Here is a 72089-nt window from a genome sequence, read left to right as displayed (position 1 = left end):
GCTAAAACATGCATGGGAAACCCACAGTATGGTGCACCGTGTGACTGGCAAACGTTTTCTAATGCATCTCAGTTTTCGTCCCCTTTTACTCGGGTTCACCATTCCAGACCCTTTACGAACACTCTCCCCACTTGGAGAGTCAGTGCCTTTAACCTCCTGTTGGGCACAGTTTGCAATTTCTGCGCAAGATGAAAAGGAATAGGGAGAATCAATGAGAGACTAGCTCTAGGTGTCTGCACGGGCAAATTTAACGCTCATTTCCCACCAGGAAGACGAATTAACCAAAGGCTCAGCATGCCGTGCCGGAACCAGATTAGGGCCTGAGGCAATCCTGTGGGTTTGCGGCCAGCTCACAAGATAGCGAATTGAAGAAATGAGCTCAGGGGCACTGTAACTCACAAACCTGCAGAGTTATAAATGACAGCTATCGTCCAAAAATATATTGAAGGAAGGCTGCGAAGACGACTTCAAAGTGGGGCAGAATTGCAGGAAAACGATTTCAGGGGGTAGACGGGAATTGCATTTAAAGAATAGGAAAAGAGGCAGAACGTCGACAATGATGCTCTTGGCCAAAAAGGGCGTATGCGTTTTTCCCTGAATATATTCAGGAAAAAACGCATACGCCCTTTTTGGCCAACCAAGCAAGCATGTTAAAGAAATCTGCACTACAATGAAGTCTCACTGCCCCCCGGTCAAAAGGGCCATCTGAAAAAAGTGTAAAATCCAGAAAGGCAGCACAGGCCATGGAGAACAGGGAGCCTTGTTATGCTGATGGGCGGGATGTAAATTGCCAACAGCCACTCTGGAGAAGTGTATGGTGTTTCCCGGAACACCGAAAAAACAAAGCTACGGAGCCTACGGCACTTCCACTTATGGTCCTATAGCTTAGGGAAATTAAAATCAAAAACACACAGCCACCCCAAAGTGTCGGACGGCTCTGTTTACAAGAACCTCGTCTACGGTACAAGTTAAATATCCCAGAATGTTAAAAATGGATAAAGAAGTTGTGGTACGTACGTACAATGGAATATCACTCAGCAATGAAATCTATGTCATCAGGCCTGTCGCGGCATAATGAGTGGATTCAGGTACGATGATTCTAAGTGAAATAAGTCACACAGAAAATGAAACATCATAAGATATCACTAATACACGGAATGTAAACTTGGCTACACATGAACTGAATTACAAAACAGAACAGGGTCTCAAATTTAGAAAACCAACTTATGCTTGCTTAAGGGGAAAGGTGAGTTGCGGTGCTGCATAAAACCAGAGATAGAAATTAGCACAGATACCTTTCCATAAGCCAAATATGTAATAGTCAAGCCCTACCACTTGCTCAACGAAATGGACTAAACACCCCATATTCAACACCTAGGAATACACCTGACTAGTAAGAATCTTCAAACCCATGGATTTATATATCTCCGTAAGAGAATGAAGCGTGTGTACAGCGGCATGAATGCAGCAGAGAAAATCCGATAAATCCCATTATCAAAATGGATTACACAAACAAAACCCAAGGACAGTGAAATAGAGAGCAATTCTTAAATAATTCATTCAGGGCTTGTGATGCAACCTGGATTTACCACATCTACACCCAGAGCTGAGTGAGACATAAGGTTGGGCACTTCGGGCTGATAGCATTGGTGAGGTTCGATGAGCAAATGCAGACCCTTTGAAGTCATACAGCATGGTACCCATTCCATGGGTCCCAACTCTCCAAGTTTAAGGGATTCTTCCTTCAGCTAAAACATGCATGGGAAACCCACAGTATGGTGCACCGTGTGACTGGCAAACGTTTTCTAATGCATCTCAGTTTTCGTCCCCTTTTACTCGGGTTCACCATTCCAGACCCTTTACGAACACTCTCCCCACTTGGAGAGTCAGTGCCTTTAACCTCCTGTTGGGCACAGTTTGCAATTTCTGCGCAAGATGAAAAGGAATAGGGAGAATCAATGAGAGACTAGCTCTAGGTGTCTGCACGGGCAAATTTAACGCTCATTTCCCACCAGGAAGACGAATTAACCAAAGGCTCAGCATGCCGTGCCGGAACCAGATTAGGGCCTGAGGCAATCCTGTGGGTTTGCGGCCAGCTCACAAGATAGCGAATTGAAGAAATGAGCTCAGGGGCACTGTAACTCACAAACCTGCAGAGTTATAAATGACAGCTATCGTCCAAAAATATATTGAAGGAAGGCTGCGAAGACGACTTCAAAGTGGGGCAGAATTGCAGGAAAACGATTTCAGGGGGTAGACGGGAATTGCATTTAAAGAATAGGAAAAGAGGCAGAACGTCGACAATGATGCTCTTGGCCAAAAAGGGCGTATGCGTTTTTCCCTGAATATATTCAGGAAAAAACGCATACGCCCTTTTTGGCCAACCAAGCAAGCATGTTAAAGAAATCTGCACTACAATGAAGTCTCACTGCCCCCCGGTCAAAAGGGCCATCTGAAAAAAGTGTAAAATCCAGAAAGGCAGCACAGGCCATGGAGAACAGGGAGCCTTGTTATGCTGATGGGCGGGATGTAAATTGCCAACAGCCACTCTGGAGAAGTGTATGGTGTTTCCCGGAACACCGAAAAAACAAAGCTACGGAGCCTACGGCACTTCCACTTATGGTCCTATAGCTTAGGGAAATTAAAATCCAAAACACACAGCCACCCCAAAGTGTCGGACGGCTCTGTTTACAAGAACCTCGTCTACGGTACAAGTTAAATATCCCAGAATGTGAAAAATGGATAAAGAAGTTGTGGTACGTACGTACAATGGAATATCACACAGCAATGAAATCTATGTCATCAGGCCCGTCGCGGCATAATGAGTGGATTCAGGTACGATGATTCTAAGTGAAATAAGTCACACAGAAAATGAAACATCATAAGATATCACTAATACACGGAATGTAAACTTGGCTACACATGAACTGAATTACAAAACAGAACAGGGTCTCAAATTTAGAAAACCAACTTATGCTTGCTTAAGGGGAAAGGTCAGTTGGGGTGCTGCCTAAAACCAGAGATAGAAATTAGCACAGATACATTTCCATAAGCCACATATGTAATAGTCAAGACCTACCCCTTGCTCAACGAAATGGACTAAACACCCCATATTCAACGCCTAGGAATACACCTGACTAGTAAGAATCTTCAAACCCATGGATTTATATGTCTCCGTAAGAGAATGAAGCGTGTGTACAGCGGCATGAATGCAGCAGAGAAAATCCGATAAATCCCATTATCAAAATGAATTACACAAACAAAACCCAAGGACAGTGAAATAGAGAGCAATTCTTAAATAATTCATTCAGGGCTTGTGATGCAACCTGGATTTACCACATCTACACCCAGAGCTGAGTGAGACATAAGGTTGGGCACTTCGGGCTGATAGCATTGGTGAGGTTCGATGAACAAATGCAGACCCTTTGAAGTCATACAGCATGGTACCCATTCCATGGGTCCCATCTCTCCAAGTTTAAGGGATTCTTCCTTCAGCTAAAACATGCATGGGAAACCCACAGTATGGCGCACCGTGTGACTGGCAAACGTTTTCAAATACATCTCAGTTTTCGTCCCCTTTTACTCGGGTTCACCATTCCAGACCCTTTACGAACACTCTCCCCACTTGGAGAGTCAGTGCCTTTAACCTCCTGTTGGGCACAGTTTGCAATTTCTGCGCAAGATGAAAAGGAATAGGGAGAACGAATGAGAGACTAGCTCTAGGTGTCTGCACGGGCAAATTTAACGCTCATTTCCCACCAGGAAGAGGAATTAACCAAAGGCTCAGCATGCCGTGGCGGAACCAGATTAGGGCCTGAGGCAATCCAGTGGGTTTGCGGCTAGCTCACAAGATAGCGAGTTGAAGAAATGAGCTCAGGGGCACTGTAACTCACAAACCTGCAGAGTTATAAATGACAGCTATCGTCCAAAAATATATTGAAGGAAGGCTGCGAAGACGACTTTTAAGTGGGGCAGAATTGCAGGAAAATAATTTCAGGGGGTAGACGGGATTTGCATTTAAAGCATAGGAAAAGAGGCAGAACGTCGACAATGATGCTCTTGGCCAAAAAGGGCGTATGCGTTTTTTCCTGAATATATTCAGGAAAAAACGCATACGCCCTTTTTGGCCAACCAAGCAAGCATGTTAAAGAAATCTGCACTACAATGAAGTCTCACTGCCCCCCGGTCAAAAGGGCCATCTGAAAAAAGTGTAAAATCCAGAAAGGCAGCACAGGCCATGGAGAACAGGGAGCCTTGTAATGCTGATGGGCGGGATGTAAATTGCCAACAGCCACTCTGGAGAAGTGTATGGTGTTTCCTGGAACACCGAAAAAACAAAGCTACGGAGCCTACGGCACTTCCACTTATGGTCCTATAGCTTAGGGAAAGTAAAATCAAAAACACACAGCCACCCAAAAGTCTCGGGCGGCTCTGTTTACAAGAACCTCGTCTACAGTACAAGTTAAATATCCCAGAATGTGAAAAATGGATAAACAAGTTGTGGTATGTACATACAATGGAATATCACTCAGCAATGATATCTATGTCATCAGGCCATCGCGGCATAATGAGTGGATTCAGGTACGATGATTCTAAGTGAAATAAGTCACACAGAAAATGAAACATCATAAGATATCACTAATACACGGAATGTAAACTTGGCTACACATGAACTGAATTACAAAAGAGAACAGGGTCTCAAATTTAGAAAACCAACTTATGCTTGCTTAAGGGGAAATGTGAGTTGGGGTGCTGCATAAAACCAGAGATAGAAATTAGCACAGATACCTTTCCATAAGCCAAATATATAATAGTCAAGACCTACCCCTTGCTCAATGAAATGGACTAAACACCCCATATTCAACGCCTAGGAATACACCTGACTAGTAAGAATCTTCAAACCCATGGATTTATATGTCTCCGTAAGAGAATGAAGCGTGTGTACAGCGGCATGAATGCAGCAGAGAAAATCCGATAAATCCCATTATCAAATGAATTACACAAACAAAACCCAAGGACAGTGAAATAGAGAGCAATTCTTAAATAATTCATTCAGGGCTTGTGATGCAACCTGGATTTACCACATCTACACCCAGAGCTGAGTGAGACATAAGGTTGGGCACTTCGGGCTGATAGCATTGGTGAGGTTCGATGAGCAAATGCAGACCCTTTGAAGTCATACAGCATGGTACCCATTCCATGGGTCCCAACTCTCCAAGTTTAAGGGATTCTTCCTTCAGCTAAAACATGCATGGGAAACCCACAGTATGGTGCACCGTGTGACTGGCAAACGTTTTCAAATGCATCTCAGTTTTCGTCCCCTTTTACTCGGGTTCACCATTCCAGACCCTTTACGAACACTCTCCCCACTTTGAGAGTCAGTGCCTTTAACCTCCTGTTGGGCACAGTTTGCAATTTCTGCGCAAGATGAAAAGGAATAGGGAGAACGAATGAGAGACTAACTCTAGGTGTCTGCACGGGCAAATTTAACGCTCATTTCCCACCAGGAAGAGGAATTAACCAAAGGCTCAGCATGCCGTGCCGGAACCAGATAAGGGCCTGAAGCAATCCTGTCGGTTTGCGGCCAGCTCACAAGATAGCGAGTTGAAGAAATGAGCTCAGGGGCACTGTAACTCACAAACATGCAGAGTTATAAATGACAGCTATCGTCCAAAAATATGTTGAAGGAAGGCTGAGAAGACGACGTGTAAGCGGGACAGATTTGCAGGAAAACGATTTCAGGGGGTAGACGGGAATTGCATTTAAAGCATAGGAAAAGAGGCAGAACGTCGACAATGATGCTCTTGGCCAAAAAGGGCGTATGCGTTTTTTCCTGAATATATTCAGGAAAAAACGCATACGCCCTTTTTGGCCAACCAAGCAAGCATGTTACAGAAATCTGCACTACAATGATGTCTCACTGCCCCCCGGTCAAAAGGGCCATCTGAAAAATGTGTAAAATCCAGAAAGGCAGCACAGGCCATGGAGAACAGGGAGCCTTGTTATGCTGATGGGCGGTATGTAAATTGCCAACAGCCACTCTGGAGAAGTGGATGGTGTTTCCCGGAACACCGAAAAAACAAAGCTACGAAGCCTACGGCACTTCCACTTATGGTCCTATAGCTTAGGGAAATTAAAATCAAAAACGCACAGCCACCCCAAAGTGTCAGACGGCTCTGTTTACAAGAACCTCGTCTACGGTACAAGTTAAATATCCCAGAATGTGAAAAATGGATAAAGAAGTTGTGGTACGTACGTACAATGGAATATAACTCAGCAATGAAATCTATGTCATCAGGCCCGTCGCGGCATAATGAGTGGATTCAGGTACGATGATTCTAAGTGAAATAAGTCACACAGAAAATGAAACATCATAAGATATCACTAATACACGGAATGTAAACTTGGCTACACATGAACTGAATTACAAAACAGAACAGGGTCTCAAATTTAGAAAACCAACTTATGCTTGCTTAAGGGGAAGTTTGAGTTGGGGTGCTGCATAAAACCAGAGATAGAAATTAGCACAGATACCTTTCCATAAGCCAAATATGTAATAGTCAAGACCTACCCCTTGCTCAACGAAATGGACTAAACACCCCATATTCAACGCCTAGTAATACACCTGACTAGTAAGAATCTTCAAACCCATGGATTTATATGTCTCCGTAAGAGAATGAAGCGTGTGTACAGCGGCATGAATGCAGCAGAGAAAATCCGATAAATCCCATTATCAAAATGAATTACACAAACAAAACCCAAGGACAGTGAAATAGAGAGCAATTCTTAAATAATTCATTCAGGGCTTGTGATGCAACCTGGATTTACCACATCTACACCCAGAGCTGAGTGAGACATAAGGTTGGGCACTTCGGGCTGATAGCATTGGTGAGGTTCGATGAGCAAATGCAGACCCTTTGAAGTCATACAGCATGGTACCCATTCCATGGGTCCCAGCTCTCCAAGTTTAAGGGATTCTTCCTTCAGCTAAAACATGCATGGGAAAGCCACAGTATGGTGCACCGTGTGACTGGCAAACGTTTTCAAATGCATCTCAGTTTTCGTCCCCTTTTACTCGGGTTCACCATTCCAGACCCTTTACTAACACTCTCCCCACTTGGAGAGTCAGTGCCTTTAACCTCCTGTTGGGCACAGTTTGCAATTTCTGCGCAAGATGAACAGGAAGAGGGAGAACCAATGAGAGACTAGCTGTAGGTGTCTGCACGGGCAAATTTAACGCTCATTTCCAACCAGGAAGAGGAATTAACCAAAGGCTCATCATGCCGTGACTGAACAAGATTAGGGCCTGAAGCAATCCTGCGGCTTTTCGGCCAGCTCAAAAGAAAGCAATTTGAAGAAAGGAGCTCAGGGGCACTGTAATTCACAAACCTGCAGAGTTATAAATGACAGCTATCGTCCAAAAATATATTGAAGGAAGGCTGCGAGGAGGACTTGAAAGCGGGGCAGAATTGCAGGAAAACGATTTCAGGGGGTAGACTGGAATTGCATTTAAAGCATAGGAAAAGAGGCAGAAGGTCGACAATGATGCACTTGGCCAAAAAGGGCGTATGCGCTTTTTCCTGAACATATTCAGGAAAAAACGCATACGCCCTTTTTGGCCAACCAAGCAAGCATGTTAAAGAAATCTGCACTATAATGAAGTCTCACTGCCCCCCGGTCAAAAGGGCCATCTGAAAAATGTGTAAAATCCAGAAAGGCAGCACAGGCCATGGAGAACAGCAAGCCTTGTTATGCTGATGGGCGGGATGTAAATTGCCAACAGCCACTCTGGAGAAGTGTATGGTGTTTCCCGGAACACCGAAAAAACAAAGCTACGGAGCCTACGGCACTTCCACTTATGGTCCTATAGCTTAGGGAAATTAAAATCAAAAACGCACAGCCACCCCAAAGTGTCAGACGGCTCTGTTTACAAGAACCTCGTCTACGGTACAAGTTAAATATCCCAGAATGTGAAAAATGGATAAAGAAGTTGTGGTACGTACGTACAATGGAATATCACTCAGCAATGAAATCTCTGTCATCAGGCCTGTCGCGGCATAATGAGTGGATTCAGGTACGATGATTCTAAGTGAAATAAGTCACACAGAAAATGAAACATCATAAGATATCACTAATACACGGAATGTAAACTTGGCTACACATGAACTGAATTACAAAACAGAACAGGGTCTCAAATTTAGAAAACCAACTTATGCTTGCCTAAGGGGAAGTTTGAGTTGGGGTGCTGCATAAAACCAGAGATAGAAATTAGCACAGATACCTTTCCATAAGCCAAATATGTAATAGTCAAGACCTACCCTTTGCTCAACGAAATGGACTAAACACCCCATATTCAACGCCTAGGAATACACCTGACTAGTAAGAATCTTCAAACCCATGGATTTATATGTCTCCGTAAGAGAATGAAGCGTGTGTACAGCGGCATGAATGCAGCAGAGAAAATCCGATAAATCCCATTATCAAAATGAATTACACAAACAAAACCCAAGGACAGTGAAATAGAGAGCAATTCTTAAATAATTCATTCAGGGCTTGTGATGCAACCTGGATTTACCACATCTACACCCAGAGCTGAGTGAGACATAAGGTTGGGCACTTCGGGCTGATAGCATTGGTGAGGTTCGATGAGCAAATGCAGACCCTTTGAAGTCATACAGCATGGTACCCATTCCATGGGTCCCAACTCTCCAAGTTTAAGGGATTCTTCCTTCAGCTAAAACATGCATGGGAAACCCACAGAATGGTGCACCGTGTGACTGGCAAACGTTTTCAAATGCATCTCAGTTTTCGTCCCCTTTTACTCGGGTTCACCATTCCAGACCCTTTACGAACACTCTCCCCACTTGGAGAGTCAGTGCCTTTAACCTCCTGTTGGGCACAGTTTGCAATTTCTGCGCAAGATGAACAGGAAGAGGGAGAACCAATGAGAGACTAGCTGTAGGTGTCTGCACGGGCAAATTTAACGCTCATTTCCAACCAGGAAGAGGAATTAACCAAAGGCTCAGCATGCCGTGACTGAACAAGATTAGGGCCTGAAGCAATCCTGCGGCTTTACGGCCAGCTCAAAAGAAAGCAATTTGAAGAAAGGAGCTCAGGGGCACTGTAATTCACAAACCTGCAGAGTTATAAATGACAGCTATCGTCCAAAAATATATTGAAGGAAGGCTGCGAAGAGGACTTGAAAGCGGGGCAGAATTGCAGGAAAACGATTTCAGGGGGTAGACTGGAATTGCATTTAAAGCATAGGAAAAGAGGCAGAACGTCGACAATGATGCACTTGGCGAAAAAGGGCGTATGCGTTTTTTCCTGAACATATTCAGGAAAAAACGCATACGCCCTTTTTGGCCAACCAAGCAAGCATGTTAAAGAAATCTGCACTACAATGAAGTCTCACTGCCCCCGGTCAAAAGGGCCATCTGAAAAAAGTGTAAAATCCAGGAAGGCAGCACAGGCCATGGAGAACAGCGAGCCTTGTTATGCTGATTGGCGGGATGTAAATTGCCAACAGCCAGTCTGGAAAAATGTATGGTGTTTCCCGGAACATCTAAAAAACAAAGCAACGGAGCCTACGGCACTTCCCCTTATGGTCCTATAGCTTAGGAAAATTAAAATCAAAAACACACAGCCACCCAAAAGTCTCGGGCGGCTCTGTTTACAAGAACCTCGTCTACGGTACAAGTTAAATATCCCAGAATGTGAAAAATGGATAAAGAAATTGTGGTACGTACGTACAATGGAATATCACACAGCAATGAAATCTATGTCATCAGGCCCGTCGCGGCATAATGAGTGGATTCAGGTACGATGATTCTAAGTGAAATAAGTCACACAGAAAATGAAACATCATAAGATATCACTAATACACGGAATGTAAACTTGGCTACACATGAACTGAATTACAAAACAGAACAGGGTCTCAAATTTAGAAAACCAACTTATGCTTGCTTAAGGGGAAAGGTGAGTTGGGGTGCTGCATAAAACCAGAGATAGAAATTAGCACAGATACCTTTCCATAAGCCAAATATGTAATAGTCAAGACCTACCCCTTGCTCAACGAAATGGACTAAACACCCCATATTCAACGCCTAGGAATACACCTGACTAGTAAGAATCTTCAAACCCATGGATTTATATGTCTCCGTAAGAGAATGAAGCGTGTGTACAGCGGCATGAATGCAGCAGAGAAAATCCGATAAATCCCATTATCAAAATGAATTACACAAACAAAACCCAAGGACAGTGAAATAGAGAGCAATTCTTAAATAATTCATTCAGGGCTTGTGATGCAACCTGGATTTACCACATCTACACCCAGAGCTGAGTGAGACATAAGGTTGGGCACTTCGGGCTGATAGCATTGGTGAGGTTCGATGAGCAAATGCAGACCCTTTGAAGTCATACAGCATGGTACCCATTCCATGGGTCCCAACTCTCCAAGTTTAAGGGATTCTTCCTTCAGCTAAAACATGCATGGGAAACCCACAGTATGGTGCACCGTGTGACTGGCAAACGTTTTCAAATGCATCTCAGTTTTCGTCCCCTTTTACTCGGGTTCACCATTCCAGACCCTTTACGAACACTCTCCCCACTTGGAGAGTCAGTGCCTTTAACCTCCTGTTGGGCACAGTTTGCAATTTCTGCGCAAGATGAACAGGAAGAGGGAGAACCAATGAGAGACTAGCTGTAGGTGTCTGCACGGGCAAATTTAACGCTCATTTCCAACCAGGAAGAGGAATTAACCAAAGGCTCAGCATGCCGTGACTGAACAAGATTAGGGCCTGAAGCAATCCTGCGGCTTTACGGCCAGCTCAAAAGAAAGCAATTTGAAGAAAGGAGCTCAGGGGCACTGTAATTCACAAACCTGCAGAGTTATAAATGACAGCTATCGTCCAAAAATATATTGAAGGAAGGCTGCGAAGAGGACTTGAAAGCGGGGCAGAATTGCAGGAAAACGATTTCAGGGGGTAGACTGGAATTGCATTTAAAGCATAGGAAAAGAGGCAGAACGTCGACAATGATGCACTTGGCGAAAAAGGGCGTATGCGTTTTTTCCTGAACATATTCAGGAAAAAACGCATACGCCCTTTTTGGCCAACCAAGCAAGCATGTTAAAGAAATCTGCACTACAATGAAGTCTCACTGCCTCTGGTCAAAAGGGCCATCTGAAAAAAGTGTAAAATCCAGAAAGGCAGCACAGGCCATGGAGAACAGCGAGCCTTGTTATGCTGATTGGCGGGATGTAAATTGCCAACAGCCAGTCTGGAAAAATGTATGGTGTTTCCCGGAACATCTAAAAAACAAAGCAACGGAGCCTACGGCACTTCCCCTTATGGTCCTATAGCTTAGGAAAATTAAAATCAAAAACACACAGCCACCCAAAAGTCTCGGGCGGCTCTGTTTACAAGAACCTCGTCTACGGTACAAGTTAAATATCCCAGAATGTGAAAAATGGATAAAGAAATTGTGGTACGTACGTACAATGGAATATCACACAGCAATGAAATCTATGTCATCAGGCCCGTCGCGGCATAATGAGTGGATTCAGGTACGATGATTCTAAGTGAAATAAGTCACACAGAAAATGAAACATCATAAGATATCACTAATACACGGAATGTAAACTTGGCTACACATGAACTGAATTACAAAACAGAACAGGGTCTCAAATTTAGAAAACCAACTTATGCTTGCTTAAGGGGAAAGGTGAGTTGGGGTGCTGCATAAAACCAGAGATAGAAATTAGCACAGATACCTTTCCATAAGCCAAATATGTAATAGTCAAGACCTACCCCTTGCTCAACGAAATGGACTAAACACCTCATATTCAACGCCTAGGAATACACCTGACTAGTAAGAATCTTCAAACCCATGGATTTATATGTCTCCGTAAGAGAATGAAGCGTGTGTACAGCGGCATGAATGCAGCAGAGAAAATCCGATAAATCCCATTATCAAAATGAATTACACAAACAAAACCCAAGGACAGTGAAATAGAGTGCAATTCTTAAATAATTCATTCAGGGCTTGTGATGCAACCTGGATTTACCACATCTACACCCAGAGCTGAGTGAGATATAAGGTTGGGCACTTCGGGCTGATAGCATTGGTGAGGTTCGATGAGCAAATGCAGACCCTTTGAAGTCATACAGCATGGTACCCATTCCATGGGTCCCAACTCTCCAAGTTTAAGGGATTCTTCCTTCAGCTAAAACATGCATGGGGAACCCACAGTATGGTGCACCGTGTGACTGGCAAACGTTTTCAAATGCATCTCAGTTTTCATCCCCCGGTACTCGGGTTCACCATTCCAGACCCTTTACTAACACTCTCCCCACTTGGAGAGTCAGTGCCTTTAACCTCCTGTTTGGCACAGTTTGCAATTTTTGCGCAAGATGAACAGGAATTCGGAGAACCAATGAGAGACTAGCTTTAGGTGTCGGCACGGGCAAATGTAACGCTCATTTCCCACCAGGAAGAGGAATTAACCAAAGCCTCCGCATGCCGTTCCGGAAGCAGACTGGGGCCTGAAGCAATCCTGCGTGTTTGCGGCCAGCTCACAAGATAGCGAGTTGAAGAAAGGAGCTCAGGGTCACTGTAATTCACAAATCAGCAGAGTTATAAATGACAGCTATCGTCCAAAAATATATTGAAGGAAGGCTCCGAAGAGGACTTGTAAGTGGGGCAGAATTGCAGGAAAACCATTTCAGGGCTTTGACTGCAATTGCCTTTAAAACATAGGAAAAGAGGCAGAATGCCGACAATGATGCACTTGGCCAAAAAGGGCGTATGGGTTTTTTCCTGAATATATTCAGGAAAAAATGCATACGCCCTTTTTGGCCAACCAAGCAAGCATGTTAAAGAAATCTGCACTACAATGAAGTCTCACTGACCCCGGATCAAAAGGGCCATTTGAAAAATGTGTAAAATCCAGAAAAGCAGCACAGGCCCTGGAGAACAGGGAGCCTTGTTATGCTGATGGGCGGGATGTAAATTGCCAACAGCCACTCTGGATAAGTGTATGGTGTTTTCTGAAACACGTAGAAAACCAAGCAACACAGCCTATGGCACTTCCACTTATGGTCCTATAGCTTAGGGAAATTAAAATCAAAAACACACAGCCACTCCAAATTTCGGACAGCTCTTTTTACAAGAACCTCGTCTATGGTACAAGCTAAATATCTCAGAAAGCGAAAAATGGATAAAAAAGTTGTGGTACGTACGTACAATGGTATATCATTCAGCAATGAAATCTATGTCATCAGGCCCGTAGCGGCATAATGAGTGGATTCTGGTACGATGATTCTACGTGAAATAAGTCACACAGAAAAAGAAACATCATAAGATATCACTAATACACGGAATGTAAACTTGGCTACACATGAAGTGAATTACAAAACACAACAGGGTCTCACATTTAGAAAACCAAATTACGTTTGCTTATGGGGAAAGGTGAGTTGAGGTGCCGCATAAAACCAGAGAATGAAATTAGCACAGATACCGTTCCATAAGCCATATATGTAATATACATGATCTACTCCTTGCTCAACGAAATGGACTCAACATCACATATTCAACCCCAAGAATATACGTGACTAGAACGAGTCTTAAAACCTATGTATTTATATGTCTCCATAAGGGAATCCAGTGTGTGTACATCGGCATAAACACAGCATTGAAAATCAGCTAAATCCCATTATACAAATAAATTTTAAAAACTATCACAAAGACTGTGAAATAGAGAGCAATTCTTAAATAATTCATTCATGGCTTGTGATGAGACCTGGGTTTACCACATCCACACCCACAGCTGGGTTAGACATAAGGCTGGACGCTTGGGGCTGATAGGATTGGTGAGGTTCGGTCAGCAAATGCAGACCATTAGAAGTAATACTGCATGGTACCTATTCCAAGGTTCCCAGCTTTCCCGGTTTAAGGGATTCGTCCTTCAGCTCAAACATGCATGGGGAATGCCGAGTATGGTCCACCGTGTGATCAGAAAACGTTTTTAAATGCATCTCTGTTTTCGTCCCCTGGTCCTCAGGTTCACCATTCAAGACACTTTACTAACACTCTCCCCACTTGGAGAGTCAGTGCCTTTAACCTCCTGTTTGGTACAGTTTGCAATTTCTGCGAAAGATGAACAGGAATAGGGAGAACCAATGAAAGACTAGCTGTGGGTTTGTGGACAGGCACATTTAACTCTCATTTCCCTCCAGGAAGAGGAACTAACCACAGGCTCAGCGTTCCATGCCGGAACCAGATTAAGGCCTGAAGCAATCCTGCAGTTTTGCGGCCAATTCACAAGAAAGCGAGTTGAAGTAAGAGGCTCAGGGGCACTGTAATTCACAAACCTGCAGAGTTATAAATGACAGCTATCGTCCAAAAATATATTCAAGTAAGGCTGCAAAGAGGACTTGAAAACGGGGCAAAATTGCCGGAATGCGATTTCAGGAGGTAGACGGGAATTGCTCTGAAAGCATAGGAAAAGAGGCAAAACCTCGACAATGATGCACTTGACCAAAAAGTGCATATGCGTTTTTTTCCAGGGCCCTCATTTACGAGGGTAGGAGGCTCTCAGCATGCTCCAGGGGCCAACAGAGGCCCCACGTTGCCAAGGTGACGTGACCCAGCCAGCCACGTGTGACCTCACATCAGAGGGCCCACCTCACAGAAGGGTAAGGAACCCAGCCAGGATCAGACTCTCACCAGAGGGCCCACATCACCAAGGGGATGGGAACCAGGCAGGAGTGTCCTCACACCCGTGGGGCCACATCATCGAAAGTTGAGGTACCCAGCACATGTAGCCTCAAACCAGAGGACCCACATCACCATGGGTCTCGGAGTGAGGCAGGCAGGATTAACCTCACAACACATGGCCCACTGTATAAAAAAGGTGAGGAATCCAGCAGTTGGAACTTCCCAGCAGGCGGCCCAGAGCACCGAGGGTATGAGATCCAGGCCACAGTGAACTCACAGCAGAGGGCCCTCATCGTGATACTGTAAGCAACCCAGCCGTTGTGACCTCAGAGCACAAGGCCCACATCCCCATGGGGAAGGGAACCAAGCAGGAGTGTCATCGCACCAGTGGGCACACATCAGAAAAGGTGGGGAGCACAGCAGTTAGGGCCTGATGCCAGAGAGCCCTCATCACTGAGGGGACGTAGCTCCCAGAATGCTCCAACTGCTACCAGAGGCCCGATGTCACCAATGCGGGGTGTGCCAGCCAGGCAGGAGTGACCTCAGAGCAGAGGGCCAACTTCACAGAAGTGTGAGGAAACCAAAGATGATCAGACTCTCACCAGAGGGCCCACATCACCAAGGGAATGGGAACAGGGCAGGAGTGTCCTCACACCAGTGGGGCCACATCACCGAAATGTGAGGGACCCAGCACACGTGGCCTCAAACCAGAGGACACACATCAAAAAGGAGCTGGGAGTGAGGCAGGCAGGAGGAGCCTCAAAACAGCGGGACCATAGAATAAAAAAGGTGAGGAATCCCACAGTTGGAACCTCCCATCAGGCAGCCAGCAGCAGCGAGGCTATGGGATCCAGTCCTGACTGAACTCACAACAGAGGGCCCTCATCATGAAACTGTGAGCAACCCAGCCGTTAGGACCTCAGAGCAGAAGGCCCACATTTCCATGGGGTTGGGAACCTGTCAGAAGTGTACTCACACCACAGGGCACACATCAGAGAATTTTGGGAGCCCAGAAGTTAGGGCCTGACGCCAGAGGGCCCTCATTACCGAGGGGAGGAGACTCCAAGAAGGCACCAACTCCCAATTGAGGGCCCAGGTCACCAAGGTAACGTGTGACAGCCAGGCAGGAGTGAGCTCACAGCACAGGGCCTACCTCACAGAAGGGTGAGGAACAAAGCCAGGATAAGACTCTCACCAGAGGGCCCACATTACCAAGGGAATCAGAACCAGGCAGGAGTGTCCTCACGCCAGTGTGGCAATATCATAGAAAGGTGAGGAACCCAGCAAATGTGGCCTAAACCAGAGAACCCACATCTCCAAGGGGCTCGGAGTGAGGCAGGCAGGAGTAGCCTCACAACACAGGGCCCATAGAATAAAAAAGCTGAGGAATCCAGCAGTGGGAACCTCCCAACAGACGGCCCAGAGCACCCAGTCTATGCGATCCAGGCCTCAGTGAACTCACAGCAGAGGACCCATATCATGAAACTGTGAGCAACCCAGACGTTGGGACCTCAGAGCAGAAGGCCCACATCCTCATGGGGTTGGGAACATGGTAAGAGTGTCCTCGCACCACTTAGAACGTATCAGAAAATGTGGGTACCCAGCAGTTAGGGCCTGACACCAGAGGGCCCTCATCACCAAGGGGAGGAGGCTCACAGCAGGCTCCAACTGCCACAAAAGGGCCGACGTCGCCAAGGCGGGGTGTGCCAGCTGGGCAGGAGTGACCTCAGAGCAGAGGGCCCACCTCAAAGAAGTGTGAGGAACCCAACCAGGATCAGACTCTCACCAGAGGGCCCACATCCCCAAGGGGATGGGAACCAGGCAGGAGTGTCCTCACACCAGTGGGGCCACATCAGCGAAAGGTGAGGAACCCAGAACACGTGGCCTCAAAGCAGAGGACCCACATCACCAAGAGGCTCAGAGTGAGGCAGGCAGGAGTTGTCTCACAACACAGGGCCCATAGAATAAAAAAGGTGAGGAATCCAGCAGTTGGAAGCTCCAAGCAGGTGGCCCAGAGCACCGAGGCTATGGGATCAATGCCGGAGTGAACTCACAGCAGAGGGCCCACATCCTGACACTGTGAGCAACCCAGGCGTTGGGACTTCAGAGTAGAAGGCCCAAATCCCCATGGGGATGGGATCCTGGCAGGAGTGTCATCGCACCAGTGGGCACACATCAGAAAATGTGGGGATACCAGCAGTTAGGGCCTAACGCCAGACGGCCCTCATCACAGAGGGGAGGAGGCTCCCAGCATGCTCCAACTGCAACCAGAGGCCCCATGTGGCCAAGGCCATGTGTGCCAGCCAGGCAGGAGTGACCTCACAGCAGAGGGCCTTCCTCCCAGAAGTGTGAGGAATCCAGCCAGGATCAGACTCTCAGCAGAGGGCCCACATCACCAAGGGGATGGGAACCAGGCAGGAGTGTCCTCACACCAGTGGGGCCACATCAATAAAATGTGAGGAAACCGGCACATGTGGCCTCAAACCAGAGGACCTACATCACAAAGGGGCTGGGAGTGAGGCAGGCAGGATGAGCCTCACAACACAGGGTCCAAAGAATAAAAAAGGTGAGGAATCCAGCAGTTGGAACCTCCCAGCAGGCAGCCCACAGCACAGAGGCTATGGGATCTAGGCCTGAGTTAACTAACACCAGAGAGCCAACATCAGGAAACTGTGAGTAACCCAGGCGTTGGGACCTCAGACCAGAAGACCCACATCCGCATGGGGATGGGAACCTTACAGGAGTGTCCTGGCATCACTGGACTCACATCAGAAAACGTGGGGAGCCCAGCAGTTAGAGCCTGACGCCAGAGGGCCCTCATCACCGAGGAGAGGAGGCTCCAGGCAGGCTCCAACTGCCACCAGAGGGCCGAAGTCACCAGGCAATGGGAGAAAGCCAGGCAGGAGTTACCTCACAGCAGAGGGCCTACCTCAAAGAAGGGTGAGGAACCCAGCCAGGATAAGACTCAAACCAGAGAGCCCACATCACCAAGGGGATCGGAAGAAGGCAGGAGTGTCCTCACACCAGTGTGGCCACATTATAGAAAGGTGAGGAACCCAGCACATGTGGCCTAAACCAGAGGACCCACATCTCCAAGGTGCTTAGAGTGAGGCAGGCAGGAGTAGCCTCACAACACAGGGCCCATAGAATAAAAAATGTGAGGAATCCCGCAGTTGGAACCTCCCAGCAGGCGGCCAGAAGCAGTGAGGCTATGGGATCTAGGCCTGACTGAACTCACAACAGAGGACCCTCATCATGAAACTGTGAGCAACCCAGACGATGGGACCTCAGAGCAGAAGGCCCACATTCCCATGGGGTTGGGAACCTGGCAGGAGTGTACTCGCACCACAGGGCGCACATCAGAAAATTTTGGGAGCCCAGGAGTTAGGGCCTGACGCCAGAGGGCCCTCATTACCCAGGGGCGGAGACTCCCAGCAGGCACCAACTCCCAACTGAGGGCCCACATCGCCAAGGTAACGTGTGCCAACCAGGCAGGAGTGACCTCACCGCAGAGGGCCTACCTCACAGAAGGGTGAGGAAACCAGCCAGGATAAGACTCTCACCAGATTGTCCACCTCACCAAGGGGATCAGAACCAGGCAGAAGGGTCCTCACGCCAGGGTGGCCACATCATAGAAAGGTGAGGAACCCAGAACGTGTGGCCTAAATCAGAGGACCCACATCTCCAAGGGGCTAGGAGTGAGGCAGGCAGGAGTAGCCTCACAACACAGAGCCCATAGAATAAAAAATGTGAGGAATCCAGCAGTTGGAACCTGCCAGCAGGCGGCCCACAGCATGGAGTCTATGGGATCCAGGTCACAGAGAACTCACAACAGAGGGCCCACATCATGAAACTGTGAGCAACTGAGCCGTTGGGACTTCAGAACAGAAGGCCCACATCCCCATAGGGATGGGAACCTGGCAGGAGTGTACTCGCATCACTTAGCACGAATCAGAAAATGTGGGAACCCAGCAGTTAAGGCCTGAGGGCAGAGGGCCCTCATCACTGAGGGGAGGAGGCTCCCAGCAGGCTCCAATTGCCACCATAGGGCCGACGTCGCCAAGGAGGGGTGTGCCAGCCAGACAGTAATGACCTCAGAGCAGAGGGCCCACCTCAAAGAAGTGTGAAGAAACTCAACAAGGATCAGACTCTCACCAGAGGGCCAACATCACCAAGGGGATGGGAACCAGGCAGGAGTGTCCTCACACCAGTGGGGCCACATCAGCAACAGGTGAGGAGCCCAGCACATGTGACCTAAAAACAGAGGAACCACATCACCAAGGGGCTCAGAGTGAGGCAGGCAGGAGTTGTCTAACAACACAGGGCCCATAGAATAAAAAAGGTGAGGAATCCAGCAGTTTGAACCTCCCAGCAGGTGGCCCAGAGCACCCAGTCTATGGGATCCAGGCCACAGTGAACTCACAGCAGAGGGCCCACATCATGAAACTGTGAGCAACCCAGCCGGTGGGACCTCAGAGCAGAAGGCCCACATCACCATGTTGATGGGAACCTCGCAGGAGTGTCCTCGCACCACTTAGCATGTATCAGAAAATGTGGGAACCCAGCAGTTAGGACCTGACGCCAGAGGGCCCTCATCACCAAGGGGAGGAGGCTCCCAGCAGGCTCCAACTGCCACCAGCCGGCCGACGTTGCCAAGGCAGTGTGTGCAAGCCAGGCAGGAGTGACCACAGAGCAGAGGGCCCACCTCACAGAAGTGTGAGGATCCCAACCAGGATCAGACTCTCACCAGAAGGTCCACATCACCAAGGGGATGGAAACCAGGCAGGAGTGCCCTCACACCAGTGGGGCCACATCAGCGAAAGATGAGGAACACAGCACATGTGGCCTCAAACAAGGGGACACACATTACGAAGGGGCTGGGACTGAGGCATGCAGGAGGAGACTCACAACAGAGGGCACATAGAATAAAAAAGGTGAGGAATCCAGGAGTTGGAAACTCCAGACAGGCGGCCCAGAGCACCGACGCTATGGGATACAGGCCAGAGTGAACTCACAGCAAAGGGCCCACATCATGAAACTGTGAGCAACCCAGCCGTTGGGACCACAGAACAGAAGTCCCACATGCCCATGGGGATGGGAACCTGGCAGGAGTGTCCTCGCACCACTGGGCACACATCAGAAAATGTGTGGAGCCTAGCACTTAGGGCCTGACACCAGAGGGCCCTCATCACTGAGGGGAGGAGGCCCCAGCACTCTCCAACTGCCACCAGAGTGCCCACGTCACCAAGGCGATGTGTGCCAGCCAGGCACGATTGACCTCACAGCAGAGGGCCCACATCATGAAAGTGTGAGCAACCCAGCCGTTGGGACCTCAGAATAGAAGGCTCACAGCCCCATGTGGATGGGAACCTGGCAGGAGTGTCATCGCACCACTGGGCACACATCAGAAAATGTGGGGAGCCCAGCAGTTAGGCCCTGACGTCACTGGGCCCTCATCACCGAGGGGAGGAGGCTCCCAGCACGCTCCATCTGCAACCAGTGGGCCCATGTGGCCAAGGCGGGTTGTGCCAGTCAGGCAGGAGTGACCTCAGAGAAGAGGGCCCACCTCAAAGAAGTGTGAGGAACCCAGCCATGATCAGACTCTCACCAGAGGGCCCACATCACCAAGGGGATGGGAACCAGGCAGGAGTGTCCTCACACCAGTGGGGTCACATCATCAAAAGATGAGGAACCCAGCACATGTGGCCTCAAACCAGAGGACACACATCACCAAGGGGTTGGGAGTGAGGCAGGTGTCTGGACGGGCACATTTAACTATAATTTCCCACCAGGAAGAGGAATTAACCAAAGGGTCAGAGTGCCGTGCCGGACCCTGATTACGGCCTGAAGCAAACCTGTGGTTTTGTGGCCAGCTTACAAGGAAGCGAGTTAAGAAAGGAACTCAGGGGCACTGTCATTCACAAACCTGCAGTTATAAATGACAGCTATCGTCCAAAAATATATTGAAGTAAGGCAGCGAAGAAGACCTGAAAGTGGGGCAGAATTGCAGGAAACCGATTTCATGATGTAGACAGTAATTGCTTTTAAAGCATAGGAAAAGAGGCAGAACGTCTACAGTGATGCACTTGGCCAAGAAGGGCATATGCGTTTTATAGAGGGCCCTCATTAATGAGGGGAGGAGGCTCCCAGCACACACCAAAGGCCAACAGACGGCCCATGTCATCAAGGCGACGTGTGCCAGCCAGGCAGGAGAGACCTCATATCACAGGGTCTACCTCACAGAAGGGTGAGGTACCCAGTGAGGATCAGACTCTCACCAGAGGGCCCACATCACCAAGGGGATGGGAACCAGTCAGGAGTGTCCTCACACCAGTAGGGCCACATCATCCAAAGTTGAGGAACACAGCACATGTGACCTCAAACAAGAGGACACACATCACCAAGGGACTGGGAGTGAGGCAGGCAGGAGGAGCCTCAAAACAGAGGGCCCATAGAATAAAAAAGGTGAGGAATCACGCAGTTGGATCCTCCCAGCAGGCGGCCAGGAGCAGCGAGGCTATGGGATCCAGGCCGGAATGAGCTCACACCAGAGGGCCCTCATCATTATACTGTGAGCAACCCAGCCGTTGGGACCTCAGAGCAGAAGGCCCACATCCACATGGGTATGGGAAACTGGCAGGAGTGCCATCACACCAGTGGGCACACATCAGAAAATATGGGTACCCAGCAGTTAGTGACTGACGCCACAGGGCCCTCATCACCGAGGGGAGGAGGCTCCCAGCAAGCTCCAACTGCCACCAGAGGGCCGACGTCACCAAGGCAACGGGAGCAAGCCAGGCAGGAGTGACCTCACAGCAGAGGGCCCACCTCCCAGAAGTGTGACGAAACCAGTCAGGATCAGACTCTCACCAGACGGCCCACATCACCAAGGGGATGGGAACCAGGCAGGAGTGTCCTCACACCAGTGGGTCCACATCACTAAAAGGTGAGTAAACCAGCACATGTGGCCTGAAACCACAGGACCCACATCACCAAGGGGCTGGGAGTAAGGCAGGCAGGAGGAGCCTCACAACACAGGGCCCAAAGAATAAAAAAGGTGAGGTATCCAGCAGTGGGAACCTCGCAGCAGGCAGCCCAGAGCACAGAGACTATGGGATCCTGGCCTGAGTGAACTAACACCAGAGAGCCTATATCATGGAACTGTGAGCAACCCAGACGTTGGAACCACAGAGCAGAAGGCCCACATCCCCATGGGGATGGGAAACTTACAGGAGTGTCCTGTTATCACTGGGCTCACATCAGATAACATGGGGAGCCCAGCAGTGATGGCCTCACGCCAGAGGGCCCTCATCACCGAGGGGAGGAGGCTCCCAGTAGGTTCCAACTGCCACCAGAGGGCCGATGTCACCAAGGCAATGGGAAGCCAGGCAGGAGTTACCTCACAGCAGAGGGCCCACCTCACAGAAGGGTGAGGAACCCAGCCAGGATCAGACTCTCACCAGAGGGCTCATATCACCAAGGGGATGGGAACCAGGCACAAGTATCCTCACACCAGTGGGGCCACATCATCGAAAGGTGAGGGACCCAGCACACGTGGCCTCTAATCAGAGGACACACATAAACAAGGGGCTGGGAATGAGGCAGGCAGGAGGAGCCTCAAAAGAGAGGGCCCATAGAATAAAAAAGGTGAGGAATCCCGCAGTTGGAACCTCCCAGCAGGCGGCCTGGAGTAGCGAGGCTATGGGATCCAGGGTGAGTGAACTCACACCAGAGGGCCCTCATCATGAAACTGTGAGAAATCCAGACGTTGGGACCTCACAGCAGAAGGCCCACATTCCCATGGGCTTGGGAACCTGACAGGAGTGTACTCGCACCACAGGGCGCACATCAGAAAATTTTGAGAGCCCAGGAGTTAGGGCCTGACGCCAGAGAGCCCTCATTACCGAGGGAAGGAGACTCCCAGCAGGCACCAACACACAATTGAGGGCCCACGTCGCCAAGATGACGTGTGCCAGTCAGGCAGGAGTGACCTCACAGCACAGGGCCTACCTAACAGAAGGGTGAGGAAACCAACCAGGATAAGACTCTCGCCAGAGGGCCCACATCACCAAGGGGATCGGAACCACGCAGGAGTGTCCTAACACCAATGTGGCCACATCATAGAAAGGTGAGGAACCCAACACATGTGGCCTCAAAGCAGAGGATCCACATCTCCAAGGGACTCGGAGTGAGGTAGGCAGGAGTAGCCTTACAACACAGGGCCCATAGAATAAAAAGGTGAGGAATCCAGTAATTGGAAGCTCCCAGCAGGCGGCCCAGGGCACCCAGTCTATGAGATCTAGGCCGCAGTGAACTCACAGCAGAGGGCCCACATCATGATACTGTGAGCAACCCAGCCATTGGGACCTCAGAGCAGAAGGCCCACATCCCCATGGGGATGGGAAACTGGCAGGAGTGTCATCGCACCAGTGGGCGCACATCAGAAAATGTGGGGAGCCCAGCAGTTAGGGCCTGATGCCAGAGGGCCCTCATCACCGAGGGGAGGAGGCTCCCATCCCGCTCCAACTGCAACCAGAGGGCCCACTTGGCCAAGGCGACGTGTGCCATCCAGGCACGAGTGACCTCACAGCAGAGAGTCCACCTCCCAGAAGTGTGAGGTATCCAGCCAGGATCAGACTCTCACCAGAGGGCCCACATCACCAAGGGGATGGGAACCAGGCAGGAGTGTCCTCACACCAGTGGGGCCACATCAATAAAAGGTGAGGAAACCGGCACATGTAGCCTCAAACCACAGGACCTACATCACCAATGGGGGGAGTGAGGAAGGCAGGAGGAGCCTCACAACACAGGGCACAAAGAATAAAAAAGGTGAGGAATCCAGCAGTTGGAACCTCGCAGCAGGCGGCCCAGAACACAGGGGCTATGGGATCTAGGCCTGAGTGAACTAACATCACAGAGCCAACACCATGAAACTGTAAGGAACCCAGGCGTTGGGACCTCAGAGCAGAAGGCCCACATCCCAATGGGGATGGGAACCTGGCAGGAGTGTCCTGGCATCACTGGGCTCACATCAGAAAACGTGGGGAGCACAGCAGTTAGAACCTGACGCCAGAGGGCACTCATCACTGAGGAGAGGAGGCTCCCAGCAGGCTCCAACTGCCACCAGAGGGCCTACGTCTCCAAGGCAATGGGAGCAAGCCAGGCAGGATTTACCTAAGAGCAGAGGGCCCACCACACAGAAGGGTGAGGAACGCAGCCAGTGTCAGACTCTCAACAGAGGGCCCACATCACCAAGGGGATGGGAACCAGGCAGGAGTTTCCTCACACCATTGGGGCCACATCATTGAAAGGTGAGGAACACAGCACATGTGGTCTCGAACCAGAGGACACACATCACCAAGGGGCTGCGAATGAGGCAGGTGTCTGGACGGGCACATTTAACTCTCATTTGCCACCAGGAAGAGGAATTAACCAAACGCTGAGCATGCCGTGCCGGAACCAGATTACAGCCTGAAGCAAACCTGCGGTTTTGTGGCCAGCTCACAAGGAAGCGAGTTAAGAAAGGAAATCAGGGGCACTGTAATTCTCAAACCTGCAGAGTTATAAATGACAGCTATTGTCAAAAATATATTGAAGTACGGCTGCAAAGAGGACTTGAAAACGAGGCAGAATTGCAGGAATCAGATTTCAGGAGGTAGATTTGAATTGCATTTAAAGCATATGAAAAGCAGCAGATCTTTGACAGTGATGCACTTGGACAAAAAGTGCATATACATTTTTTCCTGAATACATTCAGGAAAAAACGCATATGCTATTTTTTGTCAACCAAGCACTCGAGCAAAGGAAATCTGCACTACAATGAAGTCTCTTTTCCCATTCGTCAAAATGGCCATCTGAAAAAAGTGTAAAAACAAGAAACACAGGACAGGCCATGGAGAACAGGGAGCCTTGTTATGCTGATGGGTGGGATGTCAATTGCCAACAGACACTCTGGAGATGTTTATGATGTATCCTGAAACATCTAAAAAACAAAGCTACAGAGCCTAGGTCACTTCCACTTATGGCCCTATAGCTTAGGAATATTAAAATCAACAAGACACAGCCAACACAAAATTTAGGGCTGCTGTGTTTACAAGAACCTTGAGTCCTGTGCACATTAAATATCCCAGAAAGAAAAAAATGGATAAAGAAGTTGTGCTACTTATGTACAATGGAATATCACTCAGCAATGAGATCAATGTCATCAGGCCTGTAGCAGCAAATTGAGTGGATTTAAGCACGATGATTCTAAGAGAAATATGTCACACAGAGAAAGATAGTTATCATAAGATATCACTAATAGAGGGAGTGTAAACTTGGCTCCACATGAACTGGATTACAAAACCGAACAGAGTCTCACATTTAGATAAAAAACTTATGCTTGCTTAAGGGGAAAGTTGAGTTGGGGTGCTGTATAAAACCAGAGATTGAAATTAGCACAGATACCTTTCCATAAGCCAAAAATGTAATAGACAAGACCTACTCCTTGCTCAACGAAATAGACTCATCCATGGTGTTTCACCTCACACTGGTTAGAATGGGCATCATCAGAAAAATCTACAAACAACAAATGCTGGAAAGGGTGTGGAGATATGGAACCCTCTTCCAGTATTGTTGGGAATGTAAATTGATACAGTCACTGTGGAGAACATTATGGAGTTTCTTATAAAACTAACAATAGAATTACCATATGATACAGCAATCCCACTACTGGTCATATACCCAGACAAAACCATAAATTAAAAAACAACATTCAGCGCAATGTTCATTGCATCACTATTTACAATATCCAGGTAATGGAAGCAACCTAAATGCCCACAGACAGACGAATGCATAAAGATGTGGTACATATATAAAATGGAATATTACTAAGCCATAAAAAGGAATGAAATTGGGTCACCTGTAGAGACGTTGATGAATCTAGAGACTGTCATACACAGTGAAGTAAGTCAGAAAGAGAAAAACAAAACAAATCTTGTATATTAATGCATATATGTGGAACCTAGAAAAATTGTACAGATGAACCGTTTTGCAAGGCAGAAATAGAGCAACAGATGTAGACAACGAACGTATGGACACCAAGGGGGGAAAGCTGTTGGGGGGATGGTGCTGGGAGGTGTTGAGAGATTGGGATTGGCATGTATACATTTATATGTATAAAAGAGATAACCAAAAAGAACCTGCTGTATAAAAAATAAAATAAAATTCAAAATTAAAAAAAATAAAATTAAAAAAAGTAAAACAGAAAAAATATTCTTCCCTTCACATACATGTATTTATATGAATAAATTATTTCCATGCATATATCTGTAAATACAGAGGAGAAGAATAAAATCTACCTTGAACCAAAAACGAAAAAAAGAAAAAGAAAAACAGAACCCACCAGTTACACAGAGGAAAACCCTATCAGGTCACTTGCTCCAGTTGTAAACAATTCTGAAGTTGGTCAGTGGTGGGGAATCATCTCCCATTCAGCCAGCAGGCCCCACGCAACAAGCGTCCTCATTGCAAAGCTGGGGGACCATGCCGAGGCATCTGTGAGTAAACGTGGGCCGAGCCCCAGGCCAGCTGCTGCTGAAATGTTCCCACCCTTCCCAGGTAAAACACCTGAATATGTACAAGGACTTGAAAGCCTAGAGGAAGGGCCATGGAGCCACACGAGCGACAGCATGCCGGCCGACTTGATGCCTGCAGGCCAGCCAGGATGGTCCTGGCCCTGGGTGCTCTTCTGGAAGCTTTCCATTTCCCTGCCTGAGATACCCCTCCTGTCCCGGCCCCCACTGCTTTCTTCCTTCCTCACCTCTCCCCAGGAAGAAATTCCAGCGGCAGGTATGGGTGACACATCCTCTTCCTTAGCAGGTGGCATCTTGGCAACTGCTGCAGAAAGTCCAGCAGAGCCCCACTCACACTGGACCACCCACAAAGCCGTGGCCTCTCACTCCCTCCCACCAGTCCAGCCCCGAGACTGTTGACAGGGCAGAGAAAATGGCGTCAGGCACAGCTGCAGGGGCTCTTGCTGCCTGGAGCGGTGTTTATATCGATCTCAACCCAGGCACACCTGGGGAGGTCTGGCCGGCACGGTCAGGCTGCCCAGGTCAGCCAATCATCACCCCTCAGGGTCTCACAGTTGCAGAAAATGGAACTTGCTGAATCGGCCAGGTCCAAGGAACAGGTGTGGGCTCTTGAGAGTCAGGATAGACAAGGGGCTGTAGTTCTGGCTTGTTTTCTAATCATTTTATCTGGCCCATGAGTGGGAGACAACTTCAAGAAAACCCTCTGCTAATGAGAGGAACCCAGGAGTCAGGGAGAGGAGGGGAGGGTGGTGGGTGGAGACAGAGGCCTGGTGCCCCGGGTGCAGTGGAAGTCTCTGGAAGACCAGGTGGAGGGAGGCCGCACAGAGTGATCCCCAAGATCACAGACCTTTTGGAGCTGCTGTTTGTTAGTACAAGTACTGCTCTGAGGTGCTCTGTGTCAGATCTGAGCGACAGGTGAGCTGGGAGTGCTTTGCAATGTGCGCTATGTGCACGGTTCCTGTTTGCACAGACTTGCCACGGAACATGCAAGGGTAGCTCTGTATCCTGGGAGGGACGTGACAACGAGAGCCCCATGGGCTGCAGGTGACCTGCCCAGGGAACACCATATCCTGGGAGGGGCCTGAACACGAGGGCCCTGTGGGCTGGGGTGGGGGTGGGGTACCTGCCTGGGTGAGCTCCATATCCTGGGATTGGCCTGACTTTGAGAGCCCCATGGGCTGCAGCAGTCAAGGTAACGGATGTCAGGAGAGTCAGTGAAGCCACCGAGGATATACCTCCAGTAGTTCCTAAATCCTATATCCTGCTGGTTATTCTACCAACGACCAGGACTTGGTATTCTGTATTAGTCTTCAATGATGCCTTCTTTTACACTTTTTTCACATGGCCCTTTTGACCGGGGGGCAGTGAGACTTCATTGTAGTGCAGATTTCCTTTAAACGCTTGCTTGGTTGGCCAAAAAGTGCGTATGCGTTTTTTCCTGAATATATTCAGGAAAAAACCAATATGCTCTTTTTGGCCAAGTGCATCATTGTCGACATTCTGCCTCTTTTCCTATGCTTTAAGTGCAATTCCAGTCTACCCCCTGAAATCGTTTTCCTGAAATTCTGCACCGCTTTAAAGCCCTCTTCACAGACTTACTTGAATATATTTTGGACTATACATTATACATTCATAACTCTGCAGGTTTGTAGATTACAGTGCCCTTGAGCTCTTTTCTTCAACTCGCTTACTTGTGAGCTGACCGCAAAACCGCAGGATTGCTTCAGGCCCTAATCTGTTTCCAGCAGGGCACGCTGAGCCTTTGGTTAATTCCTCTTCCTGGTGGGAAATAAGCGTTCCATTTGCCCGTGCAGACACCTACAGCTAGTCTCTCATTGGATCTCCAAATTCCTGTTCATCTTGCACAGAAATTGCAAAGTGTGCCAAACAGGAGGTTAAAGGCACTGACTCTCCAAGTGGGGAGAGTGTTAGTAAAGCGTCTGGAATGGTGAACCCGAGTACCAGGGGACGAAAACTGAGATGCATTTGAAAACGTTTCCCAATGACACGGTGGAACGTACTCTGGGTTTCCCATGCATGTTTTAGCTGAAGGAAGAATCCCTTAAACCTGGAGAGTTCGGACCCATGGAATGGGTACCATGCAGTATGACTTCAAAGGGTCTGCATTTGGTCATCGAACCTCACCAATGCCATCAGCCCGAAGTGTCCAGCCTTATGTCTCAACCTAACCCTTACCTGAAGCCTTACCCTTATCCGTCCCCTAATCATACGCTAACACTAACCCGTATCCTAACACGTACGCTCATCTTAAACCGTTGTCGTACCCTAACCTGTACCCTAAACCGTCCCCGTCCCCAAACCCTAACAAACCCTAACCCTAACTCTTACCCAAAGCCTTACCCTAAACCATCCCCTAATCGTAACACGTATGCTAACACTAACCTGTACCCTAACATGTACTCTCACCCTAAACCGTGGTCGTACCCTAAGCTGTACCCTAAACCGTCCCCATCCAGTAACCCTAAAACTAAACCTAACCCTAACGATAACCCTTACCCGAAACCTTACCCTAACCCGTCCAATAATCCTAACCCGTACGCTAACACTAAACCGTACCCTAACACATACGCTCACCCTAAACCGTTTTTGTACCCTAACCTGTACCCTAAACCATCCGTGTCCCAGTCCCCTAACCCAAACCCTAACCCTAATCCTTACCCGAAGCCTTACTCTAACCCTTCCTTTAATCCTAACCCGTACGCTAACACTAACCCATACCCTAACACGTACGCTCACCCTAAACCGTTGTCGTACCCTAACCTGTAACCTAAACCGTCCCCGTCCCCTAACCCTAACCCTAACCTTAACCCTTACCCGAAGCCTTACACTAACCCGTCCCCTAATCCTAACCCGTGCGCTAACACTAACCCGTACCCTAACATGTACGCTCACCCTAAACCATTGGCGAATCCTAACCTGTACTCTAAACCGTCCCCGTCCCCGTCCCCTAATCCTAACCCTGACCCTTACTCGAAGCCTTACACTAACCCGTCCCCTAATCCTAACCCGTGCGCTAACACTAACCCATACCCTAACACGTACGCTCACCCTAATCCGTTGTCATACCCTAACCTGTACCCTAAACCGTCCCCTAACCCTAACCCTAACCCTAAGCCTAACCCGTACCCGAAGCCTTAACCTAACACGTCCCCTAATCCTGACCCATACGCTAACACTAAACCGTACCATAACATGTACGCTCATGCTAAACTGGTGTCGTACACTAACCTGTAACCTAAACCGTCCCCGTCCCTAACCCTAAACCTAACCCTAAACCTAATCCTAACCCTTACCCGAAGCGTTAGCCTAACCAGTCCCTTAATCCTAACCCATACGCTAACACTATCCCATACCCTAACACGTACGCTCACCCTAAACCTTTGTTGTACCCTAACGTGTACCCTTAAACATCCCCGTGCCCTAACCCTAACCCTAACCCTAACCCTAACCCTAAACCTTACCCGATGCCTTACTCTAACACTTCCCTTAATCCTAAACCGTACGCTAACACTAACCCATACCCTAAAATGTACGCTCACCCTAAACCGTTGTCGTACCCTAACCTGTAATCTAAACCGTCCTTTAACCCTAACCCTAACCCTAAACCTAACCCTTACACGAAGCCTTACCCTAACCCGTCCCCTAATCCTAACCCGTACGCTAACACTAACACGTACCCTAACACGTACGCTCACCCTAAACCATTGTCGTACACTAACCTGTACCCTAAACCGTCCCCATCCCCTAACCCTAAACCTAACCCTAACCCTAACCCTAACCCTTACCCTAAACCTTATCCTAACCCGTCTCCTAAACCTAACCCGTACGCTAACCCTAACACGTATCCTAACACGTACGCTCACCCTAAAACCTTGTCATACACTAACCTGTACCCTAAACCGTCTCTGTCCCCTAACCCTAAACCTTACCCGAAGCCTTACCCTAACCCGTCCCCTAATCCTAAATCGTACGCTAACACTAACCCGTAACATAACATGTACGCTCACCCTAAACTGTTGTCGTACGCTAAGCTGTACCCTAAACGGTCCCCATCCCCTAACCCTAAACTTAACACGAACCCTAACCCTAACCCTAACACTTACCCGAAACCTTACCCTAACCCGTCCCCAATCCTAACCCGTACTCTAAAACTAATCCATACCCTAACATGTACGCTCACCTGAAAACGTTGTCGTACCCTAACCTGTACCCTAAACCGTCCCAGTCCCCTAACCCTAACCCTAACCCAACCTTAACCCTAACCCTTACCCGAAGCCTTACCCTAACCCGTCCCCTAATCCTAACCTGTACGCTAACGCTAACCCATACCCTAACAGGTACGCTCACCCTAAACAATTTTCGTACCCTAACCTGTACCCTAAACCGTCCCCGTACCCTAACCATAAACCTAACCCTAACCCTAACCGTAAACCTTACCCGAAGCCTTACCATAAACCGTCCCCTAATGCTAACACGTACGCTAACACTAACTCGTACCCTAATACGTACGCTCATCCTAAACCATTGTCGTACACAAACCTGTAGCCTAAATCATCCCCATCCCCTAACCTTAACCCTAACCCTAACCCTTAAACGAAGGCTTACCCTAACCCGTCCCCTAATCCTAACCAGTACGATAACACTAACCCATACCCTAACACGTACGCTCACCCAAAACTGTTGGCGTAACCTAATCTGTAGCCTAAAACATCCCCGGCCCCTAACCCTAACCCTAACCCTAACCCTAACCCTTAAACGAAGGTTTACCCTAATCCGTCCCCTAATCCTAACCCGTACACTAACCCTAACCTGTACCCTAACACGTACGCTCACCCTAAACAGTTGTCGTACCCTAACCTGTACCCTAAACCTTCCCCATCACCTAACCCAAACCCTAAACCTAACCCTAACCCTAACCCTTACCCGAAGCCTTAACCTAAACCGTCCCCTAATAGTAACCCGTACGCTAACACTAACCTGTACCCTAACACGTACGCTCACCCTAAAGCTTTTTCGTACCCTACCCTTTATGCTAAACCATCACCGTCCCCTAACCTTAACCCTAGCCCTAACCCTAACCCTTACCCGAACCCTTACATTAACCCGTCACATAATCCTAACCCGTACGCTAACACTAACACGTACCCTAACACGTAAGCTCACGCTAAACCGTTGTCGTACCCTAACCTGTAACCTAAACCGTCCCCGTCCCGTAACCCTAACCCTAACCCTAAACCTAAACCTAACCCTTAACCGAAGCCTTACCCTAACCCGTTCCTTAATCCTAAACCGTACGCTAACACTAACACATACCCTAAAACCTACGCTCACCCTAAAACGTTGTCGTACCCTAACCGGAACCCTAAACCGTCCCAGTCCCCTAACCGTAACCCTAACCCTAACCCTAACTCTAACCCTAACCCTTACCCGAAGCCTTACCCTAACCCGTCCCCTAATCCTAACCCGTACGCTAACACTAATCCATACCCTAACACGTATGCTCACCCTAATCCTTTGTCATACCCTAACCTGTACCCTAAACCGTCCCCATCCCCTTCCCCTTAACCTAACCCTAACCCTAACCCTAACCGTTACCCGAAGCCTTATTCTTATCCGTCCCTTAATCCTAACCCGTACGCTAACACTGACCAATACCCTAACACGTACCCTCACCCTAAACCGTTGTCGTACCCTAACCTGTAACCTAAACCGCCACGTCCCCTAACCCTAACCCTAACCCTAAACTTAACCCTTACCCGAAGCCTTACACTAACCCGTCCCCAAATCCTAACCCATGCGCTAACACTAACCCGTACCCTAACACGTACGCTCACCCTAAAGCGTTGGTGAACCCTAACCTGTACCCTAAACCGTCCCTGTCCCCGTCCCCTAACCCTAACCCTTACCCGAAATGTTACGCTAACCCGTCCCCTAATCCTAACCCGTACGCTAACACTAACCCGTACCCTAACACATACGCTGACCCTAAAACGTTGTTGTACCCTAACCTGTACCCTAAACCGTCCCCGTCCCTTAACCGTAATCCTAACCCTTACCCGAAGCTTTACCCTAACCCGTCCCCTAATCCTAACCCGTACCCTAACACTAACCCATACCCTAACACGTACGCTCACCCTAAACCGTTGTCGTACCGTAAACTTTACCCTAAACCATCCCCGTCCCCGTCCCCGTCCCCTAACCCTAACCCTAACCCTAAACCTAACCCTTACCCGAAGCCTTACCCTAACCCGTCCAGTAATCCTAACACTTACGCTAACACTAACCAGTACCCTAACAGGTACGCTCAACCTAAACCGTTGTCGTACCCTAAACTCTACCCTAAACCGTCCCGGTCCCCTAACCATAACCCTAACCCTAACCCCAACCCTTACCCGAAGCCTTACCCTAACCTGACCCCTAATCCTAACCCGTACGCTAACACTAACCCGTACCCTAACACGTACGTACACCCTAAACCGTTGTCGTACCCTAACCTGTACCCTAAACCATCCCCATCCCCTAACCCTAACCGTAACCCTTACCCTAACCCTTACCAGAAGCCTTACCCTAACCCGTCCCATAATCCTAACCCGTACGCTAACACTAACCTGTACCCTAACATGTACTCTCACCCTAAACCGTGGTCATACCCTAACCTGTACCCTAAACCGTCCCCATCCCGTAACCCTAACCCTAACCCTAACCCTAACGCTAACCCTTACCCGAAACCTTACCCTAACCCGTCCCCTAATCCTAACCCGTACGTTAACACTAACCCGTACCCTAACACGTACGCTCAACCTAAACCGTTGTTGTACCCTAACCTGTACCCTAAACCATCCGTGTCCCAGTCCCCTAACCCTAACCCTAACCCTAATCCTTACCCGAAGCCTTACTCTATCCCTTCCCTTAATCCTAACACGTACTCTAACTTTAACCCATACCCTAAAACGTACGTTCACACTAAACCGTTGTCGTACCCTAACGTGTATGCTAAACCGTCTCCGTCCCCTAACCCTAACCCTAAACCTACCCTAACCCTTACCCGAAGCCTTACCCTAACCTGTCCCCTAATCCTAAACCGTACCCTAACACGTACGCTCAACCTAAACAATTGGTGAACCCTAACCTGTACACTAAACCGTCCCCGTCCCAGTCCGCTAACCCTTACACTGACCCTTACTCGAAGCCTTACCCTAACACGTCCCCTAAACCTAACCCTTACGCTAACACTAACCCATACCTTAACACGTATGCTCACCCTAAACCGTTTTCGTACACTAACCTGTACCCTAAACCGTCCCCGTCCCCTAACCGTAACCCTAACCCGAACCCTAACCCTAACCCTTACCCGAAGCCTTACCCTAACCCGTCCCCTAATCCTAACCCATACGCTAACACTAACCCGTACCCTAACACGTACGCTCACCCTAATCCGTTGTCATACCCTAACCTGTACCCTAAACTGTCCCCGTCCCCGTCCCCTAAACCTAACCCTAACCCTAACCCTAACTGTTACCCGAAGCCTTACTCTAATCCGTCCCTTAATTCTAACCCGTACACTAACACTGACCCATACCCTAACAAGTACCCTCACCCTAAACCGTTGTCGTACCATAATCTGTAACCTAAACCGTCCCTGTCCACTAAACCTAAACCTAACCCTAAACCTAACCCTTACCCGAAGCCTTACCGTAACCCGTCTCCTAATCCTAACCCGTGCGCTAACACTAACCCGTACCCTAACACGTACGATCACCCTAAACCGTTGGCAAACCCTAACCTGTACCCTAAACCATCCCTGTCCCCGTCCCCTAACCGTAACCCCAACCCCTACCCGAAACGTTACCCTAAGCGGTCCCCTAATCCTAACCCGTAGGCTAACACTAACCGGTACCCTAACACATAAGCTCACCCTAAAACGTTGTCGTACCGTGACCTGTACCCCAAACCGTCCCCGTCCCTTAACCCTAACCCTAACCCTTACCCGAAACTTTAAACTAACCCGTCCCCTAATCCTAACACGTATGCTAACACTAACCCGTACCCTAACACGTACGCTCACCCTAAACCGTTGTCGTACCCTAACCTGTACCCTAAACCATCCCCGTCCCCTAACCCTAACCCAAACCCTAACCCTAACCCTAACCCTAACCCTTACTCGAAGCCTTACCCTAAACCGTCCCGAAATCCTAACCCATACGCTAACACTAACCCGTACCCTAATACGTACACTCACCCTAAACCATTGTCTTATCCTAACCTGTACCCTAAACCATCCCCGTCCCCTAACCCTAACCCTAACCCTAATCCTTACCCAAAGCCTTACCCTAACCCGTCCCCTAATCCTAACACTTACGCTAACACTAACCAGTACCCTAACACGTACGCACACCCTAAACCATTGTCGTACCCTACCCTGTATGCTAAACCATATCTGTCCCCTAACCCTAACCCTAACTCGTACCCGAAGCCTTACCCTAATATGTCCCCTAATCCTAAACCGTACGCTAACCCTAACCCGTACCCTACAACGTACACTCACCCTAAACCGTTGTCGTGCCCTAAACTGTACCCTATACCATACCTGTCCCCTAACTCTAACCCTAACCCTAAAACTAACGCTTACCCGAAGTCTTACCCTAACATGTTCCCTAATCCTAACCCAGACGCTAACACTAACACATACCCTAAAATGTACGCTCACACTAAACAGTTGTCGTACCCTAAACTGTACCCTAAATTGACCCCTAAACCTAACCCAAACCCTAACCCTAACCCTAACCCTAACCTGAAGCCTTTCCCTAACCCATCCCCTAATCCTAACCCGTACGCTAACAGTAACCCATACCCTAACACGTACGCTCACCCTAAAACGTGGTCATACTCTAAACTGTACCCTAAACCGTCCCCGTCCCCTAACCCTAACCCTAACCCTTATCGGAAGCCTTCCCCTAACCCGTCCCTTAATCCTAACCCGTACGCTAACACTAACACGTACCCTAACACGTACGTTCACCCTAAACCGTTGTCGTACACTAAACTGTACCGTAAACCATCCCCGTACCCTAACCCTAATCCTAACCCTAACCCTAACCCTAAACCTTACACGAAGCCTTAACCTAAGCCGTCCCCTAATCCTGACCCGTACGGTAACACTAAACCATACCCTAACACGTACGATCACGCTAAACCATTGACGTACCCTAACCTGTAACCTAAATCGTCCCCGTCTCCTAACCCTAACCCTAACCCTAACCCAAACCCTTATCCGAAGCCTTACCCTAAGCCGTCCCCTAATCCTAACCCGTACGCTAACACTAACCCATACCCTAACACGTGCGCTCACCCTAAACCATTGTCGTACCCTAACCTGTATCCTATACCGTTCCGGGCCCCTAACCCTAACCCTAACCCTAACACTAACCCTAACCCTTACCTGAAGCCTTACCCTAACCCGTCCCCTAATCCTAACCCGTAAGCTAACACTAACCCATTCCCTAACACATACGCTCACCCTAAACCTTTGTCATACCCTAACCTGTACCCTAAACCGTCCCCTAACCCTAACCCTAACCCTAAGCCTAACCCGTACCCGAAGCCTTAACCTAACACGTCCCCTAATCCTGACCCATACGCTAACACTAAACCGTACCATAACATGTACGCTCATGCTAAACTGGTGTCGTACACTAACCTGTAACCTAAACCGTCCCCGTCCCTAACCCTAAACCTAACCCTAAACCTAATCCTAACCCTTACCCGAAGCGTTAGCCTAACCAGTCCCTTAATCCTAACCCATACGCTAACACTATCCCATACCCTAACACGTACGCTCACCCTAAACCTTTGTTGTACCCTAACGTGTACCCTTAAACGTCCCCGTGCCCTAACCCTAACCCTAACCCTAACCCTAAACCTTACCCGATGCCTTACTCTAACACTTCCCTTAATCCTAAACCGTACGCTAACACTAACCCATACCCTAAAATGTACGCTCACCCTAAACCGTTGTCGTACCCTAACCTGTAATCTAAACCGTCCTTTAACCCTAACCCTAACCCTAAACCTAACCCTTACACGAAGCCTTACCCTAACCCGTCCCCTAATCCTAACCCGTACGCTAACACTAACACGTACCCTAACACGTACGCTCACCCTAAACCATTGTCGTACACTAACCTGTACCCTAAACCGTCCCCATCCCCTAACCCTAAACCTAACCCTAACCCTTACCCTAAACCTTATCCTAACCCGTCTCCTAAACCTAACCCGTACGCTAACCCTAACACGTATCCTAACACGTACGCTCACCCTAAAACCTTGTCATACACTAACCTGTACCCTAAACCGTCTCCGTCCCCTAACCCTAACCCTTACCCGAAGCCTTACCCTAACCCGTCCCCTAATCCTAAATCGTACGCTAACACTAACCCGTAACATAACATGTACGCTCACCCTAAACTGTTGTCGTACGCTAAGCTGTACCCTAAACGGTCCCCATCCCCTAACCCTAAACTTAACACGAACCCTAACCCTAACCCTAACACTTACCCGAAACCTTACCCTAACCCGTCCCCAATCCTAACCCGTACTCTAAAACTAATCCATACCCTAACATGTACGCTCACCTGAAAACGTTGTCGTACCCTAACCTGTACCCTAAACCGTCCCAGTCCCCTAATCCTAACCCTAACCCAACCTTAACCCTAACCCTTACCCGAAGCCTTACCCTAACCCGTCCCCTAATCCTAACCTGTACGCTAACACTAACCCATACCCTAACAGGTACGCTCACCCTAAACAATTTTCGTACCCTAACCTGTACCCTAAACCGTCCCCGTACCCTAACCATAAACCTAACCCTAACCCTAACCGTAAACCTTACCCGAAGCCTTACCATAAACCGTCCCCTAATGCTAACACGTACGCTAACACTAACTCGTACCCTAATACGTACGCTCATCCTAAACCATTGTCGTACACAAACCTGTAGCCTAAATCATCCCCATCCCCTAACCTTAACCCTAACCCTAACCCTTAAACGAAGGCTTACCCTAACCCGTCCCCTAATCCTAACCAGTACGATAACACTAACCCATACCCTAACACGTACGCTCACCCAAAACTGTTGGCGTAACCTAATCTGTAGCCTAAAACATCCCCGGCCCCTAACCCTAACCCTAACCCTAACCCTAACCCTAACCCTTAAACGAAGGCTTACCCTAATCCGTCCCCTAATCCTAACCCGTACACTAACCCTAACCCGTACCCTAACACGTACGCTCACCCTAAACAGTTGTCGTACCCTAACCTGTACCCTAAACCTTCCCCATCACCTAACCCAAACCCTAAACCTAACCCTAACCCTAACCCTTACCCGAAGCCTTAACCTAAACCGTCCCCTAATAGTAACCCGTACGCTAACACTAACCCGTACCCTAACACGTACGCTCACCCTAAAGCTTTTTCGTACCCTACCCTTTATGCTAAACCATCACCGTCCCCTAACCCTAACCCTAGCCCTAACCCTAAACCTTACCCGAACCCTTACATTAACCCGTCACATAATCCTAACCCGTACGCTAACACTAACACGTACCCTAACACGTAAGCTCACGCTAAACCGTTGTCGTACCCTAACCTGTAACCTAAACCGTCCCCGTCCCGTAACCCTAACCCTAACCCTAAACCTAAACCTAACCCTTAACCGAAGCCTTACCCTAACCCGTTCCTTAATGCTAACCCGTACGCTAACACTAACACATACCCTAAAACCTACGCTCACCCTAAAACGTTGTCGTACCCTAACCTGTAACCTAAACCGTCCCCTAACCCTAACCCTAACCCTAAACTTAACCCTTACTCGAATCCTTACCCTAACCCGTCCCCTAATCCTAACCCGTACGCTAACACTAACCCGTACCCTAATATGTACGCTCAGCCTAAACCATTTCCGTACACTAACCTGTACCCTAAACCAACCCCGTCCCCTAACCCTAACCCTAACCCTAACCCTAAACCTTTCCCGAATCCTTACCCTAACCCGTCCCCTAATCCTAACCCGTATGCTAAAAGTAACGCGTACCCTAATACATACGCTCAGCCTAAACCATTGTCGTACACTAACCTGAACCCTAAACCGTTCCCGTACCCTAACCCTAACACTAACCCTAACCCTAACCCTAACCCTAACCCTAATGCTAACACTGAAATGAAGGCTTACCCTAACCCGTCCCCTAATCCTAACCCATACACTAACCCTAACCCGTACCCTAACACGTACGTTCACCCTAAACCGTTGTCGTACCCTAACCTGTACCCTAAACCGTCCCCATCCCCTAACCCTAACTCTAACCCTAACCCTAACCCTAACCCTAACACTTACCCGAAGCCTTAAACAAACCCGTCCCCAAATACTGACCCGTACGCTAACACTCAAATATACCCTAACATGTATGCTCACGTTTACCGTTGTCGTACCCTAACCTGTAACCTAAACCGTCCCCTAAACCTAACCGTAACCCTAACCCTAACCCTAACCCTAAGCCTTACCCAAAGCCTTACACTAAACCATCCCCTAATCCTAACCGGTACCCTAACACTAACCCGTACCCTAACACGTACGCTCACCCTAAAACGTTGTCGTACCCTAACCTGTACCCTAAACCGTCCCCGTCCCCTAACCCTAACCCTAACCCTAACCGTAACCCTAACCCTTACCCGAAGCCTTACCCTAACCCGTCTCCTAATCCTAACCCGTACGCTAACACTAACCCATGCCCTAACACGTACCCTCACCCTAAACCATTGTCGTACCCTAAACTGTACCCTAAACCATCCCCGTCCCCGTCCCCTAACCTGAACCCTAACCCTAACCCTAACCCTAACCCTTACCCGAAGCCTTACCCTAACCCGTCCCCTAATCCTAACATGTACGCTAACACTAACCCGTTCCCTAACACGTACGCTCACCCTAAACCGTTGTCGTACCCTAACCTGTACCCTAAACCGTCCCCGTCCCCTAACCCTTACCCTAACCCTAACCCTAACCCTCACCCGAAGCCTTACCCTAACCCGTCACCAATCCTAACTCATATGCTATCATGTACGCTCACCCTAAACTGTTGTCATACACTAACCTGTACACTAAACCGTCCCCATCCCCTAACGCTAAACCTAACCCTAACCCTAACCCTCTACCCGAAGCCTTACCCTAACCCGTCCCCTAATTCTAACGTGTACGCTAACACTAACCCATTCCCTAACACGAACGCTCACCCTAAACCATTGTCGTACTCTAACCTGTACCCTAAACCGTCCCCGTCCCCTAACCCTTACACTAACCCTAACCCTAAACCTTAACCATAGCCTTACCCTAACCTGTCCCGTAATCCTTACCCCAACGCTGAAACTAACCCATACCCTAACACGTACGCTCAGCCTAAACCGTTTTCGTACCCTAACCTTTACACTATACCGTCCCCGTCCCCTAACCCTAACCCTAAACCTAAACCTTACCCGAAGCCTTACCCTAACCCGTCCCTTAATCCTAACCCGTACGCTAACTCTAACCCGTACCCTAACACGTACGCTCACCCTAAACCGTTGTCGTACCCTAACCTGTACCATAACCCGTCCCCATCCCGTAACCCTAACCCTAACCCCAACCCTTACCCGAAGCCTTACCCTAACCTGACCCCTAAACCTAACCCGTGCGCTAACACTAACCCGTACCCTAACAGGTACGCACACCCTAAACCGCTGTGGTACCCTAACATGTACTCTAAACTGTCCCCATCTCCTAACCGTAACCCTAAACCTAAACCTTACCCGAAGCCTCACCCTAACCCGTCCCCTGATCCTAAGCCGTACGCTAACACTAATGCATACCCTAACAGGTACGCTCACCCTAAACCATTTTCGTACCCTTACCTGTACCCTAAACTGCCCCCTAACCCTAACGCTAACCCTAACCCTAAACCTTACCAGAAGCCTTACCCTAACCCGTCCCCTAATTCTAACCCGTACGCTAACACTAACCAATACCCTAACACATACGCTCACCCTAAACCATTGTCATACCTTAACCTGTACCCTAAACCATCCCCATCCCCGTCCCCTAACCCTAACCCTAAACCTAACCCTTTCCCGAAGCCTTACCATAACCCGTACGCTAACACTAATCGGTACCCTAACACGTACGCTCAACCTAAACCGTTGTCGTACAATAACCTGTACCCTAAACCGTCCCTGTACTCTAACCCTAACCCTAACCATAACCCTAACCCTTACCCGAAGCCTTACCCTAACCCATCGCCTAATCGTAACCCGTATGCTAACACTAACCCGTACCCTAACATGTACGCTCACCCTAAACCGTTGTCATAACCTAACTTATACCCTAAACCGTCCCCATCCCCTAAACCTAACCCTAACCCTAACCCTAACCCTTACCCGAACCCTTAAACTAACCCGTCCCCTAATCCTAACCCGTACGCTAACACTAACCCGTACCCAAAAACGTACCCTCACCCTTAACCTTTGTCGTACCCTAACCTGTACCCTAAACCGTCCCCGTCCCCGTCCCCTAAACCTAACCCTAACACTTAGCCGAAGCCTTACTCTAACCTGTCCCCTAATCCTAACCGGTACACTAACACTAATATGTACCCTAACAGGTACGCTCAAACTAAGCCGTTGTCGTACCCTGACCTGTACCCTAAACAATCCCCGTACCCTAACCCTAACACTCACCCTTACCCGAAGCCTTAACCTAACCAGTCCCCTAATCCTAAACCGAACGCTAACACTAACCCTTACCCTGACACGTACGCTCACCCTAAACCGTTGTCGTACCTTAACCTGTACCCTAAACTGTCCCCGTCCCTAACCGTAACCCTAAACCTAACCCTAAACCTTACACGAAGCCTTACCCTAACCCGTCCCCTAAACCTAACCCGAACGCTACCTCTAACCCGTTCCCGAACACGTACGATAACCCTAAAAAGTTGTCGTACCCTAACCTGTACACTAAACCGCCCCGGTCCCCTAACCCTAACCCTAACACTTACCCGAAGCCTTACCTTAACCCGTCCAATAATCCTAATCCGTACGCTAACACTAACCCGTGCCCTAACACGTACGCTCACCCTAAACCGTTGTCGTACCCTAAACTGTACCATAAACCGTCCCCGTCCCCTAACACTAACCCTAAGCCTAACCCTAACACTGACCTTTACCCGAAGCCTTACACTAACCCGTCCCCTAATCCTAACTCGTACACTAACACTAACCCGTGCCCTAACACCTACGCTCCCCCTAAACCATTGTCGTACCCTAACCTGTACCCTAAACCGTCCCCGTCACCGAAACCTAACCCTAACCCTAAACCGAACCCTAACACTTACGCGAAGTCTTACCCTAACACTTCCCCTAATCCTAAACCGTACGCTAACACTAACACGTACCCTAACACTTACGCTCACCCTAAAACATTGTCGTACCCTAACCTGTACCCTAAACCGTCCCCATTCCCTAACCCTAGCCCTAACCCTAACCCTAACACTTACCTGAAGCCTTAACCTAACCCGTCCCCTAATCCTAACCCGTACGCTAACAGTAAACAGTACCCTAACACGTACGCTCACTCTAAACCGTTGTTGTACCCTAACGTGTACCCTAAACCATCCCCGTCCCCTAACCCTAACCCTAACCTTTACCTGAAGCCTTGCACTACCCCGTCCTCTAATCCTAACCCGTACGTTAACACTAACCCATACTCTAACACGTACGCTCACCCTAAACCGTTGTCATACCCTAACCTGTACCCTAAACCGTCCCCATCTCCTAACCCTAAGCCTAACCCTACCCTAACCCTAACCCATACCCTAAGACTTACCGTAACCCGTCCCATAATCCTAACCCGTACGCTAACACTAACCTATACCCTAACACGTACGCTCACCCTAAACCGTTGTCGTACACTAACCTGTATCCTAAACCATCCCCGTACCGTAACCCTAACCCTAACCCTTACCCGAAGCCTTACCCTAACCCGTCCCCTGATCCTAACCAATACGCTAACACTAACCCATACCCTAACACGTACGCTCACCCTAAAACCTTGTCGTACCCTAAACTGTACCCTAAACTGTCCCCGTCCCCTATCCCTAACCCTAACCCTTACCCGAAGCCTTACACTAACCCGTCCCCTAATCCTAACCCATACGCTAACACTTACCCGTACCCTAACACGTACGCTCACCCTAAATTCTTGTCGTACACTAACCTGTACCCTAAACCGCCCTGTCCCCTAACCCTAACCCTAACACTAAACCTTACCTGAAGCCTTACAGCAACCCGTCACTTAATCCTAACCCGTACGCTAAAACTAACCCATACCCTAACACGTTCGCTCACCCTAAACCATTGTCGTACACTAACCTGTAACCTAAACCATCCCCGTCCCCTAACCCTAACCCAAAACGTAACCCTAACACTAACCGTTACCTGAAGCCTTACCCTAACCCATCCCCTACTACTAACCCGTACGCTAACACTAACCCGTACCCTAACATGTATGCTCACCCTAAATCTTTGTGGTACACTAAACTGTACCCTAAACCGTCCCTGTCCCCTAACCCTAACCCTAACCCTAACCCTAACCTGTACCCTAAACCGTCCCGGTCCCCTAACCCTAACCCTAACCCTAACCCTTACCCGAAGCCTTACCCTAACTCGCCCCAATTCCTAAACCGTACGCTAACACTAACCAATACCCTAACTCATATGCTCACCCTAAACCGATGTCGTACCCTAACCTGTACCCTAAACAGTCCCCGTCCCCTAACCCTAAACTTATCCCTAACCCTAACCCTTACCCGAAGCCTTACCCTCACCCGCCCCTAATCCTAACCCGTACGCTAACACTAACCAGTTCCCTAACACGTACGCTCACCCTAAACCGTTGTCGTATCCTAACCTGTACCCTAAACCGTCCCCATTCCCTAACCATAACCCTAACCCTAACCCTAAACCCAAGCCTTACACGAAGCCTTACCCAAAACCGTCCCCTAATCCTAACCCGTACGCTAACACTAACACGTTCCCTAATACGTACGCTCACCCTAAATCGTTGTTGTACTCTACCCTGTACCCTAAACCGTCCCCGTCCCATAACCCTAACCATAACAATAACCCTAAACCTAACCCTTACCCGAAACCTTACCCTAACCCATCCGATAATCCTATCCCGTACACTAACACTAACCCGTACCCTAACACGTACGCTCACCCTAATCCGTTGTCGTACCCTAACCTATACCCTAAACAGTCCCCGTCCCCTAACCCTAACGCTTACCCGAGGCCTTATCCTAACCCGTCCCCTAATACTAACCCGTACGATAACACTAACACATACCCTAACACGTACGCTCACACTAAACTGTTGTCGTACCCTAAGCTGTAACCTAAACCGTCCCCGTCACCTAACCCTAACCCTACCCCTAAACCTAAACCTTACCCTAACCCGTCACCTAATCCTAACCCGTACACTAACACTAACCCGTACCCTAACACGTACACTAACCCTAAACCGTTGTCATACCCTAAACTGTACCCTAAATCGTCCCCGTCCCCTAACCCTAACCCTAACCCTAACCCTACTCTCTTACCCGAAGCCTTAACCTAACCCGTCCCATAATCTTATCCTGAACGGTAACACTAACCCGTACCCTAACACGTACGCTCACCCTAAATCGTTGACGTACACTAACCTGTACCCTAAACCGTCCCCATCCCCTAACCCTAACCCTAAACCTAACCCAAACCCTTACCCGAATCTTTACACTAACCTGTCACCTAATCCTAACACGTACGCTAACGCTAAACCGTACCCTAAAACGTACGCTCATACTAAAGCTTTGTCATACACTAACCTGTACCCTAAACCGTCCCCGTCACCGTCCCCTAACCCTAACCCTCACCTTAACCCTAACCCTTACCCGAAGCCTTACCCTAACCCGTCCCCTAATCCTAAACCGTACGCTAACACTAACCCATACCCTAACACGTACGCTCACCCTAAACGGTTGTAGTACCCTAATCTGTACCCTAAACCATGCCCGTGCCCTAACCCTAACCCTAACCCTAACCCTAACCCTAACCCTAACCCTTACCCGAAGTCTAACCCTAACCCGTCCCCTAAACCTAACCCGTACGCTAACACTAACCAGTACCCTAACATGTACGTTCACACTAAACCGTTGTCATACCCTAACCTGTACCCTAAACCATCCCCGTACCCTAACCCTAACCCTAACCCTTACCCAAAGCCTTACACTAATCCGTCCCCTAATCCTAACCGGTACGCTAACACCTACCCTAACACGTACGCTCACCCTAAACTGTTGTCGTACCCTAACCTCTACCATAAACCATTCCTGTCCCCTATCCTAACCCTAACACTAACCCTAACACTAATCCTAACACTTACCCGAATTCCTACCCTAACCCGTCCTCTAATCCTAACCCGTACGCTAACACTAACCCGTACCCTAACACGTTCGCTCACCCTAAACCGTTGTCGTACCCTAACGTGTACCCTAAACCGTCCCGGTCCCCATCCCCTAACCCTAACCCTAACCCTAACCCTAACCATTACCCGAAGCCTTATCCTCACCCGTCCCCTAATCCTAACCCGTACGCTAACACTAACCCCTACCCTAACACGTACGCTCACCCTAAACCGTTGTCGTACTCTAACCTGTACCCTGAACAGTCCCCATCACCTAACCCTAACCCTAACCCTAACCGTAAGGCTAACCCTTACCCGAAGCCTTACCCTAATCCGTCCCCTAATCCTAAACCGTACACTAACACTAACCCATAACCTAACACGTACGCTCACACTAAACCGTCGTCGTACCCTAACCTGTACCCTAAATAGTCCCTGTCCCCTAACCCTTACCCTAACCCTAACCGTAACCCTTACCCGAAGCCTTACACTAACCCGTCACATAATCCTAAACCGTACGCTAACACTAACCCGTACCCTAACACGTACCCTCACACTAAATCGTTGTCGTACCCTAACCTGTACCCTAAACCGTCCCCTTCCCCTAAACCTAACCCTAACCCTAACCTTAACACTTACCCGAAGCCTTACCCTAACCCGTCCCCTAATCCTAACCCATACGCTAACACTAACACGTACCCTAACACGTAAGCTCACCCTAAAATATTGTCGTACTCTAACCTGTACCCTAAACCGTCCCATCCCCTAACCATAACCCTAACCCTAACCCTAACACTAACCCTTACGCAAAGCCTTACCCTAGCCCGTACCCTAATCCTAACCCCTACTCTAACACTAACCCGTACCCTAACACGTACGCTCACCCTAGACCGTTGTCGTACGCTAACCTGTACCCTAAACCTTCCCTGTCCCCTAACCCTAACCCTAACCCTAACCCTAACCCTTACCCGAAGCCTTACACTAACCCGTCCCCTAATCCTAATCCGTACGCTAACACTAACCCATACCCTAACACGTACGATCACCCTAAACCGATCTCGTACACTAACCTGTACCCTAAACCATCCCCGTCCCCTAACCCTAACCCTAACCCTAACCCTAACCCTTACCCGAAGCCTTACCCTAACCGTCCCCTAATCCTAACCTGTACGCTAACCCTAACCCGGACGCTAACACGTACGCTCAACCTAAACTGTTGTTGTACCCTAACATGTACCCTAAACGGTCCCCGTCCCCTAACCCTAACCCTATCCCTAACCCTAACACTTACCCGAAGCCTTACCCTCAACCGTCCCATAATCCTAACCCGTACGCTAACACTAAACTGTACCGTAACACATACGCTCACCCTAAACCGTTGTCGTACACTAACCTGAAACCTAAACCGTCACCATCCCCTAACCATAACCCTAACCCTAACTCTAAACCTAACCCTTACCCGAAGTCTTACCCAGACCCGTCCCTTAATCCTAACCCGTAGGCTAACACTAAACCGTACCCTAACACGTACGCTCACCCTAAACCATTGTTGTACACTAACCTGTACCCTAAACCGTACCCGTCCCCTAACCCTAACGCTAAACCTAACCCTAACGCTTACCAGAGGCCTTACCCTAACCCTTCCCCTAATACTAACCCGTACGCTAACACTAACACATACCCTAACACGTACGCTCACACTAAACTGATGTCGTACCCTAACCTGTACCCTAAACCGTCCCCGTCCCGTAACTCTTACCCTAACCCTAACCCTACACTAACTCTTACCCGAAGCCTTACCCTAACACGTCCCATAATCTTATCCCGAACGGTAACACTAACCCGTACCCTAACACGTACGCTCACCCTAAATGGTTGACGTACCCTAACCTGTACCCTAAACCGTCCCTGCCCCTAACCCTAACCCTAACCCTAACCCAAACCCTTACCCAAATCCTTACCCTAAGCTGTCACCTGATCCTAACACGTACGCTAACGCTAAACCGTACTCTAAAACGTACGCTCATACTAAACCCTTGTCGAACACTAACCTGTACCCTAAACCGTCCCCGTCCCCGTCCCTTAACCCTAATCCTAACCCTAACACTAACTCTTACCCTAAGCCTTAACCTAACACGTCCCCTAAACCTAAACCGTACGCTAACACTAACCCGTACCATAATATGTACGCTCACCCTAAACCGTTATCGTACCCTAACCTGTACCCTAAACCGTCCCCGTCACCGTCCCCTAACCTTAACACTAACCCTTACCCGAAGCCTTACCCTAACCCGTCCCCTAATCCTAAACCGTACGCTAACACTAACCCGTACCCTAACACTTACGCTCACCCTAAGCCGTTGTAGTACCCTAATCTGTACCCTAAACTTTCAACGTGCCCTAACCCTAACCCTAACCCTAACCCTAACCCTTACCCGAAACCTTACCATAACCCATACGCTAACACTAACCGGTACCCTAACACGTACGCTCAACCTAAACCGTTGTCGTACACTAACCTGTACCCTAAACCGTCCCCGTACCCTAACCCTAACTGTAACCCTTACCCGAAGCCTTACCATAATCCATCCCCTACTCCTACCCGTACGTTAACACTAACACGTACCCTAACAGTTATGCTCACCCTACACCGTTGTCGTACACTAACCTGTACCCTAAACCATCCCCGTCCCCTAACCCCAACCCTATACCTTACCCGAAGTCTTAGCATAACCCGTACACTAACACTAACCGGAACCCTAACACATACGCTCAACCTAAACCGTTGTCGTACCCTAACCTGTACCCTAAACCGTCGCTTTACCCTAAACCTAACCCTAAGCCTTACCCGAAGCCTTACGCTAAACCGTCCCCTAAACCTAACCCGTACGCTAACACTAAACCATACCCTAACACGTACGCTCACCCAAAAACGTTGTCGTACCCTAACCTGTACCCTAAACCGTCACCGTACCCTAACCCTAACCCTAACCCTAACCTTTACCCAAAGCCTTACCGTAACCCGTACGCTAACACTAACCGGTACTCTAACACGTACGCTCAACTTAAACTGTTGTTGTACCCTAACCTGTACCCTAAACCGTCCCCATCCCCTAACCGTAACCCTAACATTTACCCGAAGCCTTACTCTAACCCGTCCCCTAATACTAACCCGTACACTAAAACTAACCCGTACCATAACACGTACGCTCACCCTGAACCGTTGTCATACCCTAACGTGTACCCTTAACCGTCCCCGTCCCCTAACCCTAAAACTAAACCTAACCCTAACCCTTACCCGAAGCCTTACACTAACCCGTCCAATAATCCTAAACCGTACGCTAACACTAACCCATACCCTACAACATACGGTCACACTAAAACTTTGTCCTACCCTAACCTGTAGCCTAAACCGTCCCCGTCCCGTAAACCTAATGCTAACCCTAACCCTAACCCTTACCCGAAGCCTTCCCCTAACCCGTCCCCTAATCCTAACCGGTACGCTAACACTAACCCGTACCCTAACACGTATGCTCACCCTAAACCGCTGACGTACCCTAACCTGTACAGTAAACCGTCCCTGTCCCGTAACCCTAACCCTAACCCTAACCCTTACCCGAAGTCTTACACTAACCCGTCCCCTAATCCTAACCCGCACGCTAACACTAACCCGTACCCTAACATGTTCGCTCACCCTAAATCGTTGTCGTACTCTAACGTGTAACCTAAACCGTCCCCGTCCCCATCCCCTCACCCTAACCGTAACCCTAACCCTAAACCTAACCGTTACCCGAAGCCTTACCGAACCCATCCCCTAATCCTAACCCGTACCCTAACACTAACCCGTACCCTAACACGTACGCTCAGCCTAAAATGTTGTCGCACTCTAACCTGTACCATAAACAGTCCCCTTCCCCTAACCCTAACCGTAACCCTAACCCATACCCGAAGCCTTACACTAAATCGTCTACTAAACCTAATCCGTAGGCTAACACTAATCCCTGCCCTAACACGTACGCTCACCCTAAACCGTTGTCGTACGCTAACCTGTACACTAAACCGTCCCCGTCCCCTAACCCTAACCCTAACCCTAACCCGAAGCCTTAACCTAACCCGTCCACAATCCTAACCCGTACGATAACACTAACCCGTGTCGTAACACGTACGCTCACCCTAAACCGTTGTCGTACCCTAACCTGTACCCTAAACCGTCCCCGTCCCCTAACTCTAACCCTAACCCTAACGCTAACCCTAAACCTAACCCTAACACTTACCCGAAGCCTTTCCCTAAGCCGTCCAATAATCCTAACCCGTACGCTAACACTAACCCGTTACCTAACACGTACAATCACCCTAAACCGCTGTCGTCCCCTAACCTGTACCTTAAACCGTCCCCGTCCTGGTACCCTAACCCTAACCCTAACCCTAACCCTAAAACTTACCCAAAGCCTTACCCTAACTGGTCCCCTAATCCTAACCCGTACGATAACACTAACCCATAACCTAACACGTACGCTCACACTAAACCATTGTCGTACACTAACCTGTACCCTAAACCGTCCCCGTCCCCTAAGCCTAACCCTAAGCCTAACCCTAACCCTCACCCGAAGCCTTACCCTAACCCGTCACCAATCCTAACCCGTACGCTATCACATACGCTCAAGCTAAACTGTTGTCGTACACTAACCGGTACCCTAAACCCTCCCCATAACCTAACCCTAACCCTAAAGCTAACCCTATCCCTAACCCTTACCCGAAGCCTTACCCTCACCCGTCCCCTAATCCTAACCCGTAGGCTAACACTAACGCGTACCCTAACACGTACGCTCACCCTAAACCGTTGTCGTACCCAAACATGTACCCTAAACCGCCCCTGTCCCCTAACCCTAACCTTAACCCTAACCCTAACCCTAACCCTTATCTGAAGCCTTACCCTCACCCGTCCGCTAATACTTACCCGTACGCTAACACGAACCCGTACCCTAACACGTACACTCACCGTAAACCGTTGTCGTACCCTAACCTGTACCCTAAACTGTCTCCGTCCCCGTCCCCTAACCCTAACCCTAACACTAACCCTAACCCTTACCCGAATCCTTACGCTCACCCGTCCCCTAATCCTAACCCGTACGCTAACACTAACCCGTACCCTAACACGTACGCTCACCCTAAACCGTTGTCGTACCCTAACCTGTACCCTAAACCGTCCCCGTCCCCTAACCCTAACCCTAACCCTAAACCTTACCCGAAGCCTTACCCTCACCCGTCCCCTAATCCTAACCCGTACGCTAACACTAACCCGTACCCTAACACGTACGCTCACCCTAAACCGTTGTCCTACGCTAACCTGTACCCTAAACCGTCCCCGTCCCCTAACCCTAACCCTAACCCTAACCCTAACCCTAACCCTTACCCGAAGCCTTACCCTCACCCGTCCCCTAATCCTAAACCATACGCTAACACTAACCCGTACCCTAACATGTATGCTCACCCTAAACCGTTGTCCTACCCTAACCTGTACCCTAAACCGTCCCCGTCCCCTAACCCTAACCCTAACCCTAATCCTAACCCTAACCCTTACCCGAAGCCTTACCCTCACCCGTCCCCTAATCCTAACCCGTACGCTAACACTAACCCGTACCCTAACACGTACGCTCACACTAAACAATTGTCATAACCTAACCTGTACCCTAAAGTGTCCCCGTCCCCGTCCCCTTCCCCTAACCCTAACCCTAACCCTAAACCTTACCCGAAGCCTTACCCTCACCCGTCCCCTTATCCTAACCCGTACGCTAACACTAACCCGTACCCTAACACGTACGCTCAACCTAAACCGTTGTCGTACCCTAACATGTACCCTAAACCGTTCACGCCCCTTAACCCTAACCGTAACCCTAACCCTAACCCTAACCCTTACCCGAAGCCTTACCCTCACCCGTCCCCTAATCCTAACCCGTACGCTAACACTACCCCATACCCTAACATGTACGCTCACCCTAAACTGTTGTTGTACACTAACCTGTACCCTAAACCGTCCCCTTCACCGTCCCCGTCCCCTAACTCTAACTTTAACCCTAACCCTTACCCGAAGCTTTATCCTAACTCGTCCCCTAAATCTAACCCGTAGGATATGACTAACCCGTACCCTAACATGAACGCTCACCCTAAACCTTTGTCGTACCCTAACCTGTACCCTAAAGCATCCCCGTCCCGGTCCCCTAACCTTAACCCTAACGCTATCCCTTACCCGCAGTCTTACCCTAACCCGTCCCCTAATCCTAATCCGTACGCTATCACTAACCCATACCCTATCACGTATGCTCACCCTAAACCGTTATTGTACCCTAACCTGTACCCTAAACTGTCCCCGTCCCCTAAACCTAACACTTACCCGAAGCCTTACCCTAACCCGTCCCCTAATCCTAACTCGTACGCTAACACTAACCGTTGCCCTAACATGTACGCTCATCCTAAACCATTGTCGTAGACTAACCTGTACCCTAAACTGTCCCCGTACCCTAACCCTAATCATAACCCTAACCCTAAACCTTACCCGAAGCCTTACCCTAACCCGTCCCCTAATCCTAAACCGTACCCTAACACTAATACGTACCCTAACACGTACGCTCACCGTAAACTGTTGTCGTACACTAACCTGTACCCTAGACCGTCCCCGTCCCCTAACACTAACCCTAACCCTAACCCTTACCCGAACCTTACGCTAACCCGTCCCCAATCCTATCCCGTACGCTAACACTATCCCGTGCCCTAACACGTACGCTCAACCTAAACTGTTGTTGTACAGTAAACTTTACCCTAAACCGTCCCCTTCCCCATCCCCGTCCTCTAACCCTAACTTTAACCCTAAACCTTACCCGAAGCCTTATCCTAACCCGTCCCCTAATCCTAACCCGTAGTCTATCACTAACCCATACCCTAACATGTGCGCTCACCCTAAACTTTTGTCGTACCCTAACATGTACCCTAAACCATCCCCGTCCCGGTCCCCTAACCCTAACCCTAACCCTATCCCTTAACCCAAATCTTACCCTAACCCATCCCCTAATCCTAATCCGTACGCTAACACTAACATGTACCCTAACACGTACGCTCAATCTAAACCGTTATCATACCCTAACCTGTACCCTAAATTGTCCCCGTCCCCTAACCCTTACCCGAAGCCTTACCCTAACCCCTCTCCTAATCCTAAGCCGTACGCTAACACTAACCCGTACCCTAACATGTACGCTCACCCTAAACCATTGTCATAACTTAACATGTACCCTAAACCGTCCCCGTCCCCTAACCCTAACCCTAAACCTAACCCTAAACCTAACCCTTACCCGAAGCCTTACCCAAACCCGTCCCCTAATCCTAAACCATACGCTAAAAATAACCCTTGCGCTAACATGTACGCTCACACTAAACCGTTCTCGTACACTAACCTGTACCTTAAACCATTCCCATACCCTAAACCTTACCCTAACCCTAACCCTAACCCTTACCCGAAGCCTTACTCTAACCCGTCCCATAATCCTATCCGATACGCTTACACGAACCCATACCCTAACACGTACGCTCACCCTAAACCGTTGACGTACTCTAACCTGTACCTTAAACCGTCCCGTCCCCTAACCCTAACCCTAACCCTAACCCTAACCCTAACCCTTACCTGAAGCCTTACCCTATCACGTACCCTAATCCTAACCCGTACGCTAACACTAACCCGTACCCTAACACGTACGCTCACACTAAACTGTTGTCGTACCCTAACCTGTACCCTAAACTGTCCCCGTCCCCTATCCCTAACCCTAACCCTAACCCTAACACTTACTCAAAGCCTTACCCTAACCCGTCCCATAATCCTAAACCGTACGCTAACACTAACCCGTACCCTAACACGTACGCTCACCCTAAATCGTTGTCGTACACTAACCTGTATCCTAAACCGTCCCCGTCCCCGTCCCCTAACCCTAAACCTAACCCTAAGCCTCACCCTTACTCGAAGCCTTATTCTAACCCGCTCCTAATCCTAACCCGTACGCTAACAGTAACCCGTACCCTAACCAGTATGCTCACCCTAAACCGTGGTCGTACCCGAACCTGTACCCTGAACAGTCTCCGTCCCCTGACCCTAACCCTAAGCCTAACCCTAACCCTAAACCTTACCCGAAGCCTTCCACTAACCCGTCCCCTAATCCTAACCCGTACGCGAACTCTAACCCGTACCCTAACACGTACGCTGACCCTAAAGCATTCTCGTACACTAATCTGTACCCTAAACCATCCCCGTCCCCTAACCCTAAACCTAACCCTAACTCTAACCCTTACCCGAAGCCTTACACTAACCCGTCCCCTTTTACTAAACCGTACGCTAACACTAACACGTACCCTAACATGTACGCTCACCCTAAACCGTTGTCGTACGCTCACCTGTACCCTAAACCATCCCCGTCCCCTAATCCTAACCCTAACCCTAACCCTAACCCTTACCCGAAGCCTTACCCTAACCCGTCTTCTAATCCTAACCCGTACGCTAACACTAACCGGTACCCTAACACGTATGCTCATCCTAAACCGTTGTCGTACCCTAACCTGTACACTAAACCGTCCCCTAACCCTAACCCTAAACCTAACCCTAACCCTAACCCTAACTCTAACCCTTACTCGAAGCCTTAACCTAACCCGCCCCAATCCTAACCCGTACGCTAACACTAACCCGTGCCCTAACACGTACGCTCACCCTAAACCGTTGTCGTACCCTAACCTGTACCCGAAACCGTCCCCGTCCCCGTCCCCTAACCCTAACCCTAACCCTAACCCTTACCCGAACCCTTACCCTAACCCGTCTCCTAATCCTAACCCGTACGCTAACACTAACCCATGCCCTAACACGTACGCTCACCCCTAAACCGTTGTCGTAACCTAACCTGTACCCTAAACCGTCCCCGTCCCCTAACCCTAACCCGAACCCTAACCCTAACCCTTACCCGAAACCTTACCCTAACACGTCCCCTAATCCTAACCCGTACGCTAACACTAACCCGTGCCCAAACACGTACGCTCACCCTAAACCGTTGTCTTACCCTAACCTGTACCCTAAACTGTCCCCGTCCCCTAACAATAACCCTCACCCGAAGCCTTACCCTAACACGTCACCAATCCTAACCCGTACGCTATCACGTACGCTCACCCTAAACTGTTGTCTTACACTAACCTGTACCCTAAACTGTCCCTGTAGCCTAACCCTAACCCTAACCCTAACCCTATCCCTAAACCTTACCCGAAGCCTTACCCTAACCTGTCCGCAAATCCTAACCCGTACGCTAACACTAACCCATACCCTAACACTTACACTCACCCTAAAACGTTCTCATACACTAAACTGTACCCTAAATCGTCCCCGTCCCCGTCCCCTAACCCTAACCGTAACCCTTACCCAAAGCCTTACCCTAACCCGTCCCCTAATCCTAACCCGTACGCTAACACTAACCCGTACCCTAACACGTACGCTCACCCTAAATCGTTGTCGTATCCTAACCTGTACCCTATACCGTCCCCGTCCCCTAACCCTAACCCTAACCCTTACCCGAACCTTACCCTAACCCGTCCCCTAATCCTAAACCGTATGCTAACACTAACCCATACTCTAACACGTATGCTCACCCTAAACTGCTGTTGTACACTAACCTGTACCTTAAACCGTCCCCTTTCCCGTCCCCGTCCCCTAAACCTAACCCTAACCCTAAACCTCACCCGAAGACTTACCCTAACCTCTCCCCTAATCCTAACCCGTAGGCTATCACTAACCGTACCCTAACATGTACGCTCAACCTAAACCTTTGTCGTACCCTAACCTGTACCCTAAAGCATCCCCGTCCCCGTCCCATAACGCTAACCCTAACCCTAAACCTATCCCTTACCCGAAGCCTTACCCTATCCCGTCACCTAATCCTAATCCGTACGCTAACACTAACCCGTACCCTAACACGTACGCTCACCCTAAAACGTTGTCGTACCCTAAACTGTACCCTAAACTGTCCTCGTCCCCTAACCCTAATCCTAAACCTAACCCTTACCCAGAGCCTTACCCTACCCCGTCCCCTAATCCTAGCCCGTACGCTAACACTAACCTGTACCCTAACACGTATGATCACCCTAAACCGTTGTCGTACCCTGACTTGTACACTAAAACGTCCCCGTCCCCGTCCTCTAAACCTAACCCTAACCCTAACCCTAACCATAACCCTTACCCAAAGCCTTACCCTAAACCGTCCCCTAATCCTAACCCGTACGCTAACACTAACCCGTGCCCTAACACGTACGCTTACCCTAAAATGTTTTTGTACCCTAACCTGTAACCTAAACCATACCCGTCCCCAACCCTAACCCAAACCCTAACCCTAACCCTAACCCTCACCCGAAGCCTTACCTAAACCCGTCACCAATCCTAAACCTTACGCTATCACGTACGCTCACCCTAAACTGTTGTCGTACACTAACCTGTACCCTAAACCGTCCCCGTCCCCTAACCATTACCCTAACCCTAACCCTATCCCTAACCCTTACCCGAAGCCTTACACTAAACCGTCCCCTAATCCTAACCCGTACGCTAACACTAACCTGTACCCTAACACGTACGCTCACCGTAAACCGTTCTCGTGCCCTAACCTGTACCCTAAACCGTCCCCGTCCCCTGACTCTAACCCTAACCCTAACCCTAAACCTAACATTTACCCGAAGCCTTACACTAACCCGTCCACTAATACTAACCCGTACGCTAACACTAACCTGTACCCTAACATGTACACTCACCCTAAAACGTTGTCATACCCTAAACTGTACCCTAAACTGTCCCCGTCCCCGTCCCCGTCCCCTAACCCTAACCCTTACCCGAAGCCTTTCCCTAACGCGTCCACTAATCCTAACCCGTACGCTAACACTAACCCATGCACTAACACGTACGCTCACGCTAAACCATTGTCGTACCCTAACCTGTACACTAAACCGTCACCGTCCCCTAACGCTAACCCTAACCCTAACCCTAACCCTAACCAGAAGCCTTACCCTAACCCGTCCCCAATTCTAACCTGTACGCTAATACTAACCCGTGCCCTAACACGTACGCTCACCCTAAACCGTTGTCGTACCCTAAGCTGTACCCTAAACCGTCCCCATCCCCTATCCCTAAACCTAACCCTAACCCTAACCCTACCCCTTACCGGAAGCCTTAACCTAACACGTCCCTTAATCCTAACCCGTACGCTAAAACTAACCCATACCCTCACACGTACGCTCACACTAAACCATTGTTGTATATTAACCTGTACCCTAAACCGCCCCCATCCGCTAAGCCTAACCCTAACCCTAACCATAAACCTAACCCTAACCCTAACCCTATCCCTAACCCTTACCCAAAGCCTTACCTAACCCGTCCCCTAATCCGAACCCGTACGCTAACACTAAACCGTACCCTAACACGTTCGCTCACCCTAAACCGTTGCGTACCCTAACCTGTACCCTAAACCCTCCTCGTCCCCTAACCCTAACCCTAACCGTAACCCTAACACTAAACATTGCGCGAAACCTTACCATATCCCGTCCCCTAATTCTAAAACGTACGCTAAAACTAACACGGACCCTAACACATACGCTCACCCTAAACAATTGATGTACCCTAACCTGTACCCTAAAACGTCCCCGTCCCCTAACCCTAACCCTAACCCTACCCATAACCCGAAGCCTTACCCTAACACGTCCCCTAATCCTAACCCGTATGCTAACACTAACCCGTACCCTAACACGAACGCTCACACTAAACTGTTGTCGTACACTAACCTGTACCCTATACCGTCCCCGTCCCCTAACCCTAACCCTAACCCTAACCCTAATCCTTACCCAAAGCCTTACCCTAACCCGTCCCCTAATCCTAATCCGTATGCTAACACTAACACGTACCCTAACACGTACGCTCACCCTAAACCGTTGTCGTACTCTAACCTGTACCCTAAACCGTCCCCGTCCCTAAACCTAACTCTAACCCTAACCCTAACCCTAAACCTTACCCGAAGCCTTACCCTAACCCATCCCCTAATCCCAACCCGAACGCTAACTCTAACCCGTACCCTAACACGTACGCTCACACTAAACCGTTGTCTTACCCTAATCTGTACCCTAAACCGTCCTCGTCCCCTAACCCTAACCCTAACCCTAACCGTAACCCTAACTCTAACCCGAAGCCTTACCCTAAACCGTCCCTAATCCTAAACCGTACGCTAACACTAAACCATACCCTAACACGTACACTAACCCTAAAACTTTGCCATACCCTAAACTGTATGCTAAACCGTCCCCGTCCCCGTCCCCTAACCCTAAGCCTAACCCTATCCCTTACCCAAAGCCTTACCCTAACTCGTCCCCTAATCCTAACCCGTACGCTAACACTAACCGGTACCCTAACACGTACGCTCACCCTAAACCGTTGTCGTACCCTAAGCTGTACCCTAAACCGTCCCCGTCCCCTAACCCTAACCCTAACCCTAACCCTAACCGTAACCCTAACCCATACCCGAAGCCTTACACTAACTCGTCTACTAAACCTAAACCGTACGCTAACACTAATCCCTGCCCTAACACGTACGCTCACCCTGAACCTTTGTTGTACGCTAACCTGTACACTAAACCGTCCCCGTCCCCTAACCCTAACCCTAACCCTAACCCTAAGCCTTATCGGAAGCCTTACCCTAACCCGTCCCCTAATCCTAACCCGTACCCTAACACTAATCCGTACCCTAACACGTACGCTCACCCTAAACCGTTGTCGTACCCTAACCTGTACCCTAAACAGTACCCGTCCCCTAACCCTAACCCTAACCCTAACCCTTACCCGAAGCCTTACCCTAACACGTCACCTAATCCTAACCGGTACGCTAACACTAACCAGTACCCTAACACGTACGCTCACCCTAAACCGTTGTCGTACCCTAACCTGTACCCTAAACCATCCCCGGCCCCTAACCATAAACCTAACCCTAACCCTAACACTATCCCTAACCCTTACCCAAAGCCTTACCTAACCCGTCCCCAAATCCGAACCCGTAGGCTAACACTAAACCGTACCCTAAAACGTACGCTCAACCTAAACCGTTGTCGTACCCTAAACTGTACCCTAAACCGTCCGCGTCCCCTAACCCTAAACCTAACCCTAATCCTAAACCTAACCCTTACCCGAAGCCTTACCCTTACACGCCCCATTATCTTAACCCGTACGCTAACACTAACACATGCCCTAACACGTACGCTCACACTAAACCGTTGTCGTACCCTAACCTGTACCCTAAACCGTCCCCGTCCCCGTCCCCTAACCCTAAACCTAACCCTAACCCTAACCCTTACCCGAAGCCTTACCCTCACCCGTCACCTAATAATAACCCGTACGCTAACACTAATCTGTACCCTAACACGTACGCTCACCCTAAACCGTTGTCGTACCCTAACCTGTACCCTAAACCGTCCCCGTACCCTAACCCTAACCCTAACCCTAACCCTTACGGAAGCCTTACCCTAACCCGTCCCCTAATCCTAACCCGTATGCTAACACTAACTCGTACCCTAACATGTACGCTCACCCTAAACCGTTGTCATACTCTAACCTGTACCCTAAACTGTCCCCGTCCCCGTCCCCTAACCCTAACCCTAACCCTAACAATAACCCTTACCCAAAGCCTTACCCTCACCCGTCCCCTAATCCTAAACCGTACGCTAACACTAAACTGTACCCTAACAAGTACGCTCACCCTAAACCGTTGTCGTACCCTAACCTGTACCCTAAACCGTCCCCATCCCCTAAACCTAACCCTAAACCTAACCCTAACCCTAACCATAACACTTATCCGAAGCCTTACGCTCACCCGTCCCCTAATCCTAACCCGTACGCTAACACTAACCCGTACCCTAACACGTACGCTCAACCTAAACTGTTGTCGTACACTAACCTGTACCCTAAACCGTCCCCGTCCCCGTCCCCGTCCCCTAACCCTAACCCTAACCCTTACCCGAAGCCTTACCCTCACCCTTCACCTAATCCTAACCCGTACGCTAACACTAATCCGTACCCTAACACGTACGCTCACCCTAAACCGTTGTCGTACCCTAACCTGTACCCTAAACCGTCCCCGTACCCTAACCCTAACCCTAACCCTAACCCTAAACCTAACCCTTACCCGAAGCTTTACCCTAACCCGTCCCCTAATCCTTACCCGTACGCTAACACTAAGCCGTACGCTAACATGTACGCTCACCCTAAACCGTTGTCGTACCCTAACCTTTACCCTAAACCGTCCCTGTCCCTGTCCCCTAACCCTAACCCTAACCCTAACCCTCAACCTTACCCGAAGCCTTACTCTCACCCGTCCCCTAATCCTAACCCGTACGCTAATACTAAACCGTACCCTAACACGTACGCTCACCCTAAACCGTTGTCGTACCCTAACCTGTACCCTAAACCTTCCCCGGCCCCTAACCATAAACCTAACCCTAACCCTAACACTATCCCTAACCCTTACCCAAAGCCTTACCTAACCCGTCCCCAAATCCGAACCCGTAGGCTAACACTAAACCGTACCCTAAAACGTACGCTCACCCTAAACCGTTGTCGTACCCTAAACTGTACCCTAAACCGTCCGCGTCCCCTAACCCTAAACCTAACCCTAATCCTAAACCTAACCCTTACCCGAAGCCTTACCCTTACACGCCCCCTAATCTTAACCCGTACGCTAACACTAACCCGTGCCCTAACACGTACGCTCACACTAAACCGCTGTCGTACCCTAACCTGTACCCTAAACCGTCCCCATCCCCGTCCCCTAACCCTAAACCTAACCCTAACCCTAACCCTTACCCGAAGCCTTACTCTCATCCGTCACCTAATCCTAACCCGTACGCTAACACTAATCTGTACCCTAACACGTACGCTCACCGTAAACCGTTGTCATACACTAACCTGTACCCTAAACTGTCCCCGTCCCCGTCCCCTAAACCTAACCCTAACCCTAACAATAAACCTTACCCAAAGCCTTACCCTCACCCGTCCCCTAATCCTAACCCGTACGCTAACACTAAACTGTACCCTAACACGTACGCTCACCCTAAACCGTTGTCGTACCCTAACCTGTACACTAAACCGTCCCCATCCCCTAAACCTAACCCTAAACCTAACCCTAACCCTAACCATAACACTTATCCGAAGCCTTACGCTCACCCGTCCCCTAATCCTAACCCGTACGCTAACACTAACCCGTACCCTAACACGTACGCTCACCCTAAACCGTTGTCGTACACTCACCTGTACCCTAAACCGTCCCCGTCCCCGTCCCCGTCCCCTAACCCTAACCCTAACCCTAACCCTTACCCGAAGCCTTACCCTCACCCTTCACCTAATCCTAACCCGTACGCTAACACTAATCCGTACCCTAACACGTACGCTCACCCTAAACCGTTGTCGTACACTAACCTGTACCCTAAACCGTCCCCGTACCCTAACCCTAACCCTAACCCTAACCCTAACCCTTACCCGAAGCTTTACCCTAACCCGTCCCCTAATCCTTACCCGTACGCTAACACTAAGCCGTACCCTAACATGTACGCTCACCCTAAACCGTTGTCGTACCCTAACCTTTACCCTAAACTCTCCCTGTCCCTGTCCCCTAACCCTAACCCTAACCCTAACCCTAACCCTTACCCGAAGCCTTACGCTCACCCGTCCCCTAATCCTAACCCGTACGCTAATACTAAACCGTACCCTAACACGTACGCTCACCCTAAACCGGTGTCGTACCCTAACCTGTACCTTAAACCGTCCCCGTCCCCTAACCCTAACACTAACCCTAACCCTAACACTAACCCTAACCCTTACCCGAAGCCTTACCCTCACCCGTCCCATAATCCTAACCCGTACGCTAACACTAACCCGTACCCTAACACGTACGCTCAACCTAAACCTTTGTCGTACCCTAACCTGTACCCTAAACCATCCCCGTCCCCGTCCCCTAACCCTAACCCTAACCCTAACCCTAACCCTTACCCGAAGCCTTACCCTCACCCGTCCCCTAATCCTAACCCGTACGCTAACACTAAACCGTACCCTAACACGTACGCTCACCCTAAACCGTGTCGTACCCTAACCTGTACCCTAAACCGTCCCCGTCCCCTAACCCTAACCCTAACCCTAATCCTAACCCTAATACTTACCCAAAGCCTTACCCTCACCAGTCCCCTAATCTTAACCCGTACGCTAACACTAACCCGTACCTTAACACGTAAGCTCACCCTAAACCGTTGTCGTACCCTAACCTGTTCCCTAAACCGTCCCAGTCCCCGTCCCCTAACCCTAACCCTAACCCTTGCCCTAACCCTTAACCGAAGCCTTACCCTCACCCGTCACCTAATCCTAACCCGTACCTAACACTAATCTGTACCCTAACACGTACGCTCACCCTAAAACGTTGTCGTATCCGAACCTGTACCCTAAACCGTCCCCGTACCCTAACCCTAACCCTAACCCTAACCCTTACCCGAAGCCTTACCATAACCCATCCCCAAATCCTAACCCGTACGCTAACACTAACCCGTACCCTAACACGTACGTTCACCCTAAACCGTTGTTGTACCCTAACCTGTACCCTAAACCGTCCCCATCCACTAAACCTAACCTTAACCCTAACCCTAACCGTAACCATAACACTTACCCGAAGCCTTACCCTCACCTGTCCCCTAATCCTTACCCGTACGCTAACACGAACCCGTACCCTAACACGTACGCTCACCCTAAACCGTTGTCGTACCCTAACCTGTACCCTAAGCCATCCCCGTCCCCTAACCCTAACCCTAACCATAACCCTAACCCTAATCCCTACCCGAAGCCTTACTCTCACCCGACATCTAATCCTAACCCGTACGCTAACACTAACCCGTACCCTAACACGTACGATCACCATAAACTGTTGTCGTACCCTAAACTGTACCCTAAACCGTCCCCGTCCCCGTCCCCGTCCCCGTCCCCATCCCCTATCCCTAAACCTAACCCTAACCCTAACCCTACCCCTTACCGGAAGCCTTAACCTAACACGTCCCGTAATCCTATCCCGTACGCTAAAACTAACCCATACCCTCACACGTACGCTCACACTAAACCATTGTTGTATATTAACCTGTACCCTAAACCGCCCCCATCCGCTAAGCCTAACCCTAACCCTAACCATAAACCTAACCCTAACCCTAACCCTATCCCTAACCCTTACCCAAAGCCTTACCTAACCCGTCCCCTAATCCGAACCCGTACGCTAACACTAAACCGTACCCTAACACGTTCGCTCACCCTAAACCGTTGCGTACCCTAACCTGTACCCTAAACCCTCCTCGTCCCCTAACCCTAACCCTAACCGTAACCCTAACACTAAACATTGCGCGAAACCTTACCATATCCCGTCCCCTAATTCTAAAACGTACGCTAAAACTAACACGGACCCTAACACATACGCTCACCCTAAACAATTGATGTACCCTAACCTGTACCCTAAAACGTCCCCGTCCCCTAACCCTAACCCTAACCCTACCCATAACCCGAAGCCTTACCCTAACACGTCCCCTAATCCTAACCCGTATGCTAACACTAACCGGTACCCTAACACGAACGCTCACACTAAACTGTTGTCGTACACTAACCTGTACCCTATACCGTCCCCGTCCCCTAACCCTAACCCTAACCCTAACCCTAATCCTTACCCAAAGCCTTACCCTAACCCGTCCCCTAATCCTAATCCGTATGCTAACACTAACACGTACCCTAACACGTACGCTCACCCTAAACCGTTGTCGTACTCTAACCTGTACCCTAAACCGTCCCCGTCCCTAAACCTAACTCTAACCCTAACCCTAACCCTAAACCTTACCCGAAGCCTTACCCTAACCCATCCCCTAATCCCAACCCGAACGCTAACTCTAACCCGTACCCTAACACGTACGCTCACACTAAACCGTTGTCTTACCCTAATCTGTACCCTAAACCGTCCTCGTCCCCTAACCCTAACCCTAACCCTAACCGTAACCCTAACTCTAACCCGAAGCCTTACCCTAAACCGTCCCTAATCCTAAACCGTACGCTAACACTAAACCATACCCTAACACGTACACTAACCCTAAAACTTTGCCATACCCTAAACTGTATGCTAAACCGTCCCCGTCCCCGTCCCCTAACCCTAAGCCTAACCCTATCCCTTACCCAAAGCCTTACCCTAACTCGTCCCCTAATCCTAACCCGTACGCTAACACTAACCGGTACCCTAACACGTACGCTCACCCTAAACCGTTGTCGTACCCTAAGCTGTACCCTAAACCGTCCCCGTCCCCTAACCCTAACCCTAACCCTAACCCTAACCGTAACCCTAACCCATACCCGAAGCCTTACACTAACTCGTCTACTAAACCTAATCCGTACGCTAACACTAATCCCTGCCCTAACACGTACGCTCACCCTGAACCTTTGTTGTACGCTAACCTGTACACTAAACCGTCCCCGTCCCCTAACCCTAACCCTAACCCTAACCCTAAGCCTTATCGGAAGCCTTACCCTAACCCGTCCCCTAATCCTAACCCGTACCCTAACACTAATCCGTACCCTAACACGTACGCTCACCCTAAACCGTTGTCGTACCCTAACCTGTACCCTAAACAGTACCCGTCCCCTAACCCTAACCCTAACCCTAACCCTTACCCGAAGCCTTACCCTAACACGTCACCTAATCCTAACCGGTACGCTAACACTAACCAGTACCCTAACACGTACGCTCACCCTAAACCGTTGTCGTACCCTAACCTGTACCCTAAACCATCCCCGGCCCCTAACCATAAACCTAACCCTAACCCTAACACTATCCCTAACCCTTACCCAAAGCCTTACCTAACCCGTCCCCAAATCCGAACCCGTAGGCTAACACTAAACCATACCCTAAAACGTACGCTCAACCTAAACCGTTGTCGTACCCTAAACTGTACCCTAAACCGTCCGCGTCCCCTAACCCTAAACCTAACCCTAATCCTAAACCTAACCCTTACCCGAAGCCTTACCCTTACACGCCCCATAATCTTAACCCGTACGCTAACACTAACACATGCCCTAACACGTACGCTCACACTAAACCGTTGTCGTACCCTAACCTGTACCCTAAACCGTCCCCGTCCCCGTCCCCTAACCCTAAACCTAACCCTAACCCTAACCCTTACCCGAAGCCTTACCCTCACCCGTCACATAATCCTAACCCGTACGCTAACACTAATCTGTACCCTAACACGTACGCTCACCCTAAACCGTTGTCGTACCCTAACCTGTACCCTAAACCGTCCCCGTACCCTAAACCTAACCCTAACCCTAACCCTTACGGAAGCCTTACCCTAAACCGTCCCCTAATCCTAACCCGTATGCTAACACTAACTCGTACCCTAACATGTACGCTCACCCTAAACCGTTGTCATACTCTAAACTGTACCCTAAACTGTCCCCGTCCCCGTCCCCTAACCCTAACCCTAACCCTAACAATAACCCTTACCCAAAGCCTTACCCTCACCCGTCCCCTAATCCTAAACCGTACGCTAACACTAAACTGTACCCTAACAAGTACGCTCACCCTAAACCGTTGTCGTACCCTAACCTGTACCCTAAACCGTCCCCATCCCCTAAACCTAACCCTAAACCTAACCCTAACCCTAACCATAACACTTATCCGAAGCCTTACGCTCACCCGTCCCCTAATCCTAACCCGTACGCTAACACTAACCCGTACCCTAACACGTACGCTCAACCTAAACCGTTGTCGTACACTAACCTGTACCCTAAACCGTCCCCGTCCCCGTCCCCGTCCCCTAACCCTAACCCTAACCCTTACCCGAAGCCTTACCCTCACCCTTCACCTAATCCTAACCCGTACGCTAACACTAATCCGTACCCTAACACGTACGCTCACCCTAAACCGTTGTCGTACCCTAACCTGTACCCTAAACCGTCCCCGTACCCTAACCCTAACCCTAACCCTAACACTAAACCTAACCCTTACCCGAAGCTTTACCCTAACCCGTCCCCTAATCCTTACCCGTACGCTAACACTAAGCCGTACGCTAACATGTACGCTCACCCTAAACCGTTGTCCTACCCTAACCTTTACCCTAAACCGTCCCTGTCCCTGTCCCCTAACCCTAACCCTAACGCTAACCCTCAACCTTACCCGAAGCCTTACTCTCACCCGTCCCCTAATCCTAACCCGTACGCTAATACTAAACCGTACCCTAACACGTACGCTCACCCTAAACCGTTGTCGTACCCTAACCTGTACCTTAAACCGTCCCCGTCCCCTAACCCTAACACTAACCCTAACCCTAACACTAACCCTAACCCTTACCCGAAGCCTTACCCTCACCCGTCCCATAATCCTAACCCGTACGCTAACACTAACCCGTACCCTAACACGTACGCTCAACCTAAACCTTTGTCGTACCCTAACCTGTACCCTAAACCATCCCCGTCCCCGTCCCCTAACCCTAACCCTAACCCTAATCCTAACCCTAATACTTACCCAAAGCCTTACACTCACCAGTCCCCTAATCTTAACCCGTACGCTAACACTAACCCGTACCTTAACACGTACGCTCACCCTAAACCGTTGTCGTACCCTAACCTGTTCCCTAAACCGTCCCAGTCCCCGTCCCCTAACCCTAACCCTAACCCTAATCCTAAGCCTTACCCGAAGCCTTACCCTCACCCGTCACCTAATCCTAACCCGTACGCTAACACTAACCCGTACCCTAACACGTACACTCACCCTAAACCGTTGTCGTAACCTAACCTGTACCCTAAAGCGTCCCCATCACCGTCCCCGTCCCCTAACCCTAACCCTAACCCTAAACCTTACCCGAAACCTTACCTTCACCCGTCCCCTAATCCTAACCCGTACGCTAACACTAACCCGTACCCTAACACGTACGCTCACCCTAAACCGTTGTCGTACCCTAACCTGTACACTAAACCTTCCCCGGCCCCTAACCATAAACCTAACCCTAACCGTAACCCTAACACTAAACATTGCGCGAAACCTTACCATATCCCGTCCCCTAATTCTAAAACGTACGCTAAAACTAACACGGACCCTAACACATACGCTCACCCTAAACAATTGATGTACCCTAACCTGTACCCTAAAACGTCCCCGTCCCCTAACCCTAACCCTAACCCTACCCATAACCCGAAGCCTTACCCTAACACGTCCCCTAATCCTAACCCGTATGCTAACACTAACCCGTACCCTAACACGAACGCTCACACTAAACTGTTGTCGTACACTAACCTGTACCCTATACCGTCCCCGTCCCCTAACCCTAACCCTAACCCTAACCCTAATCCTTACCCAAAGCCTTACCCTAACCCGTCCCCTAATCCTAATCCGTATGCTAACACTAACACGTACCCTAACACGTACGCTCACCCTAAACCGTTGTCGTACTCTAACCTGTACCCTAAACCGTCCCCGTCCCTAAACCTAACTCTAACCCTAACCCTAACCCTAAACCTTACCCGAAGCCTTACCCTAACCCATCCCCTAATCCCAACCCGAACGCTAACTCTAACCCGTACCCTAACACGTACGCTCACACTAAACCGTTGTCTTACCCTAATCTGTACCCTAAACCGTCCTCGTCCCCTAACCCTAACCCTAACCCTAACCGTAACCCTAACTCTAACCCGAAGCCTTACCCTAAACCGTCCCTAATCCTAAACCGTACGCTAACACTAAACCATACCCTAACACGTACACTAACCCTAAAACTTTGCCATACCCTAAACTGTATGCTAAACCGTCCCCGTCCCCGTCCCCTAACCCTAAGCCTAACCCTATCCCTTACCCAAAGCCTTACCCTAACTCGTCCCCTAATCCTAACCCGTACGCTAACACTAACCGGTACCCTAACACGTACGCTCACCCTAAACCGTTGTCGTACCCTAAGCTGTACCCTAAACCGTCCCCGTCCCCTAACCCTAACCCTAACCCTAACCCTAACCGTAACCCTAACCCATACCCGAAGCCTTACACTAACTCGTCTACTAAACCTAAACCGTACGCTAACACTAATCCCTGCCCTAACACGTACGCTCACCCTGAACCTTTGTTGTACGCTAACCTGTACACTAAACCGTCCCCGTCCCCTAACCCTAACCCTAACCCTAACCCTAAGCCTTATCGGAAGCCTTACCCTAACCCGTCCCCTAATCCTAACCCGTACCCTAACACTAATCCGTACCCTAACACGTACGCTCACCCTAAACCGTTGTCGTACCCTAACCTGTACCCTAAACAGTACCCGTCCCCTAACCCTAACCCTAACCCTAACCCTTACCCGAAGCCTTACCCTAACACGTCACCTAATCCTAACCGGTACGCTAACACTAACCAGTACCCTAACACGTACGCTCACCCTAAACCGTTGTCGTACCCTAACCTGTACCCTAAACCATCCCCGGCCCCTAACCATAAACCTAACCCTAACCCTAACACTATCCCTAACCCTTACCCAAAGCCTTACCTAACCCGTCCCCAAATCCGAACCCGTAGGCTAACACTAAACCGTACCCTAAAACGTACGCTCAACCTAAACCGTTGTCGTACCCTAAACTGTACCCTAAACCGTCCGCGTCCCCTAACCCTAAACCTAACCCTAATCCTAAACCTAACCCTTACCCGAAGCCTTACCCTTACACGCCCCATTATCTTAACCCGTACGCTAACACTAACACATGCCCTAACACGTACGCTCACACTAAACCGTTGTCGTACCCTAACCTGTACCCTAAACCGTCCCCGTCCCCGTCCCCTAACCCTAAACCTAACCCTAACCCTAACCCTTACCCGAAGCCTTACCCTCACCCGTCACCTAATAATAACCCGTACGCTAACACTAATCTGTACCCTAACACGTACGCTCACCCTAAACCGTTGTCGTACCCTAACCTGTACCCTAAACCGTCCCCGTACCCTAACCCTAACCCTAACCCTAACCCTTACGGAAGCCTTACCCTAACCCGTCCCCTAATCCTAACCCGTATGCTAACACTAACTCGTACCCTAACATGTACGCTCACCCTAAACCGTTGTCATACTCTAACCTGTACCCTAAACTGTCCCCGTCCCCGTCCCCTAACCCTAACCCTAACCCTAACAATAACCCTTACCCAAAGCCTTACCCTCACCCGTCCCCTAATCCTAAACCGTACGCTAACACTAAACTGTACCCTAACAAGTACGCTCACCCTAAACCGTTGTCGTACCCTAACCTGTACCCTAAACCGTCCCCATCCCCTAAACCTAACCCTAAACCTAACCCTAACCCTAACCATAACACTTATCCGAAGCCTTACGCTCACCCGTCCCCTAATCCTAACCCGTACGCTAACACTAACCCGTACCCTAACACGTACGCTCAACCTAAACTGTTGTCGTACACTAACCTGTACCCTAAACCGTCCCCGTCCCCGTCCCCGTCCCCTAACCCTAACCCTAACCCTTACCCGAAGCCTTACCCTCACCCTTCACCTAATCCTAACCCGTACGCTAACACTAATCCGTACCCTAACACGTACGCTCACCCTAAACCGTTGTCGTACCCTAACCTGTACCCTAAACCGTCCCCGTACCCTAACCCTAACCCTAACCCTAACCCTAAACCTAACCCTTACCCGAAGCTTTACCCTAACCCGTCCCCTAATCCTTACCCGTACGCTAACACTAAGCCGTACGCTAACATGTACGCTCACCCTAAACCGTTGTCGTACCCTAACCTTTACCCTAAACCGTCCCTGTCCCTGTCCCCTAACCCTAACCCTAACCCTAACCCTCAACCTTACCCGAAGCCTTACTCTCACCCGTCCCCTAATCCTAACCCGTACGCTAATACTAAACCGTACCCTAACACGTACGCTCACCCTAAACCGTTGTCGTACCCTAACCTGTACCCTAAACCTTCCCCGGCCCCTAACCATAAACCTAACCCTAACCCTAACACTATCCCTAACCCTTACCCAAAGCCTTACCTAACCCGTCCCCAAATCCGAACCCGTAGGCTAACACTAAACCGTACCCTAAAACGTACGCTCACCCTAAACCGTTGTCGTACCCTAAACTGTACCCTAAACCGTCCGCGTCCCCTAACCCTAAACCTAACCCTAATCCTAAACCTAACCCTTACCCGAAGCCTTACCCTTACACGCCCCCTAATCTTAACCCGTACGCTAACACTAACCCGTGCCCTAACACGTACGCTCACACTAAACCGCTGTCGTACCCTAACCTGTACCCTAAACCGTCCCCATCCCCGTCCCCTAACCCTAAACCTAACCCTAACCCTAACCCTTACCCGAAGCCTTACTCTCATCCGTCACCTAATCCTAACCCGTACGCTAACACTAATCTGTACCCTAACACGTACGCTCACCGTAAACCGTTGTCATACACTAACCTGTACCCTAAACTGTCCCCGTCCCCGTCCCCTAAACCTAACCCTAACCCTAACAATAAACCTTACCCAAAGCCTTACCCTCACCCGTCCCCTAATCCTAACCCGTACGCTAACACTAAACTGTACCCTAACACGTACGCTCACCCTAAACCGTTGTCGTACCCTAACCTGTACACTAAACCGTCCCCATCCCCTAAACCTAACCCTAAACCTAACCCTAACCCTAACCATAACACTTATCCGAAGCCTTACGCTCACCCGTCCCCTAATCCTAACCCGTACGCTAACACTAACCCGTACCCTAACACGTACGCTCACCCTAAACCGTTGTCGTACACTCACCTGTACCCTAAACCGTCCCCGTCCCCGTCCCCGTCCCCTAACCCTAACCCTAACCCTAACCCTTACCCGAAGCCTTACCCTCACCCTTCACCTAATCCTAACCCGTACGCTAACACTAATCCGTACCCTAACACGTACGCTCACCCTAAACCGTTGTCGTACACTAACCTGTACCCTAAACCGTCCCCGTACCCTAACCCTAACCCTAACCCTAACCCTAACCCTTACCCGAAGCTTTACCCTAACCCGTCCCCTAATCCTTACCCGTACGCTAACACTAAGCCGTACCCTAACATGTACGCTCACCCTAAACCGTTGTCGTACCCTAACCTTTACCCTAAACTCTCCCTGTCCCTGTCCCCTAACCCTAACCCTAACCCTAACCCTAACCCTTACCCGAAGCCTTACGCTCACCCGTCCCCTAATCCTAACCCGTACGCTAATACTAAACCGTACCCTAACACGTACGCTCACCCTAAACCGGTGTCGTACCCTAACCTGTACCTTAAACCGTCCCCGTCCCCTAACCCTAACACTAACCCTAACCCTAACACTAACCCTAACCCTTACCCGAAGCCTTACCCTCACCCGTCCCATAATCCTAACCCGTACGCTAACACTAACCCGTACCCTAACACGTACGCTCAACCTAAACCTTTGTCGTACCCTAACCTGTACCCTAAACCATCCCCGTCCCCGTCCCCTAACCCTAACCCTAACCCTAACCCTAACCCTTACCCGAAGCCTTACCCTCACCCGTCCCCTAATCCTAACCCGTACGCTAACACTAAACCGTACCCTAACACGTACGCTCACCCTAAACCGTGTCGTACCCTAACCTGTACCCTAAACCGTCCCCGTCCCCTAACCCTAACCCTAACCCTAATCCTAACCCTAATACTTACCCAAAGCCTTACCCTCACCAGTCCCCTAATCTTAACCCGTACGCTAACACTAACCCGTACCTTAACACGTAAGCTCACCCTAAACCGTTGTCGTACCCTAACCTGTTCCCTAAACCGTCCCAGTCCCCGTCCCCTAACCCTAACCCTAACCCTTGCCCTAACCCTTAACCGAAGCCTTACCCTCACCCGTCACCTAATCCTAACCCGTACCTAACACTAATCTGTACCCTAACACGTACGCTCACCCTAAAACGTTGTCGTATCCGAACCTGTACCCTAAACCGTCCCCGTACCCTAACCCTAACCCTAACCCTAACCCTTACCCGAAGCCTTACCATAACCCATCCCCAAATCCTAACCCGTACGCTAACACTAACCCGTACCCTAACACGTACGTTCACCCTAAACCGTTGTTGTACCCTAACCTGTACCCTAAACCGTCCCCATCCACTAAACCTAACCTTAACCCTAACCCTAACCGTAACCATAACACTTACCCGAAGCCTTACCCTCACCTGTCCCCTAATCCTTACCCGTACGCTAACACGAACCCGTACCCTAACACGTACGCTCACCCTAAACCGTTGTCGTACCCTAACCTGTACCCTAAGCCATCCCCGTCCCCTAACCCTAACCCTAACCATAACCCTAACCCTAATCCCTACCCGAAGCCTTACTCTCACCCGACATCTAATCCTAACCCGTACGCTAACACTAACCCGTACCCTAACACGTACGATCACCATAAACTGTTGTCGTACCCTAAACTGTACCCTAAACCGTCCCCGTCCCCGTCCCCGTCCCCGTCCCCATCCCCTATCCCTAAACCTAACCCTAACCCTAACCCTACCCCTTACCGGAAGCCTTAACCTAACACGTCCCGTAATCCTATCCCGTACGCTAAAACTAACCCATACCCTCACACGTACGCTCACACTAAACCATTGTTGTATATTAACCTGTACCCTAAACCGCCCCCATCCGCTAAGCCTAACCCTAACCCTAACCATAAACCTAACCCTAACCCTAACCCTATCCCTAACCCTTACCCAAAGCCTTACCTAACCCGTCCCCTAATCCGAACCCGTACGCTAACACTAAACCGTACCCTAACACGTTCGCTCACCCTAAACCGTTGCGTACCCTAACCTGTACCCTAAACCCTCCTCGTCCCCTAACCCTAACCCTAACCGTAACCCTAACACTAAACATTGCGCGAAACCTTACCATATCCCGTCCCCTAATTCTAAAACGTACGCTAAAACTAACACGGACCCTAACACATACGCTCACCCTAAACAATTGATGTACCCTAACCTGTACCCTAAAACGTCCCCGTCCCCTAACCCTAACCCTAACCCTACCCATAACCCGAAGCCTTACCCTAACACGTCCCCTAATCCTAACCCGTATGCTAACACTAACCGGTACCCTAACACGAACGCTCACACTAAACTGTTG

This window comes from Delphinapterus leucas, chromosome 7 (genome assembly GCF_059928025.1).
Source record: "Delphinapterus leucas isolate spDelLeu-1000000601 "Yukka" chromosome 7, BTC_Dleu_Yukka2, whole genome shotgun sequence".
Lineage (NCBI taxonomy): Eukaryota > Metazoa > Chordata > Mammalia > Artiodactyla > Monodontidae > Delphinapterus > Delphinapterus leucas.
Note: the sequence above shows the minus strand (reverse complement) of the source record.